General features: G+C 40.8%; 1 long non-coding RNA gene across 1 annotated transcript; it reads right to left on the bottom strand.

Annotated features, from left to right (window-relative positions):
• Positions 1-25732: 25732 nt before the first annotated feature.
• Positions 25733-29039, bottom strand: LOC121395365. The gene is made up of 2 exons (XR_005962426.1): positions 28498-29039; positions 25733-27131 (listed from the first exon to the last, which is right to left on the bottom strand). It is a non-coding gene; the product is annotated as an uncharacterized LOC121395365 (long non-coding RNA).
• Between the last annotated feature and the right edge of the window lie 34927 nt (positions 29040-63966).

Genomic DNA, 63966 nt, shown 5'->3' with positions numbered 1-63966 from the left:
CATCAAAAACTATACGAAAAGCCTGGAGAAAGTCTTTAACATCAAAAGTCAGCGGGGAATTCTTCTCCCAAAGAGACGTGGCCCACTCTAGTGGCTTGCCTTCCAATCGAGACATCACATACCCCACCTTGGAACGCTCGCTAGGAAACTGTGTGGGTTGGAACTCAAATTGAATTTGGCATTGCGTGGCAAATCCCCTGCAGGCTTGTGGGTCCCCACTGAAACGAGGGGGAGGTGGAATGCGAGGCTCACCTGTCGGGTAGCTTGTGTTCGTGGGGGCTGCCGCCATGGGGGGGTCCCCAGTAGGTGGAGCAGTGGAGGACGCAGAAGGCACTTGAGCCAGCAGGACATCGAGTGCTTGCCCAATGCGAACCTGCTGGTTTTCGTAGTCCTCCATGCGGGATGCCAGTCCGCGGAGCGCTCGTCCGACATGAGGTGTGGCTTCCTCAGAAGGATCCATGGCCCAAGTATAATGTCAGGGAGCCGGGAGCTCCCTCCAGGGAGGTTGTCAGGATCAAGGAGGAAGCCCTCTTGAGGGAACAAGGTCGCGGTGTCCAAAGGGTTAAACGAAGAATAGTCAGGATCAGGCAAGAGTTCACAGGCAGGCAGAATACAACAAGGTCCAAAGTCCAGGCAAAGGGGTCAGGAAACAGATCAGGAACAAGATTTGGCAATAAGGTACAAAGGAAACCCAGGATACACTTTAGGGAAGGTAATCCTATACTTGGGCGCCATTCTGGCGTCTAAACAGGCTTTTTATTTGAATTTGGCGCCTTAGTGACGTCATTGACGTCCTTGCGCCGACGTCGGCGCACTGACGTCATCGCGCCGGCGCCGCTTACCCACGTGGCGGCCATGGGCGCCGCCATCTTGGGAGCGACGCCGGCAGGAGAGGACGCGCCGCCCGGAGCTCTTGGACCTGCTCCGGGCGGCGCTCGTGACACCATGGAGATGTGTACATTTTAACAAATACATTTTGTTTTTGAGTGACAGATAGCCCCATTTGTTTTGTTTGCCTTATTTGGGATTGCTGCTCCCTAAAGCTGAGGGTCTGGGACTGGTACACCTGGACCACTTGTTACATTTGGTGCGTTATCAACATTGATACTCTATAGTACATTTTCCTCCTTCTTCTGGAGACAATTACCCAATTTCTGGAGACCTGTTCCAGTCTCGTCCATACCTGATTTTGGCTCAAATTGCTATAAGCAGTGCTTCAGCCTGAACTGAAATCAGACAGATATAGCAAGAATGGCTCTTATGTGTAAAAGCTACCATGAGGAAATGTATGAGTTCTGCTTAGAAGAAAACCAAATCAGCACCAGCAAGCTCCTTTCTCCCAGGTTTCCGTATATGTGGCAGATGCTTCAGTTAAGCGTACTCCATATCTTTGGCATAGCTGACAAAGATAAAAGTGTAACCTGAAATTACAGAAAGCAGTTCAGCACTATCAACACAGCAGTCACAGAAGCTTGGAGGTTGATAGATGATTGCTTGCCAAGAATATATTCACAGCAACCCAGGGATGCAATGCCTAGGCTGAATATGACACATACCATCTGCCTTCCACATAAACCACGTAAAGATTCATAATCCACTCTTTTATATGCCAACCCAGTTCTTACTGCTGTAGCCTGCTTATAGAAGTAGTAAGTCTATTCCAACAAATATGGTAATACCTTTCCCGGCTTTATCTACAGTACTATGAAATACATAGTGGTTGTTTGGTTACATGCATGTACCCTGTATAATAATAAAACCATTAAACTATATTGGAATTTGTTCAATTTGACTAAAAAGCACATTTTCATTACAAAAGTCCTTTAGGTTATACTTGAGCTAATGCAAGTAGGGTCAAACCTGAGGGTCAATAATTATTTTATCCTATACTATAAATGTATCTTGTTTGGAGAGTCTTTTCTAATGTGATCTAGAAATCATTTCTGGCTCATTCCCTTAGTTGCAACAGATGCTTTTGTGATATATTATTTTGGTGATTTTGTACTGAATTATATTGAATTCAAAGTGTCTGTTCCAAACAGCTGGTTTGGGGGATGAAATGCCCATAAATACTCCAGTAATATACAGCTGAGGTGAACATCAAAAATTAATTTTAGATGCATTTTGCTAAAATAAAGGTGAAACTGCAGATCTTTAACCTGCCAGGAAGAAAACTTTGAGTAAAATGACCGTAAAACCCAAGTACGTTACTTTACAGTGTTGGAAATTGTTTTACACTAAACACTAAATCCACTCCATACATTTAAATACATTGGTCTCCAACCAGTGGCTCATGAGTAACATATTGCTCACCAGCTCCTTAGATGTTGTGCCCAGTTGGCCACAAAGCAGGTGCTTATTTTTCAATTCCAGGCTTAGAGGAAGTTTTGATTGCATAAAAACCAGTTGTACTTCCAAACAGAGCCTCCTGTAGGCTGCCAGTCCATATAGGGGCTACCAAATGAATAATCACAGGCACCACCCAGGAACATTTTTCATGCTAGCATTTCTCCCCAACTCCTTTTTATATCTGAATGTTGCTCACATGTAAAAAAGCCCCCTTTTTAAATACCAGAGACCTAAAAGCTCTGTATGGATTGGAGGCTAAGCATTCCAAATGTTCATGAATCATACTGGTATTGTGAAAAGTAAGCTTTCTGTCATAAGAATATTTTCCTCCTAAAACGTTTAACTTGTAGGAGTTCTTAAGAATCTGTCTTCAAACTTCATACATCTTTGGGTAGGAGTAGTAGAGAAGCAGAAACAGAGGCAAGGAGCTCCTGGTAAAATGTCGGAAGGATCTGAAATGTTTTGGGATATGGAGAGCAAAGAGGGACGGTTAAAGGGATCTTGACAGCAACACACATAGTTGAGAGGCTCGTGCCAGTGGTTGCCGTAAAGGGCCAAGTCATACAATGCAGTTACCCAAAAATGTTAAGAGCTTTATGAAGAAAGTGTCTTCACGAAGGGGAAGTTTTTTTTTATCATTTTATCTTAATCAAAGAACTAAGTATTTGCTCAGGGTGTTGTAGACCATCACCACTTTCCTCTTAAGAAAAGAACAAAGGAAGAAAAAAAAGATACTGATGTGAGGCAATATAGAGGACTATGTGAACAATATGGCAAGGAACTCTCACAGCATTTCCTGCTATAATTGCATTACCAAGTGGAAACTGCAGTGAGATGGCTGCATCCAAGATGACATCTAAAGGAGAACTTCCATGCCATCCATTTCCCCCCTCATACTGACATTGGCACTCAAACATTAATTACTACATTTACTGCATATGATGTAGGGGGTTGCCAAGTCATTCCATACGGGGTAAACCACCTGGTATGTCGCAAAATATCTATTGCCCAATGCCAAGATAACAGAGCATCTTGCTCTTTGAAATGAGATAACTGCATGGCCGTGACTCTTATAGGTTCTGTGAGATATATTTAGTTATGTCCCACTGGAGGTCATTTATTCGTCATCAGTAAAGGCAGTGATTCTGCTCAGACAAACAAGCAAGCTGGCCCATATTAATGACATTTTATTCTGAAAATCCTTATGCTAGTTAAATTCTAGGACCATAATGCTTGGAAACTACAAGAAACCTTTAACCTCATTTTAATCAAGTGGAATTCTGGAAAAGATCCAAACAATTTAGAGTCTTATAGATCAATGTTTTCACAGTATCAGGATATAAAGATCTCTAGTAAGCTGACAACAGAACAGCTGCACAGTCACCGCCTAAAATAATTGACAGGGACCAGATGGGATTTATTGCTGCTTGAACCTCTGGCAATTGCACTTAGAGAATTGAAGGCTTTTAATCTGGAGCTCTTTGTTAGTAAACTTGTATTGTTTGCACAATTATATCATTCTTACTGTATCTAATCCAGTTATGGATTTATACTATTTGTTTTAGTTATGGAATGTGTTTTCTCACCATTATCATCAAATTAAACAGACAGTTAACACAGTTCCCTCTATAAGGTCCTAAAAGATAAACTAGAATTTTACCTTTTAACCACAATTTACTTTAATTTATATTCCAGTGGTGAAACTGGAGAAAAATTTCAGATTTATTTAGACCGAGAAGTATGTTCATTTCTGCTTTTGTATTGATCAGTTAGATGAGGGCTCGAAAGAATATAATTACTTCCCAGAATAAATGCTTATCTTGACTCAAACAATATAGACATCAGCATGAAGCAATATACACGACATACAGTAATTCTGTCAATCTCTGCCATAACTCAAAGTTATCTATCATAATGTATTGATTATTATACAGAATACAATCAACAATTATTTTCATATGGTGTCAGGGAAAGTGATTTGAACCTATCAATTTGATCAATCCCCTTATTTACCAGTTGAAAAACTGTCAGGACTGTTGTGAGTTCAAAGAGACATGTACTTGTGTCATCTTTAAACAGACAGTCAGATTTTTATTTTCTATCACACTGGAGAACTTTCACTCTGTATAAGAGTCCATGGAGACCCACCCTAAACAGCATGGAAATCCAATTTTGGGTTCTGACACAAAGGTTAACAATACCTGATATGTGCTGTATACACTGTATTTCAGCTGTTCGTTTCAGTATGACTGTTCAGTGTTGATGAACTTTAGTAGAAAGAACTTAAATGTGAATTATACACTATATGGTAGTGTGTTGGGTGCCTTCTTCATTGAGAAGAATGTGGGGATTTTTTTGAATAACAAGCTGTGTAACTCTAGGCATTGTCACTCAGTGACTTCACAAGGGGGGACCGCTCCAAGTTCACATTCCCTATTTGCTGCTCCAATCGGGTGCTCTGTCCGCAGTGTCCCCACTGCTGAAACTCACATAGACATCAAAAAAGAAGGACGGCACTCCGGTACATGGAATATGCTTTTATTCCAGGTTCATACAAGGATCCAACGCCCCTTCAAGGCAGTGTCAATGCGTCAGTCCTATCCTAAGTGAAAAAAATAAAGTGTTACCTTTGGGGGGGAGAAAGATCATACCTACTTTTCTCTTTATTTAGCATGATCTCTTCCAAAGACACCATTCGGAGGTTTTTTTTTGGGGAGGTGGCTCTCTCCTTAAATGCTCGCTCTCCCAACCCCCGCCTAATGGTGTCTTTGGAAGAGATCATGCTAAATAAAGAGAAAAGTAGATATGGTCTGTCTCTTCCAAAAGGTAACACTTTATTTTTTTTCACTTAGGATAGGACTGATGCATGGACACTGCCCTGAAGGGGCTCGTCAGTTTATGAGTGCTTTGTACAAACTTGTAACTAAGTGTCTTTTTTAAGAAAGCTACAGTTCAGTTGTGCGAGAATATTTTTTCAGGGGGTTATATATTGAGAGTGCTGGGGCTACCTTGTATAGTATGTGAATAAAGCCTTGCCCACGTGCACCCAATAAGAAAGGTGAGGAGCGGCATTTCAGCTTGTTTGTCTAAAAATTATATATATTGGAAGGGTTGAACTTGAAGGGCTTTTTTTCTTTTTTCAACCAAATTACACATATGGGTTTGTGCAGTTGGCCCTATACAAAAGTATCAAGCTTAGCAGCAGGATGATGTTCCACATTTGCAGGTGCCTCAGTGACTCAGCTATCTTAGTACAGCTCAGCATTGAAGATCTTGTGCTCTAAATTGTTGAGTCATTGTCTGGTCTCTTGACAAGTACCATCAAGTAATCTGGCTCCTGGACAACAACTTTTATAGCACACCATTACTGCAGCTGCAGTGAAGAGCCTCTCAAAGCTGGCTGGTCTATCTTGAGCATGCTTATTTTATTTGATATAAATGGTATGCTCACCTTCGGAATAAAAAAAAGGGACTTAATAGGCACTATTAAATAAAATATATTTACAGCTGACTTTTATCTTATTTGCCCAGTTTTCTTTTGATCTTCTGTTACGTCAACAACTGATGGTTCTTCCTGAGAAGACCATTGTGATCTCAAACACCCATGTGCCATTATTGTATGAGCCATCTAGGTGACCAGGCACTGACCTGAGCATATTATCATCTCCCTCTTTCATATTTGGAGCTTAAGAAGTTCAGGTTTCTAAACTCTCTGCCTAGAGAAACATTCACAGGTCTAGACTTGCAGTTGGACATTATGATTTCCTAACTAAAAGCTATCTGCCTGCACCTAACAAAACCACCTGATTTGAGGGTCAAATAGATCACTCAAAAACTAGATTTATATAGCAACTAATCCACTGTTTCAGGTACATGCTATAGGTCCCATCCTTCTAGCAATAGGTTCCATCCTATCTCTTTCTAGAGGAGTACTCCAGTGAAATGTATATTCTGCATAAACATGGGATACACTAGGAGCCAAAACAAAAAAAAGGTTAAGAAGCAAGTGTCCAAAATGTTGTTTGCATAGAGGTGACCTATGATTCCATTAGCATATCATCTTTATACGAACTAAAATTAATTCTTCCTGTTGGTAGCTCCCCAGTTAACCCAAAGGTTAAGTGCATATGTCCTACAGATCTGACCAGTGTTAAGCACAGTAACAGCAAGATGAAAGCTGAAACCATGACAAATTAACATTTTTTAGCATAGACCTTATCTATAACCAGAAGCTCAGAAGTAATGAGCACTTTCACACGGGGGTAGGCTGTACTTTCTCTTTTTGTGTAGTGTACTTTTGGTATAGTGTATGCATTGTTGGATGCTCTTGTGTTCTGCTTGGGATTTATGAACAGGAAATTACAGCAATAATGAAAATCACCCAGAACAGCAGCCACCAAAGGAAAGAAAGCAATAACAGGGCACTGCTTGCTTATCAATGACCTGCATCCCATTGTCTGGAGCATCAAGTTCTTCAATAATATTTCTGACAAAATTTGGAGTCTGCTCTAAAAAGGCAGGTCTCTGCATATTTACGTCTTCAAGTGCAAGGCAAAATATTATTTATACTGGACTCTTAGCTAAAGCTACTGATTTATATGAAAGCACTTCTCAGATATAGCAAGAGTGGACTGAAATCAAACCAATGAATGTAGTTTTGTTTATGAAATGGATTAAAGTTGTGTATTGTGGTTTATTTCTTTGTAGCAGAGGGATAGCAAACTTCACAGATGTCTCTTTGTGGGGATATAAGCAGAGAAACGTTATTGTGCTGCACAGATTCCTCATTGGATTGTAGTTTACATCCATTTTAGATCAGAAATGCCCTGTCTGCAGCCTTTAGTTATTTTTGGGCATTGTACTTTAATAACAGACCCCCTCCACCAAGGACAATTTTGAATATTAGGAATAAAATATTAATTAGGCCTTATTATATTATTATAGCAAAAGTAGTAGGTGGTTTTAATCCCTCTAAAATATAGATGCATGTCTATGTCCATGTGCTTTTTGAGTCTTTATTTATTTATATTTATATTACACAGTTAAGAGCCAGGGAAGGCTTTTTGCTGGTTAAAATAATCATGACCATAAGATGGTCTCTGTTTAGATTTTCTCCATATGTCAGTCTTGTCTACTTGTGATGAGGCTTCAGCTTGCCAAGTTACACGTTTCTGATTTACAGTTACAGTTTATGACTTGTCTTCTGACATCACTGCATAAATGTTCACTCGGCGGCGCTGTCAATAAGAAGTCACCCTTGCCCGTTGTTGATCTGAGCACAATTCAGTTCTGACAGCCAGAAAAATATAACAAACTGACATTGATATGAATTCTCGTTCTCTATAAAGTGCCATCGCAGTAAAGGGTATTCATATACAAGTAAACATTCGAGAACTAAAGATTTATTGTGAGCAGGCGGTCAGCTGAGACTGCGGGGCCTCAGGGAGAAGTAAAAGCACTGTGCCATGACTGTAAACTCAATCCCTACTTCAATATGCACAGTGTAAAGACAGAGACTATACTACACTTAGTACAGACGTTAGTAGACATTAATAGACCCCTAAAGTAGAATAGTAGATATTTACTATTCCTGTTTATGTATGCAGAGTTAGATTGCTTTGTTCACTGTATGTATATAAAGATTTCCATTCAATGATGATATATTCCAATGGTCATGGTGAAACGAGACATTCAGGCATGTGTTAATTGTGTGAGATACATGCCTGGAAGTGTGATACTCTAAGGAACTGATATTAGAACAGCAGTACACTTGGCTGGTTGTATTGTAACCCTTCAACCAAACCTGTAGCAGAAGGGAGAAAGCCATGCAAAAATCTATGGAGATATGCTAGAACCAGGCAGAGATAATTGGAAAAAATAAAGTGACTTTGTTAAGTTCACATACGTAAAAACATAAATGTCTTGTGTTTCTGATTTTCTAAGTGTGCACTTAGTATCTTTGTCTGATTCTGGTTCTATAATAGTCCATCTCCATGTGGATTTTTGCTTGTCTTTCTCCATTGTTGGTCAGTGTGCTTACTAAGTATGTATATATATACACACACACACACACACACACATATTTATATATACTCAGCTGGCGTTCAGGCCCGGATTTGTAGCGAGGCCACAAAGGCCCGGGCCTAGGGCAGCATGCAGGTCCGGACTGAGAATTAAAATAAGCCCTGGCATTTCAGGTACATAGAGGCCCACTCAGCCCACACAGAGGCCCAAACATCCCCCACCAGCCCACTAAATACTGACTTTCTATGGGACCTTATAGCAGCCCCTCTGGCATTTGCCAGAACCCACAGGGCCTGGGGGCACCGCTTATAGAAATCCAGCCCTGCTGGCATTTGTGACACTGCGCTTTCATAGTTTACACCATTTCTTTCCTTTTGTTCCTTTAAAGTTGCTTTCTCTAACTCAACTTCTACTACGCTCCCTCTCTCTGTTATGATTTAGCGTAGTGGTAGCGAATTTGCAGTGGTGCGATGTGTGCGAATCGGTTGCTGGCGACAATTCCCCTTTAGTGAATCTGCCACTTAGTGAGAGCCCCTGAGAGACTGACCAGCCTGGGTTTAAAGGGCTACTGATGAGACCCCTGAGGATAATCAGGCCCAGCTGGTCAGCCTGTAGCACCTCACTCTGGTACAGGCATAAAAATACTTTTGAAGGTGTCTGGCCCGTGGGCATCCAGTTGAAAAGCTCTGGACTAAAACATTTGAAAGCAATGAAAACACAACTAAAGAGGTAGCAGACCCTGCAGCTGCAGGAGGAATGGGGGCCCCATGAGGTCCTAATTCATATACAATTAAAATAAATATTGGTAAAACTGGTCAACCAAAAAATAATCTGCTGTGAGGCCCAGTAATATCTAGTTACACCACTGAATTAAAATAATTAATGGAACCAAGAAAACGGTTTTCTAGGTGCAAAACACATGAGCATTCCTGATATGAATGAATATTGTATGAACTGCCTGCAGCCCAGACCCCTGAGCTAATCTTGGTATTGAGCTTGTGTTTAGCCACAAGTATGTGCGTCTGAAAGCATGTGTGCTATTAACTGTCCCTGGCAAGTCATCCTCTGAGCTTCTGAGGCTTTCAGCCTTCTCAAATCCTTCCAGCTGGAAGATGAGCAATGATAATAAAGCAAAATGCTAAATCAGCTTTACTGGAAGAAAAATAGTCTCTTAAATGCAGATGAAATGCCTCCATGTCTCACCCTGCCCTGCTGTAGCTCGATTGTCCCGTGCAGTTCTGTAACCTTGGAATGTTCCTTTCAGACCTGGATACAATGACAAAGCACTTACCAACTGAAAGAAATTCAATTCATAAAATCTCACTGTATTTTTCCAGCTTTAATCTATCGTTTCTCAACATCTGGGTGCCCCCCTTGCTTCTCACCTTTGCCGTCCTCCCATTGTTATAACCCCAAGTCCCCCATTTACCTCTTTCCCCACACATACAGCCAGGAGAACGCTCTGCTTACTACTGGGCCCCTTATGGGCAAGAAGTCAATCAGGGGACTTCAGACTATTGGTGCAGAAATTTAAATAAATCATGGCTCTTTTGAATAATGTACCAGAGACCCTGCCTACCCATAATTCTGACCCTGTTTTAGACGGTATTGTGACCTAAATCCTGAGTGTTTATAAATAACCATAGATGCAAATATTGCTTTATTCACCTACATATATCAATGAATTGGATGCAAAACTAGTTTCAGCCCTGGAAGGCAAAAATCAGTCTATGGCAACACATACTTTGGATGTCAGTCACACATAATGAAAGACTTGAATTGCAACATAGCAGGGATCCCCAACCTTTTCAACCTGTGAGCAACATTCAGAAGTAAAAGGAATTGGAGAGCAACACAAGCATGAAAAATGTTCTTGGGGGGCCAAATAAGTGCTGTGATTGGCCATTTGGTAGCCCCAACATACAATGAGGCTCTGTTTAGCAGTACACCTAGTTTTTATACAACCAAAACTTGTCTCCAAGCCATGAATTAAAAAAATTAGCACCTGCTTTGAGGCCACTTGGAGCAACATCCAAGGGGTTGAAGAGCTACTGGTTGGGGATCACTGCAATATAATGAATCAAAGTAACTGAGAGAGAGCACGCCAGGCAGATTTACTGCTAAGTGGTTTATTGTTCACACAACATGTTTCGGGCTACTCGCCCTTTATCAAGTGATAAAGGGCGAGTAGCCCGAAACATGTTGTGTGAACAATAAACCGCTTAGCAGTAAATCTGCCTGGCGTGCTCTCTCTCAGTTACTTTGATTCATTGGATTACCTGTTACACCTGGAGCGGGGGTGTCTTTTCTGAGATAGAGAGCTTGAACCTAACCCCAGTACACAGTCATCCCTACGTTGTGTATCACTGCAATATAGTAACCCTGTCCCTTAGCTGCAATCATGACCACTCATGTGCTTCACCCCATAGATTAACCTATACTTATAGTGGACGGGGTATGCAGTTGTCATGGGTGCCAATTCTTAAAAATTATATATATATATATATATATATATATATATATATATACAATGAATATATACACTGTGATGTGTGAAAAATAAAATCACTTGATTTACTAAGGGAAGTGCTGGTAATGCTTTATTCCAAATTGTGAGTGTATATATATATATATATATATATATATATATATATATATATATATATATATATATATATATATATATATATATATATATATATATATATATATATATATATATGTGTGTGTGTGTGTGTGTGTATATATATATATATATGTGTGTGTGTATAAATATATATATATATATATATATATATATACGATCCATTATCCAGAAACCCATTATCCAGAATTACAGGAAGGCCATCTCTCAATTTTAACCAAATAATTCACATTTTTAGAAATGATTTCCTTTTCCATCATAATAATAAAACAGTGCCTTATACTTGATCCATTGAAGTAAGATATAATTAATCCCTATTAATTATATTACATGGCAGTATTAAGAAGTGAATTCTGCCTACTAGTTAACTAATACTCATCTGTGTAGAATCAACTGCTATGGCAGATGTAGCCTCACTTTCTGCTAATGTTTTCATGGTTTCAGGCCATCAGCGCTGCGCAATATGTTGGTGCTCTAAAAATACTTGATAATGATAATGTGCTTAAGTCGTGTCGCGTCAAATCCACGCTGCGACTTCATCCGACATTTCAATCTCTTACCTTATTTCCATCGCATGCCTCTTGTCGCAGTGCGTCGGATTGCGCCGAAAACGTCCGTGTAGTCCTACCCTAACTGTGCAACAGCAGTTTAGAGAACATTGAGCATGTGCAGTATCACTGGCATGCAAAAGATGGCATAACAAGGTCAGAAGATGAGGAGCTGCTCAGCACAGGCATAAAGTACAGGCATCCCTTTCATGACACAAAGACCTAGAACAGCATCAATGCTCTACTGCAAGGATAACAGATAATAGGCGTATCGTGTGCTGAAGATTGCAGTTTTGTCCTCATTAGGGATGGGCGAATTTGACCCATTTTGTTTCGCCAAAAATGTAAACATTTAAGTTCTTGTATGGCGTCAAAAAGTTTTTGATCTGCGACATTTTTTTGATGCGTGTTTGTTTTTTTGCCGCACGACCCATACAAGCTGTTACACACTTGTGCCAATTGAATTGTCATTAGTGCCACTTGACAAACACAAATGCAGGGAATTGCACATGCCACTACTTACGTGTCTGTATTAGTGGATTGCACCAAGTTGGGCTGAAAATATGAATGCTCAAGTTGGACTTAAAGGGGAAGGAAACCTAGTCGGCGCAAACCCAACACCCCCCCTCCCGTTTGTTGCCCACCCTCCCTCCCCCCCCTGGTCTACCCGTCCCGCTGGGCAAATGCCCCTAACTTGTTACTTACCCTTCTGCGCAGGTCCAGTTCAGGGAGTTCACAGGCGACATCTTCTTCCACGCGATCTTCTTCCTGCTGTGAACGGCGTTTTGGCGCATGCGCAGTAGGATCATTTCGCCGGTACGGATCTACTGCGCATGCACCAAAAGTCACGTGCATGCGCAGTAGATCGTACCAGCGAAATGATCCTACTGCGCATGCGCCGGTCAAAGCAGGAAGAAGATCGCATGGAAGAAGATGTCGTCTGTGAACTCCCTGGACTGGACCTGCGCAGAAGGGTAAGTAACAAGTTAGGGGCATTTGCCCAGCAGGACAGGTAGGCCAGGGGGGGAGGGAGGGTGGGCAACAAACGGGAGGGGGGGTGGGGGGTTTGCGCCGACTAGGTTTCCTTCCCCTTTAAGGGTCCGGGCCCCTTACACAGGGGCTGCTACCTCAGGGGCCCCACACCCTCTGGGCCCCCAGTCACAGGCAGTAAGTGGGTCTGGGTCAGCAGGGCCCAACAGGTTTTTCTCTCAGTGTCCAAGTCCGAATCCTGCTTTAGAATTGCCTATACCAATATGACCACCTGTCTTGTTCCTTATGTCTGGCCCAATTTTCTCTTATCGTCCTCATCTGCCAATGAACCCTGTTCGGGACATTCAAATCTGCCCAATCAACAAATCTACCAATATCCACAGTACATAGATATTGCTTAGGACTGTCCAGCCAATGTACACATGACAAAAATGTATGATTTTCTCAGTATGTGTATGGCCAGGTTTAGACAGCAGGCGATTGTATGAAACAAATGAGATGATGCTTGGCATATGAGTGTTCTGTAATAATAAATAATAAAGAAACCCCACAGAGCTGAACATTTCACTGCATATGTCATTAGTCGCTAAATGAATCCGTGGTTTATCTGTATGTCAATATATTGATTCTGGTGACTCATAAACTTCTTCTGCATCAATGATCTACGGCCTAAAAGAATGAATTCATTTGGGAAGGTTATATTCAGGAGTATTATACCCCCATACCATCATTTTATTTTTATTGAGGAACAGCTGTTTCATTTCTTGGTAGAAATAAACATTTTATTATCCCATTGGCTTTGTCAAACATTAGATCTGAGATCTCAGGATATACAAGCTTAAGATTCTGAAAATTCCTATGTGGGAAACCCAAGTGACCATGAATGGAGTGTATATTTAACATTTTATGGTGAATACACAGGTTTTTCTCATCTGAAGAAGTAATCCCTCAGAGAACAATGAAATTGCAAGGAAAACCTCCTTCAAGACACAGTAAACAGAATCTTCCCCTTTGTGACACAGAGACACCACAATAAACACAACTATATCTACAGTATACGTGTCCAGATGGGATCATGTTCATAAGCCATTGTTATTTATGGTACAGCAGCAAGCAGCTACCTGGAGGCCGTTGGCAATATCATACTGGTGGTGTGCAAGAAACGACACATTTTAGGGAGTTATTTACTAAAATTCGAATTTGTCATTGTCATTATTATTTTATTTTAAAAAAACACAACAAAACTCTCATGCCCGATTTTAGCTTATCAATTAATAAAAAAATTTAATTTAATTGGATCGTGAAAAACTCGATAAAATGAGTGAAAACTTGAATAGTACAAATTCTTGTGGCTTTTTTCCCAAATTGCTCGATGTTTCTGATTTTTTGCCGAAAAACCCTGAAAAAGTCAGATTTTCAGACTAAACCCAGAGCAGACCACGATAATATCAAATTGAGATAGGTGCCTTTCCCACTGACATAAACATGATCTCGACAGGTCTAAGATGGGGAATTTTCAGATTCTGGCTTTTTGCAGCATCGAGTTTTTTTCCCCAAAAAATTCAAGTTTTTGCCCCAAAAAGCCCTACAAGATAAATTTGAGGTTTAGTTAATAACCCCCTTAGTTTATATCTGCTAAACAGGGTCGGACTGGGCCGCATCTTCTTCCTGCCGCGACCTCCCTTTGTCGGTGATCGAGGCAAAAACATTGAACACACAAGTGGCTCAGCAAGAGCAAAAAGGGGGGATGGAGGGGGCCTTTGAACAGCAGCTCCGGTGGGCCCCGGGCCCCCCAGTCCGACCCTGCTGCTAAAACTAAACTTTACTGAATACTGTTGTTCCTGCTTATCCTCTGGTTCTGCACTGGGCTCATTCCCTTTTGCTTGTGGTTTTTTTTCATAGCTGAACTTATAATTTTGCCTTTGTTTGTGGCCTGTTCTTTCCTTTTTATTTTGAATTTCAGACTGAATTATCTGCCTGTCTTGTTTTCTTTGTATAATATGTATAATTTACTATACAAACTCTACATGGAAAATACCATGCACCCTGTTGACATCAAGAATGTTTCATGGGTTTCCTGTCACTCGATAGACCTCAGTAGCTCTTAATCTGTAACATTTGCAAAAATGAACATCTGGCGAGTATGTTTGGAAGAAAGGAAAATGTCTGGGCCTGGGAGAGATATGGCTTTGGGTCTGGAGGAGGAGACTTTGCATGAGGATTTTCTGTGCATTTCATGAGAACATTGACGTTGGTCTGTCTGTTTGTCTGGCTGTTTCATAGACAGTTGATAAGATGAGTACATGAGAGCAGGGCAAAGCGCAATGGGAATGCCAGTGCCAGGCTCTTGTTACAGAACCCTGCAGAATGAGAGATACCAGCTTGTGAGTCCATAGCTAGTGGGTAGGTCAGTACTTTGGAAGTTCCCATTTGTCTGTTTTCATCATTATATTAGTTGAAAGCCAAGAAATGGAGGGGGTCATATTTATTTTCTCAAATTGATGGATTCTGTCGGTAAAACAATGCTTATAATTAGCCGATCTCAGATTATAAATTCAGCTCTTTATCTTGATTGTTTGTGAATAAAATGCATGCACAATCATTCAGTCTATTTAATTTCTCCACCCAGTGCCAGTATGAGGAGTTTTACTGATAAAGCATTTCACAGTCATTTTCTTCCTTGTAATTGTAATTAACTATATCTGATGCTCCACCATGTTTTCATAGGCGAGCATCATTCTAAACAACATTCCGTGTAATTTGGGCTGCATTTAATTTGCATAGCGAATGCTGTCTTTCCAGTTTAGCATGCAGTACTGTCATAACATGATAACTATATAATAAAACTGCACTTGTGTCCTGGATTCTTTTGCTTTATCTTGGACTTGGGAGAAGAAAGCAGGTTGCGCTGATTTTTCCACTCCACTTGATTTCACTGTTTTATATCCCAGGAACCAGATGATTGAGATAGAATTCCGCTATTCATCACAGCAACTTGGGAACTCCATGCTCCCAAGACAGGCTTAAGGTGGCCATAGACGTAGAGATCCGCTTGTTTGGTGATGTCGCCAAACGAGTGGATCTCTGTCCGATATGCCCACATTGAAGTGGGCAATATCGGCTGATCCAATGGTGGGCCCTAGGGCCCAACGATCGGATCATAATGCAGGAGAACGGGAGTCGGATACACGCAGAGATGCGGCCACTATCCGATGGGGTTTTTTAACCTTTTAACTTTGGGACAGATATCGATCAGGAAAGCCCATCGGATGGCCCCACACACAGGCCAATAAACTGCCGACTTGCTCTGTTGGCAGCTTTTATTGGCCTGTGTATGGGGGCCTTTACTCTCCTATGCTATACGGAGCAGGAATCTACAAAAGGAATGATCAGTACTGGGCTTTGACATTTGTGGGATCCCAGCTCATTATATGTTGAACATAGATGTCACTGTGTAGAGAACTTAAAAAGATTCAATAAATGCAACCATAGAAGCTTAAAAATTATGCAGAATGCTCAGGACCTGGGGTATTATGGATGACAGATCTTTCAGTGATTTGGATCTTCATATCTTACGTCTACTAGAAAATCTTTTAAACATTAAATAAACCCAATAGGCTGATTTTGCTTCCAATAAGGATTAACTATATCTTAGTTTGGATCAAGTACAAGGTACTGTCATATTATTACAGAGAAAATAACTTTTAAAAATTTGGATTATTTGGATAAAATGGAGTCTATGGGAGACAGCGATTCCATTTTATGCTGTTTATTATGTCATGCCTGGAGAGGTTCCAAGCTAAACAGGAAAAGTAGGACCCCCCAAACTGAGGAACACAAATTGTCAGTGATATAGTAGGTATGGGACCTGTTATCCAGAATGCTTGGGACCTGGGTTTTTCAAGATAACGGATCTTTCCATAATCCATACCTTAAGTCTACTAGAAAATCATGTACATACATTAAATAAACCAAATAGATTAATTTTGCGTCCAGTAAGGATTAATTATATCTTAGTTTGGATCAAGTACAAGCTACTGTTTTATTATTACACATTTTTAAAAAAAATGTGTATTATTTGGATAAAAATTGGAGATGTATAATGGGTTTCCAGATAACGGATCGCATACCTGTATCAGTGACCCTCCAAGTGCAGCTGAACCACAACGTAACACCTCTGCCAACATTTTGGTGCTGGGGCATCCTGGGAGTTGTAGTTCACAAAGCTGGACCACCCTAATGTAATGATAATGTGTAGTAGAAGCTTGGTAATGAAAGAAAGACAAAATATTGGGACACCCTGTGATAATGAATAGGAGCCTGGGCTTTGAAAGCACAGCAGGGCATAGTGCAACGTTTGCTAATAAAATTCAGAGAGATTGAAGCGAGATATAAAATAAGGGCAGGCAAAAAAACACTGATGAGTCAGACTGCAGTCAGGAGAGGGAGCAGCACAAACAGGGGGCGGCCAGTATAATATCCCATCTTTATTCACATGCAGCTCTGCTCCTTGCACTCCCAGTGCTACTCAGAATATATACCTGGAAATTAAGACTGAGTCAATGTAAATCATGGTGTGGTGGGCAAAGACTATGTTTATGTTTGCAAATGTCCAGATGACTTAAAAAATATAAAATAAAATAAAATGTTCCAAAAAATCTAATTGACACAAACGAATCATTTTAAATATTTATATTTAGTATTTCTCTTGGAACACAAAAGAGAATAAAGAATAAATAAAAAAAAATCTCATTCGATTCTTGATAATTACTGTCACTGCTTGCAGGTTTGATTTTGGTTTGAACATGCTATTGTTCCCTGAAACAAGTCTCCATTCAGTTTACTCCTATCAGGTCTAAATTACAAGCCCTATTTTCGGAAACTGCCATGAATTATCAAATGCAAAGGTTAAAATGATTTTGGATTACAGGGCCCTTATAGGAAGGAGCACAATTACACTGCCATGCTGTATACAGAAGGAAGGCAGGATTATTCTGCATATGTCTTAGGCACTGAGCAATGTCTGAGCAGCCCTGGGGGTATGTGTGTCTTGTGCAGTGAAGAATAGAGATTTGTGGATGTAATCTGACATTTGGGGCAAATACTTATTTGCTGTACAAGATATTCTTATAACTATGGCAAAATGATTGATACACATGTTTTCCTATAGCTGTAACCTTGTAACATGTAATGAGCTAAGGGAAATCCTGACAGTAGAACTAGAAAAAGTGAGACAACTACAGCTGTATGGTATGTAAGTTGTTCTCTACAGTAACCTTGTGCAGTGCAGCTACATTCATGCATGAACACCACTGGGAAAACAGAGCAGTATGCCAAGAAAATAAGTGTCATCTAGCAGAAGTCACCCTGGAGTTACATAAACCCGACTGAGTTTAATAGGAAGCGTGTATATGCACCAGCAGGAATGTTGATTGCTCATCTACAAAGCTGTATTTAAGAAACATTTGGGTTGTTTATGGGCATTAATTATTCATTTATTTATTCAGCACATACTACACTATTTGTTAGATAATGAATTCACATTAATTTATATTTATAATGTAAATCTAACAAGTCTAACGCCGCAGCCCCACAGACTAGCTTCATTTGCATAACTTTGCCCTCTGGTTTTCTGCCACCCTTATTGAGGTAAAAAAGTGAGAGATTTTGCATATTTGAGGCAATAATTTACAGCGCCTGCTTTACTTGTTTTGTATTATGTCTCAGACACCAGAGGATTCTGCTATCCCTTCAGGGTCTTTAAAGGAGAAGGAAAGTCATTTAGCACTTGGGGGTGCCAAATATTAGGTCCCCCAAGTGAATGTATTTACTTACCTGAAACCCAGAGTCGGTGCTCCTATGAGCAGAAAACTGCACTGGCCCAGGGTTATTCCAGCGAGCACCACGGAGCGATCCTCTTCCGTCTTCTTTTTTCTTCAATTTAACCGGGGCAGGCGCATGCGCAGTAGAATGAAAAAAACAGCTTTTTAGTTAAAGTTCAACGTTTTACTCTAATGCGCATGCGCAGCCGCGAGAAAAAAAGAAGCCAAAAGAGGATCAATCCGTGGTCCTCACTGGTATAACCCTGGGCCGGTGCAGTTTTCTGCTGATAGGAGCACCGACCCGGGGTTTTAGGTAAGTCAATACATCCACTTGGGGGGTGCCTAACATTTAGCACCCCCAAGTGCTAAACAACTTTCCTTCTCCTTTAAAGGGATTCTGTCATGATTTTTATGGTGTAGTTTTTATTTCTAAATTACACTGTTTACACTGCAAATAATTCACTCTACAATATAAAGTGTAATTCCTGAACCAGCAAATGTATTTTTTATAGTTGTAATATTGGTGTGTAGGCAGCCATCTTAAGTCATTTTACCTGGTCATGTGCTTTCAGAAAGAACCAGCACTTTAGGATTGAACTGCTTTCTGGCAGGCTGCTGTTTCTCCTACTAAATATAACTGAATGTGTCACATTGGGACCTGGATTTTACTATTGAGTGCTTTTCTTAGAACTACCAGTCACCTTCCCATTGTTCTGCTGAGGGGCTGCTGGGGCGGGAAGGGAGGGGTGATATCACTCCAACTTGCAGAACAGCAGTAAAAAGTGACTGACGTTTATCAGAGCACAAGTCACTTGACTGGGGGCAGCTGGGAAACTGACAACATGTCTAGCCCCATGTCAGATTTCAAAATTAAAGAAAATCTGTTTGCTCTTTTGAGACAGGATTTCAGTGCAGAATTCTGCATTGGAGCAGAATTATTAATTGATGCATTTTGAAAAAAAATCCCATGACAGTATCCCTTTAAGAGTCTGCCTTACTTGCTTTCAGCCTGCCTTTAAAGACAAAATGTTCTGTAAAGACTGTCTTTCCCAGTTTTTGTCTGTCAAGGAAATTCTCTAAGTTATGCCCTTTTCCTGAGGAAGCAGGTAGAGAAGTGGGACAAACTGGCAGTTGTAGATGCTCCAGTGATTCGATCTAGTGATGGGCAAATAAATTCATCAGGCATGGATTCGCTTGTCAGAATAGCCGCGCGCAAAAGATTGTCGCACGTCAAAATTATTCGAATACCCATTGACATTCGGACAAAATAGTCACGTATCTAAAAATTGTCGCTCATCTCAAATGGTTGCCCGTTTTTTGAAACCCATTGACTTCAACATGTTTTGCAAATTTTTTGCCATTTCGCAAATGTTTCTGTAAATTTGCAAATTTTCAGTCGAAGCGAGACACCACAGATTCGCCCATCACTATTTAGATTGTCTAAAAGGACAGCCTTACCCATTGATGATGTCTCAGTCTTGAAGCACCCAATGGATCACAGAATGGAAACAGATTTGAGATGCCTTTTTGTAGTAGTGGGAGCCTTCTACAGACGTTCAATAGCTCAAATTTCAGTAGCCAAAGCTTTGACCATGTGGATCTGGATCAAGCTATTGACTCTAAATCTTCAAGACAAACTCTGAAGGAATCTCTGGCAGACCTTGCTGTTGCGACTGACTTTTCTCTAGAAGCAGCCATTAATACTGCATAATGGCGGAGGAGCTGGTAAACTGGTACAGCCTCAAAAATTCCTTATGCAAGCTCCGTATGAAGGTGGAAGATTATTTGGCAAGTCTCTAGATGAAAGTATAGAAAAATCTTCTGGTGGTAAATCCTCCTTCCTTCCACAGAAAAAAAGCATTTCAGAGAGACCTTTAGAAGACCACAGTCTGAGATTTAATCCAGACTGAGAAGAAACCAGTTTCTTCAGACAAGGCAAGGATTCCTTTCACAACCAGAGATGAAGGAATAGAAATCCCAGTGTCTTCCAGAACAAGAAGAACAGAATGTCCTCTTCTCCTAAAACTCACTCCAAGACAGCATGAGACAGAGTCTGTCCAGACTCCCATAGTGGGAGCAAGGCTTCTGTAATTTTCAGAAGCCTGGACAGGAATTACCCTAGATTCTTCGGTGTTGGCAATTAAACACAGGGGCTACAGCATATAGTTTGTGTCAAAACCTCCCATGGATTATTTCTGTTACACCAGAATTCCAAAGACCATACAAAAAAATAATTTGAACAGTAAATACACCCAGTAGGATTGCTTTGCCTCTAATAAGGATTAATTATATCTTAGTTGAGATCAAGTACAAGTTACTGTTTTATTATTACAAAGTAAAGGGAAGATGGCCTGCTGTAATTCACATCTTTCTACATAACGATTACTAGATAACGGATCTATCTAGTAATTGTTAGATCTACCTAGAGGCGATTCATGTCAAGGTGGAGAAACCATCCCTAAACAGAGGCGGGGGCCTTCGACACCACCTGTCTGCTACATACAATGCTGTTCTAACATCTGTACCCCGGCGGATTCAGAACACTTCACACATCCATTCATGCAACTCTCACAAGTAACACAAGATAATCCTATCACAGTAACTACACAGAATCTACACCTCTGTGAATTTCTTCAGATGTCACCTCTTTGAAGAGTTACAATGTGCCATTGTGATTGGATTAGTGGAAGAGTTTATATGCCGAGAATTTCCCACACCAGTCAGTTGAACTGAAGAAGCTGCTCGGATGAGTAGTGAAACGACTTCATTGATTACTCAGCAAGTCCAGTTGTTTTTAGATTTACCTATACTAGATATACCATGACCTGGATAAATGAAAATCTTCATAGTCATAGATAACGGATCCCATACATGGAGCATAACACAATTCAGGGCCCCCACATAGAAGCCATTCAAAACAGGAGCCCCTGTGCTTTATTGTGTCCAGCAGAACAAACAACATTTACTGCTCTACAATGTTCCCCTTAGCTACTACTAAGGTGAATATTGTGGAACCAGGGCTGGGCCAAGCCGACCAGGCGCCCTAGGCAACCCGGTCTGCTAGCCTCGCCCCCCATGCATGTGTGGGCACTCCATAACATCAGGGAGGGCAAGAAAGGGGAAACGTAAGGACAGGGGAGGGACAGAGGAGAAGGGAGGAGTGTGGAGGGACAGAGGGGAGAGTAACAGGAGTAGTCGAGAGAAGCAGACGGGATTGAATCAGAACTAGGGGTAGGCAGAAGAATCTTGAATAGGCACCTGCCGGCGCCCCAACATCGTTGCGCCCTAGGCAGGTGCCTCTTCTGCCTACCCCTAGTTCCGGCCCTGTGTGGAACTGATCAACTAAATAAAACAAGGGGTCTGCTAAACAGTGATTCCATCTGTTAAACAAATCAAGTTTCGGCATTGTAAAAAAATCTCTCTGTACAAAAAAATACAAAGTGTTACCATATCTTATTTTAAAATCTTGTTTTTTTTTTATAGGTTTTAAATCAAACATCTGAGATCACTGGCACAATTCTGACTTAACTTTCTCAAGCAAAGGCACATTTGTATTTTTAATTAAAGGAGCTCCAGATTGAAAAAATATATATATTTTTACATACGGTTTAATACTTCTAAATGAAGACATCTTGCCAAGTTTCAGTTACTTTTCCACAAGCTGTATATGACCACAGTATAAATATGTGATCCATATCAGTAGATATCATATCAGTGGTATGGATTATAGTTGCTTCATGGAATATGCCATTATAGTCTAGAATTTGGCCAAACTCTAAGCACTGTGCTCTGCAGCTCACTAATGACTTTTCTAGTATTCAAGAGTTTTCATTTGCACTTTGCATGTCACGGGAATGCCATGGCCTATGATGATTTACCCTTTAGAATGATTTCTCTTGTTTGTTGCTTAAGATCTGCATTTAATTAAAAGCCCACTGACATTTCATTCCAGTTGCATGAGTCGCTATAGAACTTTTTGAAAGACAAGCTCATTGTCATCTCATTCATAATCTCATAAATGCCCTGGTGGTAGAGCAACAATAAAATTCAATAAAGAGTTCTGGTATTATTAAAATGTAAAGTAAAAGACTAAAATTATCACAAAATCAAAATTATATTTTATTTGTTTATTTTTAGTTGCAAAGCCTATACTTTTTTTTTTAAATGATCTTTACAGTTCTGAATTTATGAGCAATTTCTATGCACACCCCTTCCCTCCTTCAGTAGCGAATATCTTGCTAATAACAAGCATTGCATAACAGTCGTGGCAACAAAGCACAGAGTGACAGACTGGGGTGCTCTGTTAATTATAGGAGGCTGTATACTACTGAATCCCGACAATATCATCACATTTCTGATATGAATCTGGAATCTGGAACATATAAGAGACCTCCCATCGAGGCACTCACACGTGTATCTCCAGCTCACAAATCTGGCATGGCCAGGGTTGGACTGGGCCAATGGGACACTGGGAAAAAACACAGTGGGCCCCGGCTATTGTGGGCCCTGCCAGGCCTGATCCACTGCCACCTGCCTGACCCACCTGCCGATTTCTCCCTGCCCCAACTGATAGAAGAAAATCACTGGTTTGCACTGGTAGTGGCGGGGTGGAGGTGGGTTGAGGGTGGCTGCCGAAGGGTGGCCCTGAAGTTGGTGGGTGAAGTTAGGGGCCTGGAGTGGGTGTGGACCCCTGTACTACACTGTGCATGGCACAAATACATGGCATAATTTTTCTGCTCCTCTGAATTTCATCTTTCATTCATAACTTTAATAATCTTGCCGATAGCTTACACCTCCCAAAAGCCTCTAAGCTTCATCCCTTCCCTCTTCCATGTTTCTTGGGCAGAGATGTTGGGGCCTTTCCAATTCTCTCATACATGCTCAGGATTATGAATGACTGCAAACCCCTATACATAAGCTATATATCAACTGACCTATCCCCAGCCCCTGCCCATTACAAAGGAGGAAAATGTATGTTTTCCCATTTGTAACCATGTCCCCACCTACTTACAGTGCTCATAATAAGTTTAAAATGTCTCTAGACTCCCATGACCTGACCCCCAATTTGTCACTGGGAAGATAAGTCAAACAATGGACCGTGAACCCTTTGTCCTGCCTCTTCCCGACAGAAGTCTAATGACTTGATGTGGCTATCCAGGGCATTTGTTTGCCTTCAAGGACCTCAACGTTAAGTCACTTCTTTATATGACAACATCACTGTAATCCTATTTATACTCCAAACATTTAGAATATTAAATATCTGAAATACAACAGGGAAGAGTTTTAAACATTTTTGTAATAATGTTTACTTTGCATTATAAGCACAATTTGATTTTTTAGGGCAGTGGTACCTACCTTTGTCATCATTGTCATCCCCCTAATTTACAGAAGAATTTGCTGCAAAATATTTATCTTACTAATACTACAAGAATGTAACTAGTGACTAGTGCTGATCTAGGAAATGCCATACAACCATTAAATATATAATTACTAAATTGTGCAGATATTTACATAGTAACATAGTAAGTTAGGTTGAAAAAAGACACATGTCCATCAAGTTCAACCTTTTAATTTTTTTTAACCTGCCTAACTGCCAGTTGATCCAGAGGAAGACAAAAAAACCATCTGAAGCCTCTCCAATTTGCCTCAGAGGGAGAAAAAATTCCTTCCTTACTCCAAAATGGCAATCGGACTAGTCCCTGGACCAACTTGTACTATGAGCTATCTCCCATAACCCTGTATTCCTTCACTTGCTAAAAAAGCTATCCAACCCCTTCTTAAAGCTATCTAATGTATCAGCCTGTACAACTGATTCAGGGAGAGAATTCCACATCTTCACAGCTCTCACTATAAAAAAACCCCTTCCAAATATTTAGGCAGAACCTCTTTTCTTCTAATCGGAATGGGTGACCTTGTGTCAGCTGGAAAGACCTACTGGTAAATAAAGCATTAGAGAGATTATTATATGATCCCCTTATATATTTATACACAGTTATCGTATCACCCCTTAAGCACCTCTTCTCCTGCGTGAACATCTCCAATTTGGCCAGTCTTTCCTCATAGCTAAGATTTTCCATACCTTTTACCAGCTTAGTTGCCCTTCTCTGGACCTTCTCTAATACAATAATGTCCTTTTTGTCATCTCACCATTCTGCTACCCTTACGGTGTACTCTAATGACGTGGTTTAGCTGGAGAACCTCAGTTGATGGCACAGGGTGAATAAAAGACCAAACTCATATGAGATGAAAGTTTGCAGATACAGAAACAATTTAACAAAAATCATTGGTTTGGGCATCCTTCCACTTCTTTCCTTTTACAGAAATGATGTATTGACGAAGATTGTTCCCCTGCCATTTCTAATCTGACTCAAGCTTAGAGCTTCTTGTTTCATAACCTTGTGTACTGAGCCATTTGAAATGAAGCCATTCCATCATGTTCATCTTAGTAAAAATCCTTAGTCACTTTTTCTTTCAAGAGTCATATACCAGAATTGAGTACTAAAGATAGCTTTTGGGTTCAAACTGCAAAACCGAGGTTAGTGGAAATAAATAGAGATATTTCATTATGTCAAGCCAATACCATGCACCACAGAGGATCTCCTTTTTCTTAGAATGGAATCTAGTTATTGGGGTGATGGTGATTACAGGAGGTTCTGGAGCAGCGAACTGTTCTACAGTATATAGATCCTAAAACCGGCCCTTTCCCTTCCAATCCATAGAAAGGGAGGGACATCTAATGGGGCTGGTTAATAATCCATATAGACCTATTGTCTTTATGAAAAAAACAGTCAACTTGACAATGGGATTCTCATAGAATGTGCTTGTTGCAACTCAGCAGGAGAAACAAACACAAACCTGATTGTATACTTAAGAGCAACCAAAGAACTGAGATATAATGTTACGTGTTTGCGGAATAGTGAGTCCTTTTGGATTCTTTTGTGTAGCCGGTCTTTTCACAGTCTCTCCAACTGTTCCCAAATGTTCAAATGTAGAAAAGAAGTTTTTTTTTTTTTTTTTCTCTCAGACCAGCGCCTGCGGCAACAAAAGAGTTAAATACCAAAAATGGTGCAGTATCTTTGGTTCAAGTGGTGTCACCCGATGTGATTCGTAACTCTAGCGAAATCTTCACTTTTCACTTGCCCAAATACACCTTATGTGGATTCTCCGTTATTGAATTTAAATACTTTTACTTCCCATTCACCGAATGAAAATTATCCTTAAATGGCCAAAGGGCCTACTCACAGACAACCTGGTGTATAGCGCCTTAAAAATGAATTCCCCACAAAATACTCTCCAGCCTTGCGCGTCCCTCCAGATGCTTGATTATAAGGGTAGGAAAACGCAAAATAGTGTAATACCGTTTAAAAATGACTATTTATTAAAAAGCAATTACACTCACATTTCACATGTTAAAATCATCGCATAAGTCCATTTGGATGGTGTGTGTTGTAGTCCGTCCACCCTTGTGGAGTACTGTGACCCTTCCTTGGACCTTCGATTCGCCTAACGCGTTTCGCTGTATCAGCTTCCTCAGAGGCTATAAAATTAAAAGAATTTTTGCGTTTCCCTTTTGAAGAGCAATGGTTCCGTTCTCGCGAGTGTTCTCCTTCATTATCAGAATCCCTCTAGACGTCATATCCGTTTTGTTTTGGCCGCACTGTGGGGAAAGTGTTGCCATGGATACGCGGTATTTTCTTTCTTTTACCTTCGCTTCTGATCGGGGGGAGTTTGTTCTATGGTACTTTTGTATTTATGGCACCGCTTTCTTCGGATCCTCTGTCCGATTTTTTCTTTCCTCTGGGCAGGACTCGTTTGTTTGTTTGCCGTTGCTCCCTGTGGCATTGGTCCTTTTATTGAGTTTGCGGAAGCTTGCATATCAAGGGTTGTTCACCTTCAAATACGTTTTCCAGTTCAGTTGGTTTCAAATAATTCACCAGAAATCAAGACTTTTTTAAACTGCTTTGTATTTTCTATTTGTGACCGTTTTTCTAATATTGAAGCTTAAAATGTAATTTATTCACCTTCATATGTCTTTCAGAAGTAGCTCTGGGAGTGGGGGGGGGGTAAATTGTTCTAAATTGATACATTAGTTGATACATTTCTTATCTTTGTCCCTGTTGAGCAGAATCCTGAGTTTTATTAAAGGCAGCTGTTAAAATTGATACAATAGTTGCTGATATTCCACAGATACTGTTGAGAAATTTATTGGACTTATGTAGTCAGTTGTAACAGTTCAGATTCTGCACCTGGATCACTGAGCTACTAAATTGAAACACCAGAGACAGGAACATTTGTTTTAAACTTTAAGGTCAGAGACACACAGTCAGATTCGGAGAGATTAGTCGCCCGGCGACAAATCTCCTCTTCTTCGGGGCGACTAATCTCCCTGAACTGCCAGGCCCCCAGTCCTATGCTGGTAACATGAGATACCATAATTACTGATGGTGGCCAGTTGAAAGGATCAGTAACAAATTATTTGTTTGAGTTGTCACACAAGCCAGTCCCTTTGTAGAGCACAACAGTGATGGGTCTGCAAATGAGATTCTTGGTTTTATTGCATCAATTTTTCAATCAGGTCGGCTCTGATCCTCCATTATTACTATTAGAACAAAGCTACAGCTTGTCTAGGAATGACGCAGAGTTTTAAAGAGACTATATGAATGTTATGTATAACTGCACTTCAAAGCAATTTCATTTCCATGTATTATTGCCACATGAAGCCACATCTCAGTGAAAGGAGAAATCATTTGAAAGCTGCAAAGAGAATACTATAACAGATTAAAACAATGATGACATTTTTTTTAAATCAGATGTAGGAAAGTCAGTGCCACCATGCTAATGTTTTTGCAGCAGCCATTGGCAGAGGAACTATACAGACACATATAATGAATGGTTAGTAAATGAACATGTGCCATCTAGTGGATATTTAAAGAGAGCATCAAACTATAATGCTGTTATTTAGTGTGAACAAAGGAAAAAATGTTTTCGCTAAGGCTCATTTCCATTTGGTGTGCCTGAGACTGTAAAAATGTATAGGTTGTTCCAGTGTTAACAGATTTGTAGAAAAACAGGTAACTAAAATAAAAAGAAGATACAGTTGGTTAAAAAGAGGTTATTTTAGGGATTATCCGAATCCAGGATTCGGTTTGGGATTCGGCCATTTTCAGCAGGATTCAGATTCAGCTGAATCCTTGTGCCTGGCCAAACCAAATCCAAATCCTAATTTGCATATGCAAATTAGGGGTAAGACAGGAAATCACATGACTTTTTTTTTACAGAAGTAAAAAAAAATTCCACTTTTTATTTTCCCAGCCCCTAATTTGCATGTGCACATTAGGATCCGGATTCGGTTTGGTATTCAGCCAAATCTTTCTTTTCAAATTATGTTTATATGCATTTTTTAATAAACAAAAAGAGTAAAAGCAGGACATTTTGCTCATCAAGACATTTGTATATTTTGCAATAAAAGAAATATTACAGAACAATTCATTTTTTCAGCCAAATCTTTCACTAAGGAATCGGGGGTTTGGCCGAAGCCAAAATAGGGGATTTGCTGCATCCCTAGGTTTATTGTAACACCAATCCCTAACTGTTCGACTGGGTTATGGATAGATACTTGTATGTGCCAGTGTAATTCAGACTGTTAGGGTTAAGGTCAAGGGCTGGTTAAGGTGGAACATCAACCACTGAGGGTTTAGTCGGCATAGGTTAATAAGTAGGGAAAAAGCAGATCTTTTTAAAAATCACAAATTGCAAATATTTGTTGCCTTGTCTAGTAAGGAATGGTGTATAATTTTTAAATGTATGTTAGGCATGTCCAATCTGCAGCCCTCAAGCAGATGAAGAATATATGTTTAGCACCGAGCACTGATATAAGTTTTCATACAGTAAGTAACTCTATTTTGGCTTAAAAAGGAAATTACCAACTTGTAGAGTAGAGCATGGGCTTTCAGCAGGATGGGCCTTTACTAGATGGAAGGAGCATGTGAGGGTGTTGCTGAACAACACCTCTACACTGTCAAATATGTCAAATAAAGGAAAATAAATGCCAGGGGTTCTTTGCAAAAAACAACAAAGCAGGCTTTATTCAATATAAGCCCAAAAGGGTTGCAATACTCACAGCACTTGAGGTAGATCAATAAATGCAGGTACAATCACAGGTGAAGCAGACACAGCACAGATGGCACCACTGAAGGAATAGACGTGGAATAGGGATAGAACAATAACCTGTTACCCTTGTCAATACAGCGGTTCCTTCACTACAGGCAAGCAGAGATATCTATAACAGTGGATATCCTTCACACTAGCCTCACCTCGTTCTCCCTTCTTCTCTATAGGGGTTATTCCTTTAGAGCTTAACAGTTTTGGGGCCTTGTTGACTCCATGCTCAATGGACATCCACCCAGATCAATTGCTGCAGGCCAAAGAGGAAGGACCTTCCCCTGTAAAGCACTTTGTTACAGTGATGCAAGAAATGGTCATCAACCTGAGGGCTAATAAACTTGGAATGTAAATAAGTACAAATGGTTACATGGGTTTTAACCCAGCAACAAGGAAATTAGGAACTGGTAGGGGAATTAAGCCAAAGGGGCCATTAAACCTATGGGTCCCTACACACACACATACAGGCCCGGACTGGCAAACTGTGGGTTCTGGCAAATGCCAGAGGGGCTGCTAAAAGGTGCCATAGAAAGTCAGTATTTAGTGGGCTGGTGGGGGCTGTTTGGGCCTCTGTGTGGGCTGAGTGGGCCTCTATGTACCTGAAATGCCAGGGCCTATTTTAATTCTCAAATGCCAGATGGGCTGTTGAAAGATGGGATAGACAGTCACTATTTAGTGGGCTGATGGGGGGCTATTTGGGCCTCTTTGTACCTGAAATGCCAGGGCCTATTTTGATTCTCACAAAGGACCTGATATAAAGTCTAAGATTTGCTAGTAACAATATGCCAGAGCCACATAGATGGTAAACTAAGGGAAAGCACTGTTCAGTGACCCCCATTTGAAAGCTGTAAAGAGTCAGAAGAAGAAGGCAAATAATTAAAAAACTATACAAAATAAAAAAATGAAAGACAATTGAAAAGTTCCTTAGAATTATCCATTCTATAACATACTAAAAGTTAACAAAAAGAGAACTGCCTCTTTAAACTGTTCTCTGCTTGAAAAGAAAAATATGATATAATATAAAAAGGATTACTGTAGAACAATGTTCTTCTGACTTATTTCTAGCTTTTTTTTACCACATCTAAAAACAAATGCTCTGAAAGGCTACAAATGTATAGTTATTGCTACATTATTATTACATATATATTAAAATATTATTGCTCACCTTTCTATTCAGGCCTCTTCTATTCATATTCCAGTCTCTTATTCAAATCAATGCATGGTTGCTAGGGTAATTTGGATCCCAGCAACCAAATTGGTGAAATTGCAACCTGGAGAGCTCCTGATTAAAAAACATGAAAACCACAAATAATATAAGATGAAAATCAATGCAAATTGTCTCAGACTATCACTCTCTTCATTATAATAAAATTTAACTCAGAGATGAACAACCCCTATCATAGTAAAAAAAACTGTCATAATTCATTATGAACAATAAAAGATCCTCATCATTGTCTCAATACGTTGACTTGAAAGCAAACTGTTGGGGACAATTAAGCTGTTAAGATTCAGAGTGGTTTCACGTTAGATATCATTTCACTTCATCACTGCAGAATAACACGGCAGGGACAAGACATTAGAGATGTCGCGAACTGTTCGCCGGCGAACTTGTTCGCGCGAACATCGGGTGTTCGCGCTCGCCGGAAGTTCGCGAACGTCGCGCGACGTTCGCCATTTTGGGTTCGCCATTGTTGGCGCTTTTTTTTGCCCTCTCACCCCAGACCAGCAGGTACATGGCAGCCAATCAGGAAGCTCTCCCCTGGACCACTCCCCTTCCCTATAAAAACCGAAGCCCTGCAGCGTTTTTTCACTCTGCCTGTGTGTGCTGAAGAGATAGTGTAGGGAGAGAGCTGCTGCCTGTTAGTGATTTCAGGGACAGTTGAAAGTTTGCTGGCTAGTAATCGTTTTGATACTGCTCTGTTATTGTAGGGACAGAAGTCTGCAGGGGTTTGAGGGACATTTAAGCTTAGGTAGCTTTGCTGGCTAGTAATCTACCTTCTACTGCAGTGCTCTGTATGTAGCTGCAGTGGGCAGCTGTCCTGCTTCAGATCTCATCTGCTGACTGCTGCAATAACAGTAGTCCTTGTAAGGACTGCTTTTATTTATTTTTTTGTTGTTTTACTACTACTACTACTACTACTACTACTACTACTACTACTACTATAAGAGCCCAGTGCTATTAGTCTAGCAGTGTTGGGGAGTGGGACTGGTGTCCCTGAAATCACTAACAGCTCTCCCCCTACACTATCTCTTCCAAGCACACACAGGCAGATTTTTCAGATACATTTTTGCCCTTGATCCCCCTCTGGCATGCCACTGTCCAGGTCGTTGCACCCTTTAAACAACTTTAAAATCATTTTTCTGGCCAGAAATGTCTTTTCTAGATGTTAAAGTTCGCCTTCCCATTGAAGTCTATGGGGTTCGCGAACCGTTCGCGAACCGCTCGCATTTTTGCGCAAGTTCGCGAATATGTTCGCGAACTTTTTTTCCGACGTTCGCTACATCCCTACAAGACATGCATTGTGCTTCCCTTTCAGCCCTAATGTGCTTGTAACCTTCTGTTCATGCTAGAAAGCTCCTCCACACTCACACTGTGATTTGCCCTGGGGAACAGCAGCATAATGCAGCCAAGCCCCAAATCCTGCACATTCTGTCTTTTTCAGGAAACACAGGAAGAAAGTGTGTGTGTATTATGGCACCTGCACTGTACACAACCAGAATAAAAGATCTGGGGCTCTGGAATATTGTATTGCAGCAGTGCAATACAATAGATGGAGAGCCACAATCTTGATATCCTACATATATACATATTATATTACCTAAATATTGTTAAACAATATTATGTATCATTTTTATCAACACCCGGTGATGCAGGGGAGCCAGTGAGTTTCTGCCTCCACCCGAAAATCAGTTGTTTACAAGCTTAAGTTTGTTCCAGTTAAGGAAGTGCATAATTAGCATTTCTATTAAGATGGATGCTGGCTCCATTCAATATGCTAACGCCGTTACTAATGGAGAGGACAGGAGATTGAAGGTTTCTTACCAGTGTTCTCTCACTGCAACACATGGACTTTAATTGTCAAGTCCAATAAAGGGGAAATTGATGGCAGATCTCCCAGTGAGGTGACCTCAGGAATTAAAAGTAATTAATCTTCTGCTAATAATTTAGTGTCACTTTTGCTAATCTGGATCATCAGCGCATATTTCCTATCGCTTTACTTGGGGCAATTTACAGGAAAATCGCTCCATCAATCTGAATAGCGCCCCAGGCGGATATGCATCTGAGCATGATTGATAGGAATGCCACTTGGGAAATAGGTAATTTTATATGGCAAGCTCAATTTTTTATTATTATATATATATATTTTTCTTTTGTTATATTGAAAATGATCATTTCTCCCCCTACCATCCATTTAAGAAATAGCACTAGCCTGTATGTGCAATATTGGTGTTAGAGAATCGGACGGTAGCACAGAGACATGACACAATGAGAAACGCTATAAACCTTTTTTGCTTACAAAAGGGGCAGTGTACCCCCTTCAGCATGACTGCAACCAATAAAGCTTGTGCAGAACATACTTTTTGCCTATTGGTTTAATTAAGAAATATGAACAGATTTTATTTCTTGGACTAAATTGGAAATGGCAAGATCTGAAATTGAATTGTCCCAAATACCGTAATACTGGTTACATACCCCTAAATACAGTCAATGTGAGTCATGATCATATAGTAATAAAGTATTTCTTTCATCATGCAAAAATTAAAAAAATAGTTTTTAGGTGGAGATTCCCTTCTACTTAACTACCATCCATCAAGACTGTATAAACAAATATAATACAACATATGCCCTGAATATTTTCAGTGATCCATAATATCAAACTAACTAACCTAGTATGATGTCATAGTAGGTACAGGTATGGGATCCGTTATCCGTAAACCCGTTATCCCGAAAGCTCCAAATTACAGAAAGGCCATCTCCCATAGATTCCATTTTATCCAAATAATCCAAATGTTTAAAACTAATTTCCTTTTACCATGTGCTTGATCCAAACTAAGATATAATTCATCCTTTTTGCAAGCCAAACAAGTCTATTGGGTTTATTTAATGTTTAAATGATTTTATAGTAGACTTAGGGTATGGAGATCCAAATTATGGAAAGATTCTTTATCTGGAAAACCTCAGGTCCCAAGAATTCTCGATAACAGGTCCCATATCTTTATTTTATACATTGCAAGTACAGCTTATTGCAGGGCAGAATGCAAAGTTCTTTAAATTGGTGGTTCACCTTTAAGCTAACTTTTCTGATAGAATGGCCAGTTCTAAGCAGCTTTTCAATTTTTCAATTTTTTTTAAATTATTTACCTTCTTTTTCTCGCTCTTTTCAACTTTCTGGGGTTCACTGACCCCATCTAAAAGACAAATGCCCTGTAAAGCTAAACATTTATTTTTAATGCTAGTTTTGATTATTCATCTTTGTTTTCAGTCCCTCTCCTATTCATATTCCAGTCTCTTATTCAAATCAATTCATGGTTGCTAAGGACCCTAGTCACCAGATTGCTGAAATTGCCAACTGGAGAGCTGCTGAATAACAAGCTAAATAACTCAAAAACCACAAATAATAAAAAAAAATGAAAACCAATTGCAAATTTTCTCAGAATATCAGTCTCTACATCATTCTAAACGTTTACTCAAAGGTGAACAACCCCTTTAACAAATGGTGTGTGGAGTGAAATTTCTGAGATTTTGGCCAAGGCCCATTTATCTCTGATCACCATTATTGTGCATTTCCTGGAATATCATGGACAAGATGAATTTCTGTAAATGGCTTAGCTCTGTGGAGATGGAATTATGTAAAATGGATGTGAATATGACAAATGGCTGCTGGGATTCAGCCTAGATAAGCTTAAGGTAAGGTGCTGAGAGATGCTTTTATAAATACTAAATAAACTGGTATTGCAGAACTTTTACAGAACAGAGTTTATTATAGGCTGCCGTGCTGCTTAAAATCAGAACCTGACAGTAATAGGAACAAGGTGCCCCGTGAATCACGTTCTTCCTATATAGCCGGGAAGCCATTATCCCAGCTGGTATTTGTACTGCAGCATGTATTGCACTACAAGAGGCTCTTGGAAGAAAAAAAAAACATATGAACGAGAACGGCATACAGGATTTTGACTACACGGCTCTTTAGACTATCATGAGACTGCTTACTCTTTTCCCTGACTATTTTGCATTAATGAACCATAAATAGGAACACAGTGCTCCCTGCAATTGAGCAGCATTTACATTATATCAGGGTCGGACTGGCCTGACCTGACACCAGGGAATATCTATTTGACAGAACTTATGTACACTTTTATTTATTCCATAGATCTGTATATACAGATACAGTTATTGTAAATGATCATGTAGTTAGAAAGCACCAACATATCCCACAGTGCTGTACAATAAATGGGTATTAAATTAATCCAATAGGATTGGTTTGCTCCAATATGCATTAATCATATCTTAGATGAGATTAAGTACAAGGTTTTGTTATTATTACTAGGGATGCACCGACTCCAGGATTTGGTTCGTTATTCGGCAGGATTCGGCCTTTTTCAGCAGGATTAGGATTCGGCCGAATCCTTCTGCCCGGCCGAACCGAATCCTAATTTGCTTATGCAAATTGGGGGGGAGGGAAATCACGAGACTTTTTGTCAAAAAACAAGGAAGTAAAAAATGTTTTCCCCTTCCCATCCCTAATTTGTATATGCATATTAGGATTCGGATTTGGTTCGATATTCGCCCGAATTTTTCGCAAAGGATTCCAAAATAGTGGATTCGGTGCATCCCTAATTATTACACGGGAAAAGGAAATTAATTGTTTGATTAAAATGGAGTCTATGGAAGATGACCTTCCTGTAATTCGGAACTTTCTGGATAATGGGTCCTATACCTGTATAATAAATACCCTTTCACTATCCAGCTGTGCAGATACAAACTCTTTAGAAATCCCTGTTGCAAGAGAATTACACATCTTGAACATTGGAAGACCCAAGTACATATGAAGGTCATTAAGTAAGTGAATGGAAAGATGGGCAGCAATATTAATAAAACAAATGGATGTATTAGTTGATGAGAAGACTGGGAGAGCTGTGTATGCTTCATATAGAACACAGACATATAGCAGGGTGTAGGATTCATTCATATAACCCCCAAGTACAATGAACTCTCCCTGGAGTAGAATAGAATACACAAGCCCAAGGACAACAACTGAAACAAAGTGAGATTTCGCTACAGGAAAGAAACTGTACAATAAGGACTGTACAAGATGAAATCATATAGGACAATGCTTTAAATTCAAGGACAGTAGTCACAATGAAAATGGAACCTATTTAACAGAACATCGTTTTTTTCATACTATAGTGGATCTGCTGTCCCACTTAACCTACAACTGGTATTTGGGGTAAATAAATGCTATTCTGGATTAATAACAGTTTTATGTCCCAGACAGAGACACAGATGAGGAAGCTCTTTATACTATGCTATATTTTTGCTTGCTTGCAAGGGGAAGGGGATGAGATGAATTTGTGCTTTGTCTTACCCTCCTGCCAGCCCATCCTTGACTTAAAGAGTTTGTTCAACTTTAAAGGGGTGGTTCACCTTTAAATTAACTTTTGGTATGTAAAAAAATGGCCAATTGTATGCAACCTTTCAATTGGTCTTCATTATTTATTTATTTTTATATTTTTTAAATGATTTCCTTCTGACTTGTCCCAAATTTCAAATGGGGGTCACTGACCCCATCTAAAAAAATGTATTTGGAATATGTGGATAAAATGGAGTCTATGGGAGATGGCCTTTCCGTAATTTGGAGCTTTCTGGATTACGGGTTTGCGTATAACGGATCCCATACCTATATAAAGCCTCTCCAATTTGCCTATGAGGGTATATGCAAAATTTACAGTGGCAGAACTACCGAGGATGTGGAGGCAGCTGCCCCTGGGCCCGCACCCCCTCTGGACTCTACGGAGCAACAGAATGGAAGTTTTTGTTTGTTCGTGCATCACCTATGCTGAGAAACTGCATATCTTTTGGGAGTGGGGGCCCAATTGAACATCCTGCAGCAGTGCCTGGCCAAGGCTACAGGGCCGGCCTTAGGCCTATTGGACCAATTGGGCCCAATAGGGCCCCGCACCTCTGGGGGCCCCGCAACACAGGGCAGCACAGATAATATTTCCCTCAGCACATGATGCTGCCTGGCCTGCCCCCAACTTTGAGAGTCCAGCCCATCCCCATATCCATAGGTCCAGCCTACCCCCAACTCTGATAAGCCAGCCTATCCCCCAACTCCATAGGTCTAGCCTTCCCCCCCCCAACTCTCATAGGCCCAGCTTTCCTCCAACCTTGATAGGCCCTGCCTGCCCCCAATCCAACCAAGCCTGCTCCCAAGCTGAATCGGCCCAGCCTGCCCCAAACTAATTGGCCCAGTCCACTCTCCTATTTCCTCCCTCTCTCTCTCTTACCCTGTGTGCCCCTATTATGTGCCCCTATTTCATCCCTCTCACTCTCTTACCTTGTCTGCCCCTTTCCTTTCTATTTTGTGCCTGTATGTCCTTATTTTCCTAAATACTTGGTGTGTCAGTAGCCAGCAACACTTTATCTAGGGGCCCCGCCGACATGGTCCCAATTGGGCCCCACATTTGATAGGATCAGCCCTGCAAGGATAGGTATTCTACTGAGAGGGTATCATGACCTGCAACCAACCTAAACGTAGGTAGTAAACTCATGTGTCCCACAGACCAGCATATTCATCACTATGAGCTATGGACAATACATACATCCCTAGCACAAAATGTCACTCCTGCAGTCTTTTATAAATATAATATAGATTAAAATTGAACCTCTGCAGAACAAACCTTCTCCAGCTGCACAGAATTGATCTCCTTAAGTGATGGGTCCAACATATATACTCAGTGACTGTCTGTTAAAACAAACAGGATTGGTGGGGTGGCTGAACTGATTACTGGCGACAGGCAAATCCAGCAATTATGCATTAATCTAATGACCCTGAATTTAATAGTGTGGGCTCAGTAACCTGGGGCAAGGCACTAACAACTTGAGGTGCAAGAGAAGGGCAGACATTAGACATGTGTAGCAGAAATATTATCTAGACATTCCCTATTCTAACTGCAGATACTTTAAATTCACTTCTTGCTAAACTGGCAGTAGAACTATGGAACTAGAACTAAAGCAAATGGACATGTTAATGGTGGCTATATGTTGCTGCATGACCATATACTGTATTCTCTCTATATGTTGCTGAGCTTCTCTTCATAGCTCCAGTGGTTATCAAATGAGACAGGTTGATCTCAGATTATAAAGAAATTATGCTAAATATAGTCTGGGTCACGCAAAATAGACGAATAGAATCTTATTCCAAGCTTTTATATTTAACCCTCTGTTTGCTGGCAACCCATATTAAATGATTATCGATTCACTAAGAAGGGCACATATAGCAATTCAATTATGTGAGTTAAAAGGGATGTGAAAATTCTCCCCATCTTGTGTACAGCTTTTGTAAGCAGCTTTCTGTGCTTATATATACAGGTATAGGATCTATTAGTTGGAATGCTTAGGATAAGGGATCTTTCCTGTAAGTCTACTAAAAGTCATTTAAACTTGCAATAAACCCGATAGGATAGTTTTGACACTAATATAGCTTCACACAGCATAGTTACCATCAAGTACAAGGTACTGTTTTCTTATAACAGCGGAAAAGGAAATACAATTAGTATTATTTGCTTAAAATTGGCTCTAAGGGAGATGGACTTTCTGTAATTTGGAGCTTTCTGGATAACAGGTTTCTGGATAATGGATCCCATACCTGTATGAACTCTCCTGTCTTATTACTAAGGCATGCAGGATTTTGCAAGCCTATTCATGGTTGATGTGGGGGCAACATTACTTGAACTTGGATGTGGGCCATCCTGAAGGCCAGTTAGGGTAATGTCTGTGTATTCTCCTAGACACTCCACGGAGGCCGGCTGATGTTATCTTTTTTTTTTTAATTTTTATGTATTGTTCAACGAGGAATCTGACAAATGACAGGGGGGCTGCTATAAGATGCATTAGAGAGTCACTGTGAGGACTCTTTGGACTTGAACCTGTTATACTGGAACCGATTATGAATACCAGTCTGGACCTTGATGCTGCCCATGTCACTGAAAACAAATACCTACTGTATGAATACAGGCAAAGTGATGGGTGCTGATCACTCACAATTATTATAATTATTATTATTAGTACTATTTTTTTCACGCTTTCTCTTCCAGAAAGCCTTTTGGTTAATTCCATCGCTAGGTATGAGAGATTATGGGCTAAGGCAACCTGGGAAGGAAAAGATATTTTTATAAACTGTTCAAATCAATTTAAGAGGAAAAAATCCACCTGGATAGCAACTGTTTTTGAATTCAGTGAAGCCACCAGGCAGGGCCGGATAATGGATTTACATACTGGGCACCGACCCCCTCCCCAAACTTGTGTGCATACGCAAAATTTATGTGGTGGATCTGAAGCATTGGTGCAATTGACACGCTAGAAATTTAAAAAAAAATCTCTTGAACATCTCCAGTGCTTTGGAACCAATGCAGATGTTGCTGGGCAGCATGCCACCCCTAAAATCCTGCCACTCTAGGCCCAGACCTTTGTGTCCTTCCCACAGATCCAGGCCTGGAGGCCACAGTGAGCAGCTTAAAAACTACACAAATTACATGTATTTGGGGGGAAAACAGCCAGATACATAAATGTCTCTTTGTCAAGCAAATACGTCATAGGTTAAAGTTAAAATATAGCTATAAAATATCTCCAGTCGCTAAAGTTCGTAAGGGGATAGTCCATGACCTTAAATCAGATAAACTCCTTTAAGGTCCATATGGCAGCTGCTATCTCTTCAACTTGTTCTAAAAAATAAATGTACTGTTTGGTCTGTTTACAAACTCTGCTCTTGATAATGGGAAAAACTTTTGGATGTTCCTGCAACTATGTTTATATTTTACAGTAACAAGTCCCGTGGATGTGTTTCCATTTATTTTTATTGGAGTTTTATAGAAGTCCTGTGTGTGGAAAGGATCCAACTACCCTACTTATTCTTTCCACCTGGGCACTGTAATATCATTGATTTTATAATTTTTTGACATGTTTTGCGAAATTTCTTAGTTTGAGTCAAGGCACCTGTTTCGTAAAAGCCTTAAATCATGGGGGGTTATGGAAAGTATGTACTTGTAGGAGACTTTTTATATTCATTTGTAAAAGGATTATTTCAACATAAACACAAAGCAGGACGTTTTGATATTGTGAAAATGGATTTTCCATGGCTTGCTATATTGTAGGGTTATTCTGAGCAGCTCCATTTACCATCTCCTCCAGGCAAGCCTGAGCACCCTCTGGATTAAGCTGCAAAACTATACAGAAGGGGTCATTTACAAAAGCCCCAGATGCAAGTGCTAGAATACTAAAGGGTGCTAAATCATGTGCTTAATTACCCAGCACTTGAATTTAGGACATTCAGCTCCATCTCCATTGTTTAGAAAAGAGTTTGACAAGGCTACTTAGGATACTTGCATTGTCTACTAAAAACCTGGATTTCAATGAAATTATGCTGCTATACTCATGTCCAACACATTTAGTGGCAGATTTAGTAAGGTTCGAGTATTATTTATTTGTGAAAACTCACATTTTCTGTAAAAAAAAAACTAGAATATTCGACGAATTATTATACCTCGACCCTGAATTTAACTTGAATCCGAAAATCCATCACCTGAAACCAGAGCCGGGCCAAGCCAGCCAGGCCCCCTAGGCAGTCTGCCCGGTTGCTGCGCTGTCTGCGCGCAAGCTAGATGCGGGAAAAGACGCTTGAGAGCATGCGCGAATAGACGCTTGTGCACATCGAATCGCTAATAGATGAGAACAAGTGGGTGGTCGGCAGAAAAGGGACCGGACATGGGGTAAGGGTAAGTATGTGCCTGGCGCTCCTCCACCTTTGCGCCCTAGGCACGTGCCTACCCCTAGTTCCGGCCCTGCCTAAAACCTGTCAGGTTCTGTAGAAGTCAATGGCAGAGGGCCCTGGAACCATTTGAAGAGGTTAACAGCCTGCTTGATGTTTGAGTTGTTTTCTGAGGGTTTTGGCCAAAAACTCGAATTGAGAACACGATTCAATCAATTCCAGTTTTTTTTTTCACCAAAAACTCAATCAGTTTCAGGTTGTGTGATTCAAACTCACAGAATTGGGTTTTTGCCATTCAAGTTTTTTCTTAAGTAAAATTTCCATTCAAGTTTCAAGGACATTTGAGTTCATTTGAGGTAGACAAACTCTAATTTCCCAAGACTGTAGAATTGCCAATGGCACAAGTCAAGGGTGTTCCCTCTCACCCCGCTCTTGTTCACTCATTGTGAGAACTAGAAATCTGATTAACTGTATATTTGATAGATATCTGAACCAGAGAAATCCCTGCTGCATATTTATGCCACCTTAGAGGAATTCTCTGAAATTTTACTATAAAGTAAATGAATGCAAATGCATGTTACTAAATGTGGGAATGGATGAAAGATCCGTGAAACACATACAAAAATCCTTTCCATATAAATGGAGCAAGGGATCAATCCCATTCTGTTACATTATGTGGTAGAATTACAAAAACATTATTACTGCACTGAACACAGAATTCCTAACAATTGAAATAGCTTGGGTAGGCAGAATTAATTTTAATGAACATTGCCAGAAAAAATCGCTGCAGATCACACAGCATTGAGGCACCATGTGTTAGACCTTGCATCAAAATGACACACAATTAGGGGACGTGATGGGGATGCTTATGTGCCTCCCCCTTGCCTGCCCCAAATGAATACATTGCTGAGGACTGTACATAGGACTGTATTCAATGAGCACCTGTGGGTGCTAATAGCAGGATCAGGAGCAAAGCACAAAATACTTGTTTTTTTACACTTTGCTCCCAATCCTAAATTTATAAATTCTGGTAAGTCTGGTCGCATCCTATGTAGAAAGTGTTTTGCAAGTGCCTTCATACTGTTCATGGAACTAAAAGATGATTTCTGAGATGCTCATATTTTGATGTTGGGGGAAAACATTATTTCTTATAGTACATGAAGAATAACATGTCAGCTGGGTGGTTCACCTTTAATTTAACTTTTAGTATGTTATAGAATGGCTAATTCTAAGCAACTTTTCAATTGTTTTTAATTATTTGCCTTCTTCTTCTGAATCTTTCAAAAGGGGGTCACTGACCCCAACTTAAAAACATGCTCTGTAAGGCTACAAATGTATTGTTATTGCTACTTTTTATTCTTATCTTTCTATTCAGGCCTCTCCTATTCATTTCATTCATAAGTCTCTTATTCAAATCAATGCATAGTTGCTAGAGTAATTTGCACCCTAGCAACTAGACTGCTGAAGTTGCCAATTGGAGAGCTGCTGAATTAAAAGCAAAATAACTCATTAATAATAATTAAATGAAAAACAGCTGCAAATTGTCTCAAAATATCACTCTCTACATCATAGTAAAAGGTAATGTAAAGGTGAACAACCCCTTTAAAAGTGTAAGTCAAGGCTAGAATTAATAGTTGAGTGGCTGTGGAGAGTTAATGGGATGGGTTCACATAGTCAGATAATGAGACGTACTTAATTGGGGGGGGGTTGTATGCAAAGGCATGTTACTAAAAATGATTTTTCTAGATTGAGGACAGATGAACATGGGCATTGTGTGCATTTGTAGTGACCTGACTAAGAGCAGAGACAGACGAGAAGATTCGGGGAGACTAGTCGCCCGTCAACAAATCGTCACTTCTTCGGGTGACTAATCTCCCCGAACTGCCTCCCAACCGGCTATAATCTAAATCGCCAATGGGATAGCACTCGGAGTGCTTTGTTTTCTGAAGTCGTCCTAAGTTTCCTCGTAAGGGAACTTAGGGGCAACTTCAGAAAACGAAGCACTCCGAGGGCCATCGCGCCGGCGATTTAGATACTAGCTGGTGGGGAGGCAGTTCGGGGAGATTAGTCGCGCGAAGAAGAGGCAATTTGTCGCCAGGCGACTAATCTCCCCGAATCTTCTTGTCTGTCTCTGCCCTAAGGGTTGAGCAGCTCTTCACCAGGTAAGTCGTCCCTGATAACTGAACAGGGCTCAGAGATCAGTCGGTAAGTTTGATAAATCCTGTTGTCTTAAGACTATAGTGGAGGATGGTCATCAGCCAATGGCATCCCCGGTGTGGTCTAATGACTCCATGTAGTCGCCAAATTGGGCAAAGATCTGCTTGCTTCATGATCTCTCTGGGGAGAATAAGTAAATGTGCTGAGGAACAACTAATGAGTGAGAACACCCATGAAAGGGAAAGAATCCCCACCTTTGTCCTTAAATCTCAACACAGCAAATGCATTAACGTATATTAAACAATAAAGCAAATCATTATTTGAGGAAAGAGTGCCTAGAAGGTTACAGATTGTGTGCAACATCAACCTTGAAAGCACTAAATCATTTAAAGCTAAACACTTTTCCTTCAACATATATATATATATATATATATATATATATATATATATCTATAGTTACAGACAAGTGCATAAATAAAGTATTTGCAGTTTGTCACCAAAATATAATGTGCCAAATGACACCCTTTTCCTCTAGAAATAGCTGATGAAACTCCACGGAAAGTTTGAATAAAATAATTAGCATGTGAATATATTTTAATACTTTTTGTGCTCTCTGGTCTATATGGTTATGCCTGACCCATTTGCCGATATTCATGTTTTATTTCAGGCCCAGAAAAAAATTCAACTCATTATTTTAATCCTTCAATTTCTAATTTAGGGAGACACAGGATTATAGCAGCAGTTACAAAATTAATCCGTGTCCATCATCTCAGCCTTTGCTATGTCAACTAAAATGATGTTCTCTTCTTTATCATTCCTGTTGAGTGCATGGCATACATTATTCATAATCCTAATGCTCCGGTTAGTCCTCTCGCTCAACTCCTTTCAAGCGATTGCCATCTACGCCTCTTTATTCATTGCAGCCTGTCACACCTCAATCACCTAAAGCAGCAGTTAAGGTGCAGCACATCATTTTGTGTAAATTGCACTTTCCTAGTTATCGTTTATGCAGTAATGACTTCAAGATAATGATAATTGGAGAGATAACCATCAAAAATAGTTTAGCAGCTTTAACATGGCTGCAGCCTGGTTTAACTGTTTGCTTTAAAGACCTTTATCATAAGGGCTTTCTGTCCTGTGTGGGATGTCTGTCAATGGAAACCAGTTGCTTGAAAATGTAATTTGCATCAGGTGTGATACAGGTAGAAGAAAATCTATAGAAGAAAATCGCTTGGGCCCAGTTTATATAGAATATAGTAAGGTTGTTGCTCCCTGGAGGTCTGGGTAGCATTCTCTTGAATTATAATACTCAGACACTCTTATAAGGCATTAACCAATTTTATTATGCCACAGACATGTAATGAAGCTCAGTGTTTCAGTGGGACACCCATCCCTTCCTCATGTACTGGGTTTGTGGTTACAAAAGTATTTGGAAGTATTTGTTTAAAATAAAATGTGTTATATTTGGTGCAGCCCCAATACAGCATATCAGTCAATGAACATGATCTTCAAAGGATAAGTAAACCTTAAAAATAAGTGAATGTAAAATTGATGAGGGTGTTATTCTAAGCACTTTTGCAATGTGCATTCATTCATTATTTATTTTTAATTCCAAGATATTAAGGGATCCATGTACTGTTAATATGAATGCATTTTTTTTACAACTGCGTCACCTGCTGGTCATTTTCCCACCAGTCTGACCACAAAGTAGGCTTGCCACCTGTCCGTTTTTGACCCTGCCCGGTTTTCCAAATCAGGAAAAGGGATTACCCATGATTGACACGGTGATCGACATAGACACGCCCCCTGACCCCCTCTCCACCAGCAGAAAAGGTGGCAACCCTATCACCAAGTAGTCAAGGAAGTTGTCAGGAGAAAGAAAGTGGCTGCTCTGATCATGTTCTGCTTAGGAAAGATTTGAGCGAAGATTCTATTTTTTTTTCATAAGCAAAAGAACTTAAGAGCAGCCTCTTTCTTTCTCCTGACAACTTCCTTGACTACATGGAGGTCAGACTGGTGGGAAAATGACCACCAGGTGGCGCTGTTGCAACAAAATTCATTCATATTAACAGCACCTGTATCCTTTAATATCTTGGAAATAAAAATAAATAAATAATTAATGTACATTGTAAAAGTACTTAGAATAGCACCCTCATCAATTTTATATTTAATATTTTTGAGGTTTACTTATCCTTTAATGTAAAGTATGGTCTTGTGTGAATCCAAGGCATTTTAGAGCAGTACAACATAGAGACCTTCATTGGGTTGGATAGCTGTGGAATTCCCGCAAAACAGTTGGGTTATGGGGCAGAATGTATTAGATTCCCTGACAGTGCAGGCAGTCTGTGAGTAACCTCATTGGCTGTTATGTGGTTAAAAAGCAGGAGTGATTTCCCCACCATACCAAGACAATATGGCTCATGTTTCCCTTTACCTGTAAATATATATAGATATATAGATATAGATAATACTCTTTGTACCTATATTATTCACTGGATGCAAGATGCCAACTGATAACTGTTTGGATGTGTTTATATATATATATATATTTATTTTTAATGTACTGTTAATATGAATGCATTTTGTAACAACAGCGTCAGTCTCTGAACATGATGTCGTCGAGGAAGTTGTCTGGAAATGAAAGACAGCTGCTTTGATGTTCTTCTGCTTAGGAAAGATGTGAGAAAAGATATCTGAGGTTTCTAATGTTTTTCATAACGAGAACAGCAGACCAGCCCTCTTTCTTTTTCCTTTCTTCGACTAGTTCGTGGTCAAAAACTGACCAGCAGGCGGCACTGTTGTAACAAGATTCATTCATATTTACAGTACATGTATCCCTTAACCCTTTAAGTGCCACAGAACGTAGAATCTACGTTCTGTGGATCAAAGGACCAAAGTGCCACAGATCGTAGATTCTACGTTCTGCAGCACTTCCGGGTTTGCGAGCGGAGGAGCGGCTGTTAGAGCCGCTCGCTCCGTTCCTTCACGATCCCCTGCCCCTAGGCAACGAGCAGAGCAGGGGATCGAGTGGCCCCTGGGGCGCGATCGCCCAGGGGCCCCAAAGCAGCAGCAGGGACGCGTTTCCTATGCGTCCTGCTGCTGCCTGCACTTTACTTCCGCCCAGCTCCGCCCCCCCATGCCTGATGACCGTTGGAGCTGCAGATCTGCTGCGTGGGGCCCTTTCTCATCGATCTGAGGCATCTACCCCAGGTAAGTGTAACATTTACACACACAAAAACACACCAACACACACTTATTACAGTAATATACACTTACATTCACACTTACACACACTCACACATAGATTTTTGGGGATTGGGGGGGTCACACACACTCACAGCACCCATGTACACTTGCACATGCGCACACGCGCAAATAACATGCAATTTACCCGTTGTGTACACGCATATGTACATATATGGCTTTGTGGCTTTTTTTTTTTTTTTCTTATCGCATCGTCTCTTTTTTGGCTAAAAAAAATGTTTTATTGCCGTTCCGAATAGCGTATTCGCTAACCGTACTGTACAATAGCTTTTGTATGTTATTTTGGTGGTTATATTGCAATTTTGGGTATTTTGGTGCATTTTTAGCCATTTTATTGAATTTTTAGCCATTTTATTGCATTTTCAGCTCTGCATTTGTGTTGTTCACTTGTTTCTGTCCGTATAATCGATTTGGCCCAGCTAAAATATTCAAACGGTAATTCTGGTGGCCGATTACACTAGTGTGAAAAAAAAAAGCATTGATTTTTGTGGTTTTACTAGGTTTTGGTGATTTATTTGCATTTCACACTGTTCTGTGTTATTTTGTTTTGCCTATGTAAATTTTATCTACTATATATCCATTTGTGGGTCTCTGTGCACCATATAGTCTGGTAAATCTATGCATATTGGGCATCAAAGTGTTCAGTAGACCCCTGTCGTTCATATTTAGGATGTTTTATGCTGATACGTTACGAAATGTGGGGCACATAATGGGGTAAAATAAAGCTTTGTGACGATTTTCAGAAATTTGATAAAAACCGCTACGTTCAGCATAGCTTTGCAGTTTGGTAGTTTGCAGTAGAAAGATGTAATTACCTGTTTTAGATTCGTCAGAATGTGTACTTTCTAAAAAATATATGGTTTTCTAGGGTCTCCATACTGTTAGGGGGTCTTATGGTGCAAATACACATACTGGGTGCTTATATTGCAGCAGCCAGAGCGTCAGCCATGAAAATTTATATACACTACTGTCATTTGGGCGCCTCTGTACACCACATAGTTTGGTAAATCTATGCATATTGGGCATAAAAGTGTTCAGTAGACCCCTGTCGTTCATATTTAGGATGTTTTATGCTGATAAGTTACGAAATGTGGGGCATATAATGGGGTAAAATTCAAGCTTTGTGACGATTTTCAGAAATTTGATAAAAACCGTTACGTTCAGCATTGCTTTGCAGTTTGGCAGTTTGCAGTAGAAACACTTATTTACCCATATTGGATTCGTCAGAATGTGTACTTTCTGAAAATATATGGTTTTCTGGGGTCTCTGTACTGTTAGGGATGTAGCGAACGTCGGAAAAAAAGTTCGCGAACATATTCGCGAACTTGCGCAAAAATGCGAGCGGTTCGCGAACGGTTCGCGAACCCCATAGACTTCAATGGGAAGGCGAACTTTAACATCTAGAAAAGACATTTCTGGCCAGAAAAATGATTTTAAAGTTGTTTAAAGGGTGCAACGACCTGGACAGTGGCATGCCAGAGGGGGATCAAGGGCAAAAATGTATCTGAAAAATCTGCCTGTGTGTGCTTGGAAGAGATAGTGTAGGGGGAGAGCTGTTAGTGATTTCAGGGACAGATGATAGTAAGTTTGCTGGCTAGTAATCTGCTTGATACTGCTCTGTATTGGAGGGACAGAAGTCTGCAGGGATTTGAGGGACATTTTAGCTTAGGTAGCTTTGCTGGCTAGTAATCTACTGTTCTCTTTAAACAACTGCCATACGTTGACCTTGTAGGCATTGTTTGCCCAGTTTTTTTGGACGCAGCCACTGAAGCACAGTTGCCATAAAAAATATGCCATATAAATGCTGAAAATAGTCATTTTTCGCCATACGTTGACCTTGTAGACATTGTTTGCCCAGTTTTTTTGGTTGCAGCCACTGAAGCACAGTTGCCAGAAAAAATATGCCATATAAATGCTGAAAATAGTCATTTTTCGCCATACGTTGACCTTGTAGACATTGTTTGCCCAGTTTTTTTGGTTGCAGCCACTGAAGCACAGTTGCCAGAAAAAATATGCCATATAAATGCTGAAAATAGTCATTTTTTGCCATACGTTGACCTTGTAGGCATTGTTTGCCCAGTTTTTTTGGCCGCAGCCACTGAAGCACAGAGGCCAGAAAAAATATGCCATATAAATGCTGAAAATAGTCATTTTTTTGGTCGCAGCCACTGAAGCACAGTTGCCAGAAAAATTATGCCATATAAATGCTGAAAATATGCATTTTTTTGGTTGCAGCCACTGAAGCACAGAGGCCAGAAAAATTATGCCATATAAATGCTGAAAATATAAATTTTTTTGGTTGCAGCCACTGAAGCACAGAGGCCAGAAAAATTATGCCATATAAATGCTGAAAATATGCATTTTTTTGGTCGCAGCCACTGAAGCACAGTTGCCAGAAAAATTATGCCATATAAATGCTGAAAATATAAATTTTTTTGGTTGCAGCCACTGAAGCACAGAGGCCAGAAAAATTATGCCATATAAATGCTGAAAATATGCATTTTTTTGGTTGCAGCCACTGAAGCACAGAGGCCAGAAAAATTATGCCATATAAATGCAGAAAATATGCATTTTTTTGGACGCAGCCACTGAAGCACAGTTGCCAGAAAAAATATGCCATATAAATGCTGAAAATAGTCATTTTTTGCCATACGTTGACCTTGTAGACATTGTTTGCCCAGTTTTTTTGGTTGCAGCCACTGAAGCACAGAGGCCAGAAAAAATTAAACCAGTAGGGTTTGCACCCTAGTTTGTAACGGTGGCGGAGGGAGGAGGAGGACGCTAAAGGACAGCTGTGTGTGGAGTCATGAGGCTTGAAGAGAAGGACAGCTGCATAGAAGTCAGAACAAGTCTTCCGGCGTGCAGTAACCCTCCGAGATCCACCCCTCATTCATTTTAATAAAGGTCAGGTAATCGACACTTTTGTGACCTAGGCGAGTTCTCTTCTCAGTTACAATCCCTCCTGCTGCACTGAAGGTCCTTTCTGAGAGCACACTTGAGGCTGGGCAAGACAAGAGGTTCATGGCAAATTGTGACAGCTCAGGCCACAGATCAAGCCTGCACACCCAGTAGTCCAGGGGTTCATCGCTCCTCAGAGTGTCGATATCTGCAGTTAATGCCAGGTAGTCCGCTACCTGCCGGTCGAGGCGTTCTTTGAGGGTGGATCCAGAAGGGTTGTGGCGCTGCCTTGGACAGAAAAACATTTGCATGTCTGACGTTACAGACTGGCCAAAGGGCTTTGTCCTTGCAGGTGTGCTCGTGGCAGGATTACTGGCACCTCTGCCCCTGGAATGTTGATGAGTTCCTGAAGTGACATCACCCTTAAAAGCATTGTACAACATGTTTTGCAGGCTGGTTTGTAAATGCCGCATCTTTTCGGACTTGTGGTATGTTGGTAACATTTCTGACACTTTATGCTTGTACCGAGGGTCTAGTAGCGTTGCGACCCAGTACAGGTCCTTCTCCTTAAGCCTCTTGATACGGGGGTCCTTCAACAGGCATGACAGCATGAAAGACCCCATTCTCACAAGGTTGGATGCAGAGCTATCCATCTCCGCTTCCTCATTATCAAGGACTGCATCATCCACGGTCTCCTCCCCCCAGCCACGTACAAGACCAGGGGTCCCCAAAAGGTCACCACTAGCCCCCTGGGAAGCCTGCTCCTGTTGGTCCTCCTCCTCCTCCTCCACAAAGCCACCTTCCTCCTCTGACTCCACTTCTGGCACCTCTCCCTGCGTTGCAGCAGGTGCCTGGGTTCGTTCTGGTGATTCCGACCAGAAATCGTGCGCTTCCAGCTCCTCGTCACGCTGGTCTACAGCCTCATCTGTCACTCGTCGCACGGCACGCTCCAGGAAGAAAGCGAAGGGTATTAGGTCGCTGATGGTGCCTTCGGTGCGACTGACCATATTTGTCACCTCTTCAAAAGGTCGCATGAGCCTGCAGGCATCGCGCATAAGCACCCAGTAACGGGGGAAAAAAATCCCCAGCTGTGCAGATCCAGTCCTACCACCCAGTTCAAAAAGGTACTCGTTGACGGCCCTTTGTTGTTGCAGCAGACGTTCCAACATAAGGAGCGTTGAATTCCAGCGAGTCTGGCTGTCAGAAATCAAACGCCTGACTGGCATGTTGTAGCGCTGCTGAATGTCAGCAAGGCGTGCCATGGCTGTGTAGGAACGTCTGAAATGGGCCGACACCTTTCTGGACTGGGTGAGAACGTCCTGGAATCCTGGGTACTTGGAGACAAAACGTTGGACTATTAAATTTAACACATGTGCCATGCAGGGCACATGTGTTAAATTGCCTAGTCTCAACGCTGCCAACAGATTGCTTCCATTGTCACACACCACTTTTCCGATCTGCAGTTGGTGTGGGGTCAGCCACCGATCGGCCTGTGACTGCAGAGATGACAGGAGTACAGATCCGGTATGGTTTTTGCTTTCCAGGCACGTCATCCCCAAGACAGCGTGACAACGGCGTACCTGGCACGTCGAATAGCCTAGGGGGAGCTGGGGGTGCACAGGTGTGGAGGAGGAGAAGGAGGACCCAGCAGCAGAGTAAGAAGAAGAAGAAGGTAGAGAGCGATGGAGGAGTAGAGGTGGTGGCAGAACCGCGTGCAATCCGTGGCGGTGACACCAACTCCACTGTTGTTGTTGAGCTACCCATTCCCTGCTTCCCAGCCATTACCAAGTTCACCCAGTGGGCAGTGTAGGTGACATACCTGCCCTGACCATGCTTGGAGGACCATGCGTCAGTAGTCATATGGACCTTTGGCCCAACACTAAGTGACAGAGATGCGGTAACTTGGCTCTGCACATGTTGGTACAGGAGTGGTATTCCCTTTTTAGAAAAAAAATTGCGGCTGGGTACCTTCCACTGCGGTGTCCCAATTGCTACAAATTTGCGGAAGGCCTCAGAGTCCACCAGCTGGTATGGTAAAAGCTGGCGGGCTAAGAGTGCAGACAAGCCAGCTGTCAGACGCCGGGCAAGGGGGTGACAGTCAGACATTGGCTTCTTACGCTCAAACATGGCCTTCACAGAAACTTGGCTGGTGGCAGATGACTGGGAATGGGAACAGGTGGTCAAGGTGGAAGGCGGAGTGGAGGGTGGTTCAGACGGGTCAAGGAGAGCAGAGGTAGAGCAGTAAGATGCTGGACCAGAAGGAGTGTGGCTTTTAGTTTGCCTGTTGCCTTTGAGGTGTTGCTCCCAAAGTGCTTTGTGCTTGCCGCTCATGTGCCTTCGCATAGAAGTTGTACCTATGTGGCTGTTGGGCTTACCAAGGCTCAGTTTCTGACTGCACTCATTGCAAATTACAATGCTTTTGTCAGAGGCACACACATTAAAAAAATCCCACACTGCTGACTTTTTGGAAGTGTGCGATCTGGCGGTAACAGTAGAAGTTGGCGGCATTGGCGGCAATGGCGGGTGCGTTGGCCGGCTGAACACAGGTGCCGATACATGTTGTTGCCCTACTGATCCCTGCGGGCTGTCCTCCCTGCTTCTTCTAAGTCTTATTCTCCTACTGCCTCTCTGACTCTCCGTCTCTCCATCTGAACTACCCTCCTCTTGCTCTCTTCTACTAGGCACCCACAAAACATCAATCTCCTCATCATCATTCTCCTCAGATGCATCAATTTCTTCTGACACATCACAGAAGGAAGCAGCAGCGGGGACCTCCTCCTCATCACTCATTATGTCCATCTCTATCGTGTTCTCTGCCAGAATTAAATCTGGTGTAAGGTCCTCATCTCCTTCATCTTCTTCTGGCAATAATGGTTGCGCATTACTCAGTTCAAGAAACTCATGGGAAAATAACTCCTCTGACCCCAGTGAAGAAGGGGCACCGGTGGTGGAGGAAGTGTTACGTGGGGTGGCCATAGCAGTGGAGGATGAGGAGGATGTTGTGGTAAAGTTAGAAACGGTAGAGGATGGGGTGTGCTGTGTAAGCCAGTCAACTACCTCTTCAGCATTTTGGGAGTTCAGGGTCATTGGCTTTTTAAAACTGGGCAATTTGCTAGGGCCACAGGATTGCATAGCAGCACGGCCCCTAGCACGGCCTCTGCGTGGCGGCCTGCCTTTGCCTGGCATTATTTTTAAAAAAACAACAACAACAACAAAAACTCAGTTGGTTTTTCTGGAAACGATAATACACACAGCTAGATGGCGGGTTGAAGAAAACAGTGTGCAAATAATGCCTACAAGGTCAACGTATACACTACTACAGCGGTGGATACGGATTACGTAAAATATATGAATGCTGCTTGAAAAAAAGTAACTCAAGTGGTTTTTCTAGAGACGATAATATTATCAATATTTAGACAAAATGTGAACAAGCTCACACAGCTAGATGGCGGGTTGAAGAAAACAGTGTGCAAATAATGCCTACAAGGTCAACGTATACACTACTACAGCGGTGGATACGGATTACGTAAAATATATTATGGCTGCTTGAAAAAAGTCACTCCGGTGTTTTTTCTGGAGACGGTAATATTATGGATATTTAGACAGAATGTGAACAAGGTCACACAGCTAGATGGCGGGTTGAAGAAAACAGTGTGCAAATAATGCCTACAAGGTCAACGTATACACTACTACAGCGGTGGATACGGATTACGTAAAATATATTATGGCTGCTTGAAAAAAGTCACTCCGGTGTTTTTTCTGGAGACGGTAATATTATGGATATTTAGACAGAATGTGAACAAGGTCACACAGCTAGATGGCGGGTTGAAGAAAACAGTGTGCAAATAATACCTACAAGGTCAACGTATACACTACTACAGCGGTGGATACGGATTACGTAAAATATATTATGGCTGCTTGAAAAAAGTCACTCCGGTGTTTTTTCTGGAGACGGTAATATTATGGATATTTAGACAGAATGTGAACAAGGTCACACAGCTAGATGGCGGGTTGAAGAAAACAGTGTGCAAATAATGCCTACAAGGTCAACGTATACACTACTACAGCGGTGGATACGGATTACGTAAAATATATGAATGCTGCTTGAAAAAAAGTAACTCAAGTGGTTTTTCTAGAGACGATAATATTATCAATATTTAGACAAAATGTGAACAAGGTCACACAGCTAGATGGCGGGTTGAAGAAAACACTGTGCAAATAATGCCTACAAGGTCAACGTATACACTACTACAGCGGTGGATACGGATTACGTAAAATATATGAATGCTGCTTGAAAAAAAGTAACTCAAGTGGTTTTTCTAGAGACGATAATATTATCAATATTTAGACAAAATGTGAACAAGGTCACACAGCTAGATGGCGGGTTGAAGAAAACACTGTGCAAATAATGCCTACAAGGTCAACGTATACACTACTACAGCGGTGGATACGGATTACGTAAAATATATTATGGCTGCTTGAAAAAAGTCACTCCGGTGTTTTTTCTGGAGACGGTAATATTATGGATATTTAGACAGAATGTGAACAAGGTCACACAGCTAGATGGCGGGTTGAAGAAAACAGTGTGCAAATAATGCCTACAGGGCAAATAATGCCTAAAAGGTCAACTTATACACTACTACAGCGGTAGTAAAATTAAAAAAAGTAAAATAAAAATGAATATTAAAAAAAAAAAATTAAAGTTGGTGCTGCTGAACTACTAGGAGCAGCAGATTAGCACACCAGTCCCACTCCCCAACACTGCTAGACTAATAGCACTGGGCTCTTATAGTAGTAGTAGTAGTAGTAGTAAAACAACAAAAAAATAAATAAAAGCAGTCCTTACAAGGACTACTGTTATTGCAGCAGTCAGCAGATGAGATCAGAAGCAGGACAGCTGCCCACTGCAGCTACATACAGAGCACTGCAGTAGAAGGTAGATTACTAGCCAGCAAAGCTACCTAAGCTTAAATGTCCCTCAAACCCCTGCAGACTTCTGTCCCTCCAATAACAGAGCAGTATCAAAACGATTACTAGCCAGCAAACTTTCAACTGTCCCTGAAATCACTAACAGGCAGCAGCTCTCTCCCTACACTATCTCTTCAGCACACACAGGCAGAGTGAAAAAACGCTGCAGGGCTTCGGTTTTTATAGGGAAGGGGAGTGGTCCAGGGTAGAGCTTCCTGATTGGCTGCCATGTACCTGCTGGTCTGGGGTGAGAGGGCAAAAAAAAGCGCCAACAATGGCGAACCCAAAATGGCGAACGTCGCGCGACGTTCGCGAACTTCCGGCGAGCGCGAACACCCGATGTTCGCGCGAACAAGTTCGCCGGCGAACAGTTCGCGACATCTCTATGTACTGTTAGGGGGGGTCTAATGTCGCATAATACACACACCGGGTGCTTATATTGCAGCAGCCAGCGCGTCAGCCGTAAAAATGTATATACAGTATTGTCATTTGGGGGTCTCTGTGTGCCACATAGTTTGGTATATCTATGCATATTGGGCATCAAAGTGTTCAGTAGACCCCTGGCGTTCATATTTAGGATGTATTATGCTGATAAGTTACGAAATGTGGGGCATATAATGGGGTAAAATTCAAGCTTTGTGACGATTTTCGGAAATTTGATAAAAACCGTTACGTTCAGCATTGCTTTGCAGTTTGGCAGTTTGCAGTAGGAACACATATTTACCCATATTGGATTCGTCAGAATGTGTACTTTCTGGAAATATATGGTTTTCTGGGGTCTCTGTACTGTTAGGGGGGGGTCTAATGTCGCATATTACACACACCGGGTGCTTATATTGCAGCAGCCAGCGCGTCAGCTGTGAAAATGTATATACACTATTGTCATTTGGGGGTCTCTGTGCGCCACATAGTTTGGTAAATCTATGCATATTGGGCATCAAAGTATTCAGTAGACCCCTGGCGTTCATATTTAGGATGTTTTATGCTGATAAGTTACGAAATGTGGGGCATATAATGGGGTAAATTTCAAGCTTTGTGACGATTTTCAGAAATTTGATAAAAACCGTTACGTTCAGCATTGCTTTGCAGTTTGGCAGTTTGCAGTAGAAAAACTCATTTACCCATATTGGATTTGTCAGAATGTGTACTTTCTGAAAATATATGGTTTTCTGGGGTCTCTGTACTGTTAGGGGGGGGGTCTAATGTCGCATATTACACACACCGGGTGCTTATATTGCAGCAGCCAGCGCATCAGCTGTGAAAATGTATATACACTATTGTCATTTGGGGGTCTCTGTGCGCCACATAGTTTGGTATATCTATGCATATTGGGCATCAAAGTGTTTAGTAGACCCCTGTCGTTCATATTGAGGATGTTTTATGCTGATAAGTTACGAAATGTGGGGCATATAATGGGGTAAAATTCAAGCTTTGTGACGATTTTCAGAAATTTGATAAAAACCGTTACGTTCAGCATTGCTTTGCAGTTTGGCAGTTTGCAGTAGAAACACTTATTTACCCATATTGGATTTGTCAGAATGTGTACTTTCTGAAAATATATGGTTTTCTGGGGTCTCTGTACTGTTAGGTGGTCTAATGTCGCATAATACACACACCAGGTGCTTATATTGCAGCAGCCAGCGCGTCAGCCGTGAAAATGTCTATACATATTGTCATTTGGGGGTCTCTGTGCGCCACATAGTTTTGTATATCTATGCACATTGGGCATCAAACTGTTTAGTAGACCCCTATGTTTATATTTAGGATGCTTTATGCTGGTAATGATACATGGACAATACGATGCTGGAAAGTTGAAGCTTTGAGGCAATTTTCAGATATTTCACCAAAACCGACAATTGTGGGAAAGCCTTGCGACTCAGTAGTTTGGAGCAGAAAGGCATGGGTACCCATTTTAGATTCTGTAGAATGTGTACTTTCCAAAAATATATGGGTTTTGGGGGGTAAACATATATTTCTGTGTTTTTACCCCACAAAAATGCAGTCAATGTGTTGATTTTTCATTAGATGAAGTTACCCACAGGACTATTTGTATGCGCTAACTTCATTTTGAGGCCTCTAAATGCCAGATACTTTGGTAAACCTATGAACAATGGCCACCAAACTGATTGGAGGAACCCTGGCAATTATATTTAGGGTGCTTTTTCTTGGTGCGTAACGATACATGGGTGATATGGTGCTGGGAAGTTGAAGCTTTGAGGCAATTTTCAGATATTTCACGAAAACCGACAATTGTGGGAAAGCCTTGCGACTCAGTAGTTTGGAGCAGAAAGGCATGGGTACCCATTTTAGATCCGGTAGAATGTGTACTTTCCAAAAATATATGGGTTTTGGGGGGTAAACATATATTTCTGTGTTTTTACCCCACAAAAATGCAGTCAATGTGTTGATTTTTCATTAGCTGAAGTTACCCACGGGACTGTTTGTATGCGCTAACTTCATTTTGGGGCCTCTAAATGCCAGATACTTTGGTAAACCTATGCACAGTGGGCACCAAACTGTTTGGAGGACCCCTGGCAATAACAATTTGGGTGCTTTTTTGTGATACGTAATGATACATGGGTGATATGGTGCTGGGAAGTTGAAGGTTTGAGGCAATTTTCAGATATTTCACCAAAACCGACAATTTTGGGAAAGCCTTGCGACTCAGTAGTTTGGAGCAGAAAGGCATGGGTACCCATTTTAGATTCAGTAGAATGTGTACTTTCCAAAAATATATGGGTTTGGGGGGTAAACATATATTTCTGAGTTTTTACCCCACAAAAATGCAGTCAATGTGTTGATTTTTCATTAGATGAAGTTACCCACAGGACTATTTGTATGCGCTAACTTCATTTTGAGGACTCTAACTGCCAGATACTTTGGTAAACCTATGAACAATGGCCACCAAACTGTTTGGAGGAACCCTGGCAATTATATTTAGGGTGTTTTTTCTTGATGCGTAACGATACATGAGTGATATGGTGCTGAGAAGTTGAAGCTTTGAGGCAATTTTCAGATATTTCACCAAAACTGACAATTGCGGGAAAGCCTTGCGACTCAGTAGTTTGGAGCAGAAAGGCATGGGTACCCATTTTAGATTCAGTAGAATGTGTACTTTCCAAAAATATATGGGTTTGGGGGGTAAACATATATTTCTGTGTTTTTACCCCACAAAAAATGCAGTCAATGTGTTGATTTCTCAGTAGCTGAAGTAAAGTCCTGAACAATTTGGATGTGCTAACTTCATATCGGTGTCTCTAAATGCCAGATACTTTGGTAAACCGATGCATAATGGATATCAAACTGTTCAGTGGACCCCTGGCAATCATATTTCAGGTGCTTTTTCTTGGTACCTAATATAGTTTGGGATATGCGGAGCAGCAAAATGAAACCTTTGAAATGATTTTTCAGAATTTTGAATTTTATTTTGAAAAACCGCTATGTTCAGACAAGCTTTTCTGTTTGGTAGTTGGGAGTAGACAGACATAGTTACCCATTTTGTAATCGGCAGAATGTGTACTTTTCAAAAATGTATGGTTTTCTGGGCTAAACCTACGGTTTCAGGATTTTTTGCCTTGGAATCTAAAGCATGCCGTTTTCTGCCTTAGTGCTTTCAAAATTCAGTAATATACTGCCGGGAGTTTTTGCTGTACAGAAGTCCTAAATCTCCCTAAAAATATACATATCTGGTATTGGCATGTTCGAGAGACATAAGGCTTTCCAAATCAGTTGGATTTTCATCTGTAAAATGAAATATGTCTCTGGTATAAATTGATATACGATGAAAAATGGTAATTTTTCATTTTTTTTTGGTATTTAGCACTATAAATTTTTTTGCACAGGTGGAAATACATGAAAACTCAGGCAGATTTAGAAAGCTTCGTTTCTACCGAAAAAAACAATGTATAGTTTTCCTAGGTAAACTATAGGTTTCCCCTCAGAAAATGCCCCTAAAGTGAGAGAGCACAAAATGCTTAAAAACGGCTGGCATTTCGCGTAACCAAAATGTGAAATTCTGCTGGCACTTAAAGGGTTAATATCTTGGAATTAAAAAAATATATAAATAATGAATTTAAACAGCAAAAGTGCTAAATACAGCACTCTTGTCAAATTTGCATTCACTTATTTTGAAAGGTTTACTTATCCTTTAAAAATCAGCTCAGTTAGAGACATTCTGTAGAAAACCATTTGACCTATTTAGTAAAATGTCCCTCAGCATGACACAAACAAATGTACCGATTGGCCTCGGAGAAATAGATGGAATATCCTGCGAGTGGATGAAGGCTATTAATTCTTATACTCTGTAGCATAGTCTGTTCAACTAGGTTGTATTTGGTGCTTGGTTGTACTTTGTCACTGTGCGCATCCTCACCATTATTTTGTTACACACTTGCTTCTAACTATAAATAAATAGGGATTACACACATCTATCAAGCTATACTCATCACTCTGCCAACCCTTATTATGTCCAGTATGAGCAATGACATAAACAGGCCCGGATTTAGGGAGAGGCCCCCTAGGCCCGGGCCTAGGGCGGCAAGCAGGCACTCCTAACATCTATATAACTATCAGTATAAGCCCCAAACTTTCCTCGCCATGATCGCCATCGCCCCCAAGAGCCGAGAAGAGTAGACAACTAGACACAGAGGGGCAAATTCACTAAGATGCGTAGTTTCGCCAGCGCTCCGCAAATTCACTAAAATCCGAAGTTGCGCTCAGGGGTAGCGTAACGTTGCGAAGTTGCGCTAGCGTTGATTCGCTATGTAAAGCGAAGTTACGCTAGCGAAGGCTAATTTGCATACGGTGCCAAATTCAAATTTCAATGGAGGAATACGTATCAGCACTACAAATGCCTAGAAAACCTTCAAATCAGCAAATAAAAATGTTATTTTGCCCTACACATGTGCCCACTGTCTAGGTAAGTTGCCATGAGTCAGGAAATGTAGGGGGGAGGAAGGGGAGCCCCAAAAATTTTTTCGATCTTTTTCAGCCTATCACCCATAATGTAGAAAACACGCCAGCGTTTTTTGGGACTTAGAAAAAATTTTGACTTTTTTTGAAACAATCCCTATCTACTCTATTGCGCTTCGCCAGGTCTGAGGTGGCGAAGGAAGTCTAGCGTAAAAGGTAGCGTTCAGTACACTGTGCAAGTTAGTGAATTTGCGTAGTTACGTCGCTAGCGAAAATTCGCCAGGCGTAAGGGTGCGAAGTAACACTAGCGAAACTACGCCAGCGTTCATTAGTGAATTTGCGCAGTAACGAAAATGCCAAACGCTAGCGAATTAACGCTAGCGTTCGGCGCTTCGGCGCTTAGTGAATTTGCCCGAGAGAGAGGAGAGGGAACCGCCAGGCCAGCACGTATATCTTCTTCCTGGTTGTGCGCAAGGAATGTCATCACGTGGCGTGCGTGCACACACAATGTTGTGACGTCACTCTGCGCACGGCCGCGATGTTGTTCGCATCACAGACTCTGCAAGCCACACGGACACGGATCTCTCTGTGTACAGCACGCACAGGCGGCACAGGATAGATTTGGCTGGTGGCTGCTGCCTGCTTGGCTGCAAGTCAGCAAGTGCAGTGTTATCTGCAATTTAAAAGCGCAGCCAGCCACAGTCAGCAGGCAGGATTTGATTTCTGTACTTTTTTTCCTTTATTGTAAATGTATTATCTTCCACAGTTCCACTTGGTAGGTTATGTAATAATTATTATAATAATCTGAGCTGTCTGCTGACTAAAATAATAATATGAGCCAATTCAAACAGGCTTTAACAAATGCAGCTTGCAGAGATTTTCTTAAAAGGGTTTTTTATGTTATAATTAGCTGCCTGCTATATACACAATTATTTCCAGTTTATTGTCTGTTTTTATTTGGGTTAAGATTCACTTCTGGGGGGGGGGGGCGGCACAGCAGCTGGGCCTAGGGGAGCACAAAAGGTAAATCCGGCCCTGGACATAAATAGTGATGTCAGTGAGTACTGGGTATATAAACACTTGTTATCGGTATAGGACCTGTTATCCAGAATGCTCAGGATCTGGGGTTTTCCAGGGGTGGGGTAGGTACCTGGAGTCTTTGGATCTCCATAGGTTAAGTCTACTAAATAGTCATTTAAACATCAAATAAGACCAATAGGTTTTTTTTCTTCCAATAAGGTTTAATTATATCTTAGTTTGGATCAAGTACAAGTTACTGTTTTAATATTAAAGAGAAAAAGTGCGGTGTTTATACAAATGGCCTGTAGATGTCACTGTGTTCAGACATACTGTGCATACTTCCTGGTAGCTTAAAAGTGAAAGTGAAAGCTTACTGTTGTGTAAGGCCTGCATGAATCTGCTAATAAAGCACTGTTGTACTCTACTCATCCTTGGCTACCCAAAACATAACAAAAAGGAAATGATTTTTTTTAGAAAATTTGGATTATTTGGGGGCTTTCTGGATGATAAGTTTCCGGATAACGGATCCCACACCTGTATTGACACTTACAGAATTGGTGCACTGCAAGTGCATTTGTGGGAACACTACATTCCCTGTACTGATTGCACAAACAAATACCATTCATTAAAGGTAGTTCCCTCAAAAGGTGATCTTATGTTTACAGCTCTGCACCTCTCTGTCTGTCCTGCCTGGCACATTTGTATCCCTGCACTACCAGCACTTGTACCTATCTGAACATAACAGAGGCCTATGTAATCCTAGGGGATGGGCACTGATGAAGTTATATGCGTCAACCAAATCTGTTATGACATCAAAAAACACCCACGAACCATGCAGAGATCTTATTCCCAGACCATCATGAAAAGGGGGTTCCCTGCAAGTCAAAACGAGCTGACCACAACCAGTGCCTGTCTGTTACATTAAATACAGCTGTTAATGGTCCATGAATGATTAATTAGTGGGAAAGTGGTTTTAAAGTTGGTTATTCATCTTTCATATGGGCAGGAGATAGAGCAGAAGTGCAGAGATATAAATGCCGGATAGCAGATTTTCCAAAAAAAAGAAAGCATTGTACTAACATTTTGGGTAAGTTATCGGGCAACCCGTTATCCAGAAAGCTCTGAATTATGGAAAGGCCCATAGACTCCATTTTAATCAAATAATCCAAAATTTAGAAAAACTATTTCCTTTTTCTCTGTAATAGTAAAACATTAACTTATACTTGATCCAAATTAAGACACAATTAATCCTTATTAAAAGCAAAACAATCCTATTTAGTTGGTTTTTTATTTATTTTACTGAAAGATGCCTTATCTGGAAAACCCCAGGTCCCAAGCTTTCTGGATAACAGGTTCCATACCTGTATTTACTTGGTTCGATCTAAATATTCAAATTTAAGTCCTAACGTTTTCTGTTTTTTTGGACATAACATATAAATACGTTTTATTACTGTTCAGTTGCTTTTTTCATGGTTTTACAATGTTTACAAAGTAGCCTGACGGCATGTAAAATATATATGTAAATATACCAGATACACCCTCTCAGTAACAGAGGTGGGAATCAAGGTTAGGAATAAAGGACATTATTTGTCCATCTTGTGAAAGGGGCCCTTTAAATGTCTTTGGTAAAAAAAAATATTTTTTATCAGCTTAAACCCTGCTTCCTTTTTCTGAGTACCTTTACACAATCTTTATTTTTCTGAGTTAATTGCTGGAACCTTTCAGCCTCCATTTTATAAACATCATTATTTATCCTTGCGGAAACAGATTGTATCTTTGCAGGTCAGGTCAACACCTGTAACTAAGCACAGGGATGAAATCCTTAGTAAGAAGAAGACCGGCTGCATGGCAACATCTCAATTATTGTCTTTTGTATTTAATGGTTATGGAGTGGCACATTCAATGGCGGTCACAGACCCTGTGCTTCTAAGCCTATACGCTTAAGCCTATATATGTGTTAAGTGCCTCTTACAATGCCCCAGGGAAAATGTCAAACAAGTCTCCAGCATGAAATCATGTGAATACATCGTGCGCACCATCATTAATGATCTATATGTTTTAATAGCCATTACACTGAGCTGTCTATCCCCACATTCACAATGTAATTATTGCGAGTATAAGAGCAAAGCCATCAAAATACCTACATCAATCCTCCCTAGTCCACTAATGTTTAGAAAGTCGTATTCTGTTCTGTTCAACTTGTATTAATACACAACTACCTAAAATCCCGGAGGAGATCAGAGACATAGAGAATATCTGATAGCAGTGGTATTCTTTACCCTGTAGTAATCATACTATATTTTATTCTGTAAATTTTGCTGATTGTGACACATTGGGAATGCGGGTACCTATGGCTGCAGCACTACTTTATTAAACAGGTTGTTCACATTCCCCACACATTTTTCAGTTCAGCTGTTTACAGATTGTTCCCCAGAAATAAAGACTTTTTTTCAATTGCTTTCTATCTTTTTGTTTTTACAGTTTCTCCAAAATTGAAGTTTAAAGTTTGATGTTTCTGCCTTTGGTGTTTGAGTCTGGCAGCTCGGTAATTCAGGTGCAGATTCTGAACTGTTACAATTTGCTACATTAGTTGATAAATTTCTCAGCAGCATCTGTGGAATATTAGCTAATATCAACTATTGTATAAGATACTATTGTATCAATTATAACAGCTGCCTTTAAAGGGCACCTGTTGGGCAAAAATATTATCCCCAATCAAAGGTGTGGGCTAATAGAGCCTGCACTCCAGTTGTGGGTAACATTAGTTTTTGGGGTTTTTTTTAAAAAAAGTCTAAGTACCCCAGCAAAGACAGGTCTGTTAATCAGCTGCCTTTAGTTATGGGTGAATTTGTCCCATTTCTCTTCGTCGAAAAATTCAAGAATCTCCAGCGAAATTCACAAAACAGTGTAAAATTCACAAAATGTGACTTTTGATGTTGGCGTCAATTCATACTTTGACCAATTGCATTAAAGTCATGAGCGTACGTGTAATTGTTGCCGGCGTCAGAATTATTCCCGGCGAATTTTTGCTGCAATTTTGCGAGTTTATTTGCTGGCAGTGAAATTCAGAAATTTGCATCTGCCGAATAAATTTGCCCATCACTAGCTACATTGTATCAACAGTCTGAGCCCCCAGCACAGAGAATACAAACACTGCTTTCAATAGCAATACGTATACAAATAACTTAAAAACCATAGAAAATGTGTAATGAATGTATATGGGAAAGTTGCTTAGAATTGTGTTTTCTTTTCTTAGGCAAAAAATATTTTTGGGTTTTGGGTTTTACCTTGAAACCAACTGAACTGACAAAAAGTGTTAAACAATGTCATTGCTCCGGCATTCAAACAATTTGCAAGGAAATATTCTCAGTTTTGTACTAGGTTGTGAGCATAATCCATTGAACTTACTAGTACCTTTCACAAATAATATACCAATTTATTAATTACATTACAGGTTACAATATATTGTAGCGCTATAGTAAACTGACTTGTGCTAGGGCAGTTTAAGCTACTTTCCTTGGTGGGCTGAAACCACAGATGAGCTCTCTTTCTCAGGGGTAAGCCCTCGCAGCGGGGTGGAGGCAAGGGTGTAGTGTAACTGTAACCTGGTGCGATAGCACAATGATGGGCGCCAGTAGTTCTTTAACAGTTGAACAAAGAACAGTATTTATTGAACAATAGCACATAGATCATTCAGCACATTGATCCACAATGGAGTATCATACACAGCAGCATAAAGGAAGCGTATACTCACAGCACGTATAGGCTGAATCCCCACAGGCTAGGGAATAAACAGCAGAGAGTAAGTTGACAGCATGTGATGGGTATTGCCCAGTTTTCAGGATATCTTCCAGTGGCAGACTAGGGGAACTCCTGACATCCCTATCTCAACACTTGGTTCCTTACTCTGGGTCAGTAATACCCTGGGATCTTAATACCTCTAATCTCCTCGGCGGAGCCTTGAGCTGCTCAACTAAATAACCTCTCTATCACTCCTAGAGCGATCTATAAAACGAGTATAGCTGTCTAATTACTAGGGCCAAGGTGCCTAGGGTCAGCACTACCCATTCCCTTCCAGCCTGCTTGGTTGGGCTAAAGCAATGGACCCAGACTTCATGGTTCCTAAACCTTTTATACTCTGGCACAGTGCCATCTGGTGTACACTGTGTGAACTGCAGGGGTTACATAAGCACAAGGTCCCCATAAGGACCCACTGAGGTGTCCATATTACTAGGGATGTGCCTGTCCGTAAAGTGTAAGGGTGTCTAAGATTTTCACATCCCTACAATATCATGAATCAATTCCATCCCATAGCATTGTTCCCTGCAAATAATTTAAGGATGCACTGAAAGAAATACTCTAGATCTAGAATTTGGCATGTCCTGTACTTGTCTTTCATATCAAGTCAAGTATAACAAAGAAACATGTACTGGACCTGACCATTACATAATGAGCATGACCCCTATGGGCCATGACTTGCAGGAAAAGTAAACTACACCCTTTGACCCTGGTAAAGGTGGTGGAATGTGAGTGTTATGAAAAGCTATTGGGATTGTTTCAACTGACTGAACTGTTGTGGCTTGAACTGTAGCTGCTTGTGTTGGCAGCCGTATCATCTGTCAGAGTAGAACTGGCCATTGCTTACCCAGTGCCAGTGTTTACTGCATATTATTTTACAGGTGCTGGCAAAGCATTTTTAGCCACAAGATACAGGGTACATGTACAACAGCATAGAGGTAATGTAAAAAGGTGCTAATGGTCCAGTAACCAATCATGAGCCAAAACCATTTAGCATGTAAAATTAACTGGTCATATCATTCATAGTGATATAATAGATGGTACAAACACTGGGAGCAGAATGACAAGGGTTTTAATGAGGATATGTGTCCTGTACTGAAGAGCTTACTGTCTAATTGAGACGATAAACAGTGGATATCAATTGAGGTGCATATTAATCAGGAATATGATAGCAGGGATAGATGAGGTGTGATGAATACAGTCGGGAACAAAACCATTAGACTTTGAAGGTTAAAAGAATAATTAGATATTAAATGTGGAGTTTAGCAGCAGGTTTCCAAATGATTTATGCTTCTAAACATGTCAGTAGGAGCCTATTCACACTATTCTACTCTTTGTCAGTAAATTCATAATCCCATCTCCTCTGAGACCCCGAGAAGCTAAATCAGATCTCACACTCCCCTAGCTGTGTGTTTGTTAGCTTT

The sequence above is a fragment of the Xenopus laevis genome, chromosome 1L (genome assembly GCF_017654675.1).
Source record: "Xenopus laevis strain J_2021 chromosome 1L, Xenopus_laevis_v10.1, whole genome shotgun sequence".
Taxonomy (NCBI): Eukaryota; Metazoa; Chordata; class Amphibia; order Anura; family Pipidae; genus Xenopus; species Xenopus laevis.
Note: the sequence above shows the minus strand (reverse complement) of the source record. Positions and strands in the feature narration are given on the sequence as shown.